At 37.5% G+C, this 65828-nt stretch overlaps 1 protein-coding gene across 2 annotated transcripts; it reads right to left on the reverse strand.

Annotated features, from left to right (window-relative positions):
- Nucleotides 1–35026: 35026 nt before the first annotated feature.
- Nucleotides 35027–60545, reverse strand: cdca5 (cell division cycle associated 5). Of its 2 annotated transcripts, none has more exons than XM_028804224.2 (6): nucleotides 60091–60545; nucleotides 55545–55615; nucleotides 52884–52964; nucleotides 48129–48167; nucleotides 47452–47970; nucleotides 35027–35138 (listed from the first exon to the last, which is right to left on the reverse strand). In XM_028804224.2, the coding sequence occupies exons 1-6, from the start codon at nucleotides 60152–60154 to the stop codon at nucleotides 35058–35060; spliced, it is 855 nt and encodes a 284-aa protein (XP_028660057.1). In that variant the 5' UTR covers nucleotides 60155–60545; the 3' UTR covers nucleotides 35027–35057. The 2 variants fall into 2 exon arrangements, with proteins under 2 accessions (XP_028660057.1, XP_028660047.1); XM_028804214.2 differs by having other exon boundaries at nucleotides 48129–48170; nucleotides 60091–60544.
- Between the last annotated feature and the right edge of the window lie 5283 nt (nucleotides 60546–65828).

Raw genomic sequence — 65828 nt, forward strand, 5'->3', positions numbered from 1 at the left:
AAACATATTTTGGTGCATTTCATCTTAACAATGATATCGTCATCATATGTAAATACGTGCTTTATAAAGTGGCTCAGGTTGTGCAATATTATCTGTATCGCAAGTTTACAGTGAGGTAATCGTACTAATAAGTACAAACAGTTCTACAAGGAGCACTTGAACTGATTGAGTGCGTTTATAATTCTTGGAATGAAACTGTTTTTGAACCGCGATGTCCCTACAGGAAAGGCTCTGAAGCGTTTGTCGTATAAGAGCAGTTCAAATAGACAGCATGGCTGAGGCAGCATGTGCTTGATGCTGTATACCGATAATTCTCTTTCCGATCAGCTGCTGTAGAGCTGTGATTCCACACTCAGATACTGTGGGATAAATACTTGAGAGTAATAACGCTAAAGCAGCTGTAATATTTGGAATAGTTTGGCCATTCCGTGGACCATTATATTGTTACAGGTTAATTACAATCAGATGCCTTAAACTAATAAACAATGTGTGGTTAATTTCAATGTATTTGATAAAACCGTGTCAGGGATGTGGATCTAAAAAAGAAAGGGAAACCACACTGGAAGAAAAGCTCTGCTTTGACGCTGGGTGCTGCCAGTTTGCAAAACCGAGCGGAGAACTTGCATACTCCAGGGATTGAGCTAGCATGAAAATGTGCGTGGCTTTAAACCAAGTTTAGTTTTTACACATCGTGATGTGAGTGTGGAAACGGGCGTATGCAACATTTTTGTGCATATGCACCGTTTATACATGAGGCCCCAGATCATTACTGCTTTGCAGTGAGAGACAAAATTACAAAATACCATAAAACAACTTTCTAAGACCTTAATCCAGTTCAATTTAGGATCATATTGGACCAAAGCCTATTCTGGCAGCACTGGCCACAAGGTAGGAAAAAGTCATCAGTGTCTGAGTATAAAATTCAAACAGTGAGTAGCGCTCTGTCAACAACTGCTATCATAGGTGAGATAAATGTAAATGATTTGTGAACCTGTGACTGTAATGCATGGCAAGTTTAGGATTGTGGATTATTTCACTCCATTTATTATAGTAAAAGTGCTCAGAAATTGTGTATAATAAGGAAAGGTTGTGGAGTGTGCGGCAGTCTGACTCCACACTGAGGTCATGTAGACTCATATTAGTGCTGTGCTTCACAGTTTGCACAAAGATTTATACTTCATTTTTAGGAAATATCATTATTCCGTACATGTCAGTGTGCTATGTGGCTATTTAAGCATCTTAATGGCTAGGATTTGTGTAAACCCACCTACCCTATTTCTTTGCCATTGAATGAGCATCCTTCTTAACCAGAACAGAGCGTTTTTTTTGTCCCAATTAGAAACAAAAAACAAGAAAGAATGATAAAAGTATTTACAGTTGTGAAAGAAATGTGTAACATTGATGCCAGCTTTTACATAAAAGTTGGGGGGGGGGATAATAATTACGAGAAGATTTTGTACAAATGTTAAAAAATGTTTATTCAAACAGAGAACTATGGGTGTATGGATACATTAGAAATATATGAAGTCACAAACTATGCTGGTCTAACTTTGCCTTTGTTTGCAAAAACTTTTTTGTTAATTTGATACATCCTATGCTTGCTTAAAAAGTAGCATCTACAGAAATATTTGGATAAGCTGATTAGAGAGAAGATACACTTTCATGGAACATTAATTTCCTGATATGGACATTTGACCATTGGGAAGGGTTCAATACCATTATCATTATGAATACAAAGCATTTTACTTTTTAAAAAGTTTTGTGACTTATATTTTTGTCCTTTCTACTTATGAATCATTTCATCATTAAATCAATAAAATAATATTCTCAAGCTAACATAATCTACTTTAGGGTCACAGGGGTCTGAAAACTATCTCAACAGCCTTAGAAGCAATGGTATAAACAGTTGTGAACAGGGTTGTTTTCCATTTCTTTGTTAATCTACACTCACACTCACACTGAGATGAGGCAAAATAGTCTAACATGCATGTGCTGAAGAATGTGATAGGCAAACTTACAAACACCAAACAGACAATACCCAAGTGTTTGCATTTAAACCCAGGATGCTGAGTCTCTTTAAGGCAGCGGTGCTAAGCAGCATGTCACTATACCACCCTCAACAAAAAAACATTACATTTCTCTTGTTTACTGAATTGTTGGGGTGAGGTGGCTTTACATGCTATGTATCAGAATAATTCACATCACATAACATAAAATCAATTATGTGAATTTTTCATGTGTTTTAAAACTTTTTGTGTTCAGTCATGTATATTCAGATTTTAACAGGTTTGGAAAAATTAATCAAAAGACATAGGTATGTACTTTTGAAGTTTATTTTCTTTTGCTGTATCTTCCTTATTAAGATCTCAGAAGTTCAAAGTTTCAATACAGTTTCTTGACAGCTTGACGTGGATAAATGTTAGTATTGTGATTCTGAAAACAATATTTATCATTCTTTAAAAAAATTACATAAAATCTGACACTTACAATGGTTTGCAGTTTTTCTTCTAGAATTTGATTTGCCTGCTGAGTACTGGAATAATTTTCTTGGAGTCTGTTAGAAATTATACAATGAAGAAACATTTTCATAACATTACATACACTTTCATCCAATAATTTTCTCACCTTTTTATTCAAATTTACAGTTGCTGAGATTGAGCATTTCCTATGAGCAGAGGGCTACTGACTGGAACCAGTTCTGAACAGGCTGCCAGTCCATTACAGGACACTCATTCACATACCAACATTATGTGGCAATTTAGAGGTGCCAATCAGCATTCATGTCTTTAGAATCTGAGGGAAAACCAATGGGGAAAGTAAGAAAATTTCACAAAGATTGTGCTGTTGATAGATTTATAAGTGAAGCTTCACAAGGGATAGTCCATTTGTATTTTTAGTTCTACATTGTGTTTATTGGAGTGAGGGGGATATGGTCTTAGTAAAAGTTACAAATATGCATGTATTGCTAAAGAACTTGATGTTTCTCTTGAAAGTTTCTTCAATATTAAGTTATATATCTCTATATCTCTGATCCTACTTCTGCTTATAATTATTTCATAATTTCTCATCATAATATAACATGAAACTCTCCAATGTATACAACCATCTATTTTCTAACCGGCTTAATCCAGCTAAGTTTTGTGGGGGCTGAAGCCTATCATGACAGGAGTAGTATTACTACATTTACAGAGTATAGTGATATATTTTTACTTATATGCCCGCTCATCATAACATGTTGCCATCATCTAACTCCATGATAAACAAGAATGTATTAAATTGTTATTAGGTGCAAAGTCAAACCAACCCTGGGCAGGGTACCAGTCCATCACGGGGCCTATTCACACACACACACTCACGATGCCAATTTGGAATTTTCAATTAACTTAACACACACATCTTTGAAAATGTGCAATGAACATCAGAGTACCCTGTGGAAATGTACACAGAAAGAGTGACAATGTACAAATCACAAAGTTGTAACGGCTAGGAGCAGCAGTTGAACCCAGGATGCTGGATCATTGAGGCAGCAGGGCCAGTTAATGCAATACTATTTTTTGTTCAATATACCTTTCATTTTTATTTTCTATTTCAACTGGCAATACCAACTTGGCTACATAGTTAAATACCATTACTAAAATTGACTCAAGGTATGTTATAATTAGGTGGATTTTGCTGATGTATCTATTAAGATACGTTACATTTATCCTTTACACTAAAACCTTTTTTTTAAATATACAATATTATTGTTATTGTATTTTTAATTATTTAATTTTTATAATTTTTTTCCTTTAGGGTTTAAGTATCATTCAGTCATGTCATTTCATCTAGCCACTACTGCCAGGTGAGTCTCCTCTGCACTCTAACTGAATGTACAGAAGGATATTATTAACAAGCAGTGGATAATATATAAAATAAAAAAATAATAATTTTTGACAAAACTCAGTTTATTAATAAAGTGAATGATAATTCATGAACTAAATGTTTTCAGTATGTGAAACTGCAGATGAGGCCTATCTCTTATATATATTTCTCTTCTGGTTCGTCCTGCTTCCTGTTCAAAAGCGGTCCCGCCCACACGCAGCTGACACGGCATTTCTCGATTCCTATTCCTTCTCTTCCAAACCCTTGTCCATGCTGCCTGAGGCCTCCCATACACCCCCACACCGCTTTTCTTGATTCCTATTCCTCCTTCAGATTACCATGTTCCCTGCTCCTCTCTCATGACCCCATTGGTGTCACGTCACCGCCCTATCTCTAGCCTGATCGTGTGACCTTTCACTTCAGCCATGTGTGTGCCTGGGAGTCTTTTCCGTAGCCTGCTACAGAAAGGTACTCTGTCGACCATTGGCATTGGTTTCGCTCCTTGCTATTGGTTTCGCTCCTTCGTATTTTCGTTATACTGCGACGGTTGTTTCCTAAGCCTTTGTTATAAAATTAATGACAGTATCTTCTCTTGTTCTGTTTTTGTACAACGTCATCTCTATTCTGGGATCCGGCAACTGCCTGTTCTTATCAGTGGGTTATTTCTTGACACAAACGGTTGACGAAGGCAATGCACTCTCACTACGACATAGGGCAGTAGATTTCGTTGCATCACATTGGGACAGATTTGGAGACGTCCTTCCCATTGTTCTTTCCAATGCAAGTCGAGTTATCACAACAAGTCAGGAGTACTATCAGTACATGGCAACATCTATTCACAACTGCGTCTTTCAAGAAGTATTTATTTCTTCTTGATTTCTGAATTCCTTTCTCACCGTTTTCCGTTCCTATTTTTACACCGCCGTATGCTACGGCGGGCGTCGGCTAGTTCTAAATATCCAGGATGAATTAAAATACCAAAGAGAAAGAATAATTAACCTTAGACATTCTCAAAATCTGGAATGGTCTACATGCAAGTATATTGCAGTTAGCTTCAGACTTAGCTCTTAAATCACTAGCTATTTAATACTAGGATACATTTGTTAAAGTTGATGGTTAAGCTCTTACTTTCTCCTTTTAATAATCATTGTAACCAGTTGTTACTAAGTCTTTCCCATTTTGTATCTCTTTTCAGTGACTCAAGGTGATGCTTAAATGTTGCTGGCAATTTGATCAATATCACTCTTATGTCCTAGCATCATAAGTGACAGATCTTTGTTTTATTGCATGAAAATCATGAGTATTTTACTTTTACTTATTTATAATGATATTATGTTTATACTTAAGATTCTTAATAAAAATGTACATAATGTGTATTCATGTATATACATTGTGTAATGTATATTATTTATGCCTTTCATCTGGGTAGGAATTTGCAAGATACTGTGAATTCTTGCCACACTCCACATATGTGCCTCCTAGGTCAACTAGAGACTCATAATTGTACTGGACACATTCTCAATGTTCTGCACTTCTTTGTTCTCACATTCCAAAGATGTGTGTGATGAAAGCTTTGGCCTGGCTTGACTAAGAATAAGTGCATGTGTGTGAACATGTGTGAGCATACCCAGCAATGATGCTAGGATAGGTCGGTTACACATCCTTGTAATATTAGTTGTAGCAGTACTATTACTATGTGAAACCATGATAAACTGTAAGCATCTCTTCCAAGATGGGATGCATTACATTAGCTGGAGAGCACTTGTAAAACAGTCTAACAGCCTCATAGGGATTAGTTAGCACCTTTGCCAGAGTGTTCACTGGAATTTGTACTTTCTACAACAGTGGACCCACTGCAATTTGCAATTTGCGTACCGTCCTAACCGCTCAACGGACGACGCCATCTCCACTGCACTCCATCTTGCCCTCACACACTTGGACAAGAAGGACACATACGTTCGAATGCTGTACATAGATTTCAGCTCAGCATTCAACACGATCATCCCCCAACAACTGATCAGGAAGCTGAGCCTGTTGGGCCTGAACACCTCCCTCTGCAACTGGATCCTGGACTTTCTGACCGGAAGGCCTCAGTCAGTACGGATCGGGAACTGCACCTCCAGCACCACCACACTGAGCACAGGTGCCCCACAAGGCTGTGTGCTCAGTCCCCTGCTGTTCACACTGCTGACTCACGACTGTGTAGCAACACACAGTTCAAATCACATCATTAAGTTCGCTGATGACACGACCGTGGTGGGTCTCATTAGCAAGAACGACGAGTCAGCGTACAGAGAGGAAGTGCAGGGGCTAACGGACTGGTGTAAAGACAACAACCTCTCTCTGAATGTTGACAAGACAAAGGAGATGATTGTTGACTTTAGGAGGACACGAGGCGACCATTCTCCGCTGAGCATCAACGGCTCCTCTGTGGAGATCGTCGACAGCACCAAATTCCTGGGCGTCTACCTGGAGAAGGACCTCAGCTGGTCCCTCAACACCAGCTCCCTACACAAGAAAGCCCAACAGCGTCTCTTCTTTCTGAGAAGACTGAGAAAGGCCCAGCTCCCACCACCGATCCTGACCACCTTCTATAGAGGAACTATCGAGAGCATCCTGAGCGGCTGCATCACTGTCTGGTTTGGGAATTGTGCCATATCGGACCGTAAGACCCTACAGCGGATAGTGAGGACAGCAGAGAAGATCATCGGGGTCTCTCTCCCCTCTATTGAAGACATCTACACCACACGCTGCATCCGCAAAGCCACCAGCATTGTGGCTGATCGGACACATCCCTCTCACACACACTTTACCCTCCTGCCATCTGGAAAAAGGTACCGAAGCATTCGGGCACACACATCCAGACTGTGCAACAGCTTTTTTCCACAAGCCATCCGTCTCCTCAACAAAAAGGGACTGGACTGATAAACACACACACACGCATGCACACACACACACACACAAACATTATCACTTAGCTTAACTCAACTACCTCAAAACATTGAGATTGGACTGACTAATCAACACAAGCGCAAACACACTGACCTACACTACCAAACTATCGTACACACCAACCTGTCAATGCTTTTTTTTGCACAATATCCATTACTGGACTACTTTTTGCACTAACTTCTTTACTTCCTAATTTTTGCTGCTACACTAAGGAATGTTTACTGTTTCTCCACTACCTCAACTCATCACCACAACACCTTATTATTATGTTACGTTTGTGTTTTTGTCACACTGTCACTTTGTTGCTTTTGTTTGCACATTTCTTAGTTAGCTAGTTTAGTTTTTCTGTTAATTTATGTTGTAAATTTATGTTGCATGTAGCACCTTGGTCCTGGAGGAACGTTGTTTCGTTTCACTGTGTACTAACTGTATATGGTTGAAGTGACAATAAAGCCTACTTGAACTTGAACTTGAACTTGAGTTAAATCAGAGGCAGCTAGAGGTAGCTCAGAGGAGGAAGATTATTTTAGAATTCAAGATTTTCTGGAAAAGGGAGATTTGGATATTGGCTTACTGGATGCATAAAAAAGACCCCATTGATACTTCTAGGAAGGGAATATTTGTATCATCTGGCAAAACAAGAGGTAGCACTTTATTATTTGGGTTTGGTTTCCCCATGCTGGTACTACATATTCCTATTTTACTCTCCAGAGAATTGTTTCCAAAATAAAAAGTTTATTTTTGGACTCTGATCTCTGTTGGTTGTGTGGAATATGGCCGGCCGTTCATCCCGGCCAATACCCCCAAGCCGCCAGGGGGAGCCCTGCCTGCAACATAGAGGTGCCCCGAGTTCCAGCAGGGCATCATGGACAGTGGAGTTTTTCATCACAGCCCTGCTGGATACCATGGGAACCTCCAGGGGACGCTGCAGGAAGGCCCAGAGACTTTTGTTTCACCTATAACCCGGAAGTGCGTATTAGTCACGGCGACAGAGCGAATGACTCACTTCTTGGGTTGAAGAAAAGGAGTTTTTATCTGACCCGGAAGTGTTAGCAATCACATGGACAGAGAGAAACACTTCCGGGTCAAGGACTATAAAAGGACTATGGGAAATCCCAGACGTCGAGCTGAGCTGGGTGGAAGGGTGGCAACGCGTCTGGGAGTGGAGGATTGTGATAATTGTTTATTGCTGATTATTTATGAGTATTGTGGAGAGAAGGGTGCTTGGTGCACATTATTATTATAAAATAAATAATAATTGGATTTTTATCTGGTGTCTGACGTCTGATCTGAGGGTTCAAGGGGACGACAGTGCCTCTATCTTTCACAGTTGTTATACTGGGCTTAGGGAACTACTATATAGTGCCCTGTCTGTCCAAAACCTATACTGGAAAACAGGTACAGGTGATTGATGCATGGATGTTTTTCTTTGGTTTTACATTAGTTTGACAAATTACCAAAATATTTTATAGTGTTGAGTTGATGTAAAGGAAATTAACTGGACCAAAGTGCCTCTGACCTTTGGAAGTTATCACGGAAAATATCAAGTTCCTCTTTTGCCTGCTGGAGCTCTGTTTCTAGTTGATGATGGCTGTTCTTGAACTCTGAGCCCATCTTCTCCATTTTATAAGCAGTCTTGGCCAAGTACTTGTGGAGCTTTTCATTCTGCTGTTGAAGGAACCTGGTGATAAGACAAAACACTGTCAATGCTGGCCAAGCCAGCTCAATACCTCAGCCCAAATAAAACAGAAAAGCTTGGTTGCCTGGCAACCTCCAGCACTGAGTCCACAATTACAAACTCAATGAAATAAAATGAAAAAAAATGTAGAAGTATTCACTTTAAATAAAAAACGCTTCAAGCTGCGCTTCTCTGGTAACACTTTAGCTTAGGTACTGCAAAATGCATCTATTACTTATTTACTCTTATGTAACAAGACCTTAAAAAAGGCTTCTTCTGGTATTTGTAACAATTATAAAACATCTGGTTATTTGTTTCTCTGCAGTGTGGCATATTCAGATGAAGGTAAAATTACTTGTTAATATGAAGTGTTCAGAGGTCTTATTCTAAATATTGAATATCAATAGAAATGTGTCTCAGTTAAGCCATCTCAGACCATTCAAAATTGACGTTTTATTAGTAATTTACAGTGCAGAGATGAATAAACTCTTTACTGATGCTTTCTAAGTGTTATGAAGATCCAAAGAAGTGCTTGTTAAGGTTTTGTAAAAGAGTAACTGGTGCAGTTTTGCAGTACCTAAACTAAAGTGTTACCACTTATCTTATTTGCTGTGCTTTGTTAAAGTTTGTTGCATGAAACAAACAAAATGGCAATATTGATACCAAAAAAAAATAATAATAATAATTTGAGCTGTATGTTCTGAGAAATCAAAATGTATTGAATTATATACAAGTTTCAGGGTGGGAGATTCAAGTGTAGATGGTACCGCTGACAGCACTTGTCCAATAAAGGAACAAAATATCAAAAAGGCATTTGCACTGAGTGCATAAGCAATCATCTTGACAGCAAATGGCAATCCAAAAAAAATTATAATGTCAAGTCATTTGGCACTCAACATATCATTGCAAACTGTTTTAGGTAATGATTAATTTTCTTTACATATTTGCATATCCTAATGATATAATGTCACATTTCTTTAAACACAGAAAAAATTTTCAAACAAATAAAATGGACAAAGGATATCAACATTTCACTTGTTCTCTATGAGAATTCCTGTTTTTGTAGTTTTTATTTTGCTGTTACTAAACCTCACAACTGATTCTTCCCACTTCCTAGAGCAAAAATGTGAGGTGAGTTCAGGTAGTAGGAAAAAACAGAAGTGAACAAAACAAAACCGCTAAAGGTGGACCAATAATCACTCCAGCATAACACATCTTCCATTATGTAGCGCACCTCTTTAGCAAAACTCAAAGAAGAAGGCAACTTTTTTTAGAGCTAAGTATGCCAATGGAAATAGAAATAAATAGCATATGTAAAACAAAAACAAATGTAATAATCAAGTTAACAACATGCTTCTGAGTATGGGTTTCTGCCTAGCTTTCCTCTTTAGAAAAACCAGGAGTGGTCTTGCCTAGACTTTCTCGTATGCTTAGAGATGGGGATAGATATTTGAGGAGTAAACCACAAGACATTGATTAGATTTTTATATCATGTACATTAAAGAACCATCAACAACAAATCAAATCTAATTAATAATATATTGAACAACTGCTATAAAACTAAAGTTGAATAAATCAGACTCTGCAGTTGAATGAATAAAAGGTAAAGTACCACTTCTGTTTAACAGAAATAGTTCAAAACTTGATAGAAATCTACGTTTTCTACCTAAGACATTTTGCAAAATTTGGTCGACCTAAGTGAAAGCGTACTCAAGTTATTGTGTTTACATACACACACATAATTCCAAAAATAGCATTTTCGGACTCAGGGAAGTCTAAAACATTGAGACTCAAAAAAATCTCAACATCGAATCTTGAGATGATTACAATAATTTCCCTATACTGTATATGTTGTATACGAGAAAGTAAAAATGCATCAAGTTTTTCAGCAATTTGTGCTAGAGGATCTGTTCTGTGGGATTGGATCGGACAGACTCCCCTTGGCCCCCCATGCTAATCAATGAAACTTGAACACCCATGGTGCTGTCACTGGTTTATTGTCCTTCTTTGGACCATTTTTGATAGGTACTAACTACTACATATTGGGAACACCCCATAAGACCTGCCACTTTGAAGATGCTCTGACCAAGTCGTCCAGCCATCACAATTTGGTCCTTGTCAAATTCATTCAGATCCTTACACTTGCCCATTTTTTCTGCTTCCAAATTATCACCTTCAAGAACTGACTATTCACTTTCTATCTAATATATCCCACAACTTGACAAGTGTCATTATAATGAGATAATCAATGTTATTCAAATCACCTGTCAGTGGTTTTAATGTTATGCCTGATTGATGTATATTTTTAAATGGCTTTTATAAAGCAGGGATGGAGTTTACACATTCTTTCAGTGCCTTTCCCTTGAAAGTTGAGTCAGCTGATGGTTTTAAAGTGGCCCTATGTGAACATTTGTGCATGTGTATGGATGGGCCATCAAAGGACTGGTGACCAACCACAAGTAGCACAAGATTAAGAATTAGTTAATAAATGGACAATAATGAGAAGCCTGCATGGAACAAGTTGAGCACCACCAACCTAAATGAAGTGAAAGAGAAATTAACTGGGCTCAACAAATGCCCAGGTAGATTAAGACTCTGTCCAATCCAACTGTAAGTTTTAAGACATGACAGACATGTGTATTATACAATGTAATTAAAGGCAAGTAAATAAGACGTATTTCAGTACAGGTTGGAATAATGAAAATGCAACAAAAGGAAATGGTCAGTGAGGAGAAACCAATCCCCAGGGGAATATACTCAGTACCATAATCCTAGGCAATACCAAGTGGCCTGGCAACATAATTCAGTAGGTAAGACTTACTGAATTCTGTCTGTGTCTGTCTGCATGTCCTGTGGAGAGAAAAACATTAATTTGTCAATATTAACCTTGCAAGTAGAAGAAAAAAAGTTAACTGAAATGTGCATATAAATACAATTTTAATGACACACAACACAGTCAATGTGATACCAAGAAACATTAATTTACTTTCTTCAGCATTTTTATTTAAGGATGCATTATCCCCTGAAAGGGTGGCACAGTGGCGCAGCGGTAGCGCTGCTGCCTCACAGTTAGGAGACCTGGAGTTTGCATGTTCTCCCCATGTCTGCGTGGGATTCCTCCGGGTGCTCCGGTTTCCTCCCGCAGTCCAAAGACATGCAGGTTAGGTGCACTGGCCATCCTAAATTGTCCCTAGTGTGTGCTTGGTGTGTGTGTGCCCTGTGGTCCGCTGGCACCCTGCCCAGGGTTTGTTTCCTGCCTTGCGCCCTGTGTTGGCTGAGATTGGGTTCCAGCAGACCCCCGTGACCCTGTAGTTAGGATATAGCGGGTTGGATAATGGATGGATGGATGGATGGATAGCCCCTGAAACCTACAAGCAAGTCTAACATAAGCACACCTGACTTCCCCAGAGCTGATAGAAACAAGCTGCAAACTGAACTATGCTACTTTAATGTCTTAGTCTGTTTGTCAATTAAAAAAGAAATACTACAGAAGATTCTTAATTCTATGTACTGCATCATTTCTTAGGACCTTTAGCAGCTCTAACTTTATTTTGATTTTGTTTTGTTGATTGCTATTATCATATTTCCTTTAATACTGTAAAATGTTGCTACAATTTATGCACTCAATACTCTGAATTTTTGTAAAGTCAATATAAAGAAAATAAATCTTACTGTTTGTTAACATATATTTAAATAATTGTGTGTGTTCCTCACCCTAGACTCTTGCTCCCATAATCATGTATTATAATAATTGTGTTTAGAAATTTAATGATTAAATTCTTTGATTAATTGTTAGAACTACTATTGTTTTTTTAGAGCTAAAAAAACTGGACCCCTAGTAGTCTAACCACTGTCCTCAACCAGATAATGGATAGAAGCAATTAAAACAGGCAATAAGATTGTTACATTATGGTATGCTGTGTGCTTAATTCAAAAGAAGCTATGCTTAGATTTATTCCAAAACTATAGCGTATGAGTGATGCGGAAATGCTGAATGACCTGAATCTTTTTAATGTAAGGTAAGTTATATAGATAAGGCTTGTTAGAAGTTAAGAGGCATGGTGGTTCAGTAGGTAGAGTCACCATTAGGGAACTGGGCTTAAATTCCAGTCCAGTCACTGCCTTTTTCTCCAGTAATGTACATGTAACTTGGGGATTAACTCTAATGTGAGCTCTCCCTATATGAGAGTGTAAGGTTAAGTGTGCTTGTTATCTTACATCAAATCTACACCTTTCTTGATCAGCCTGGTTCATATGTCAGAGCACTATTTTTGGATTTTTCTTCAGCGTTTAATACTATACAGCCTCATATACTGATTGGGAAATTGAACAGTATGAATGTAAACCCATTTATTACACTATGGATTCAGAACTTTCTTTTAAACCGTTCACAGACAGTTAAAGTTCAGGACACTTTTTCAATAGTCATTCATTCAAACACAGAAAGTCCGCAGGGGTGTGTCTTATCACCATTACTGCTTACTCTGTACACAAGTGACCTGAGACAGTATAATGACCACTGCTCCATTATCAAGTATGCGGATGACACCATGATCATAGGATGCATATCTGGGGAGGATGAAAGCCACTATCTAAATCAAGTGGACTGTATGGTAAACTGGTGCAATAAAAACTCTCTCACTCTGAATGTAAAAAAGACCAAAGAAATGATATTTGATTTTAAGAGACAGAAATCTGTATGTTCACCTATTGTAGTTCTAGAAGAGGAGGTAGAAATAGTGACTGAATATAAATACTTAGGAACTTACCTAGATAACAATCTTAACTGGAATACAAATACAAAAAAATTATTTTCTAAATGCAACCAACGCTTATTTCTCCTCCATAAACTCAAAACTATTTAAAGTAGACAAGGACCTCATGTTGTCCTTCTATCGCAGCATGATCCAGTCTATGATCACTTTCAGTTTCATTGCCTGGTTTAATAGTATGACAAACCAAAACTCAAAAAAGCTCCAGCAGATTATACGAAGTATGCAGCTAAAGTTATTGGGGCTGATGTAGATGATTTGACTAGTGTGTGTCAGAGGGCAATGTTAAAGAAAATGGAAATCATCTCAACTGATCACAGTCATCCATTACATGTAGAACTAAAGTTCAGTAAATCAGGAAGGATAGTCGTTTTGAAAACCCACACAAATCGCTTCCAGAAACTCCTTTCTTCCTAGTGCCATACGACTTTTCAATAAGAAATATCGGAGATAATGATTAAGGTTTAGATATATATCCTGTAACCTTTTTTTTTTGGTGTAAATATGTATTATCTAACTGCCTTACCTTAACCTTTCTTGTTTCTATTTGTCTGTTTTATTTCATTCTGTCTGTTATTAGATGCAACTGAGAAGGCAAATTTCATGTTTTCTTGTGTAAACATGACTAAATAAAGAAACCTTAAACTTTAAGGTTGTGTGCATGTGCCCCAAGATAAACAGGTTTTATATTTTGTCTTTAGCCAAGTGCTGGCATGATAGGGTCCTCCTCTCTGCTAATTAATTAATGAGGTCTAGTAAATTTAGGATAGAAGTGTTTCATATTATGATGGGCTCAAATATGGTAAATGACAACAGTTATTTTTATAATCAGTAAACAGTGAAATGGTAGAACAGATTACAGCTGGTTAAAAGAAATATATAAGTCAGTATGTTGCTCCCTTTACATGTAATAACCCAGTGTCATTGAAATAGATAAGTTAATTATAATAACCATACTGTATACTGGATTAATCCTTTTATACTTTACAGGTATTTTTTAAATTTCCTTAAATTGGACAACTATACCCTATGCTGTCTCAAACAAAAAATATGTATTTTTTTTGTACTTAAAATAATGTTACAACAATGGATTTTTTTGTTATATACCAATGTTTAATGCAAATAGAAGAAGGACACAACAATGCTAAACAAAGTCCAGAGACCTATTACACCAATTCCAAGACTGTGGGGTTTTAGCTATAATGAGAAAATTAATTTATTAATTTAGGCAAATACTGTGCATAATAAAGGATGATATAACAGAAGTGCTCTGATTTTCCCTCCCATGTCCCCAAAGACATGTATGTTTAAGATAAAATTCTAAACTGGCCCGTGTTCAAGAGTGAGTGTGTATGTTGGCCCTGCAGTGAACTGTCACCCTGACCAGGTTTAGTTCCTGCTCTGTTCCCAGTTCTTCCTGCTTAGGTTCAGCACCCCATTACTCTGAACTAAATGTAAGCAAGTTTGTTATAAAAGGAAGTATCTAAAACTGGGAAGGAAATAAATAGGATAAGATTGCTCCTTTAGAATGAGATCTTCAGAAGAAACACAAATGAAAACATATCAAGAGTATATTTTGTACAAATATTAAAAATTCATTTTTCATGCAGAGAAAGATTGATACAAAGAATAAACAATCAAGTAGTGTAGTAGATGTTAGTATTTCAGGGACTTCAAATCTTCAAATGCAAAGGTTACATGAAGAGAGATTGATGAGCTATGTTGGACTAAACAGCCTGCCAGACTTAAAATGTTATTTCCTTTCATTTTTGACTTTCTAATTCTCTGCTGGAACAAATTAAAAGTAGCAAAGCTATTTTTCCCTGAAGGTGTACATGACTCTTTTTGTCAAGTAAACAGCTTACACTGTTTTATAATAAAAATAAAAATGGCAAATTCAGACATGTGCAATTTCAATGGCATATATCCTGATTTGGTCCTGTAATAGACAGGCACCTTGACCAGGTGGAACAGTGGTAGCACTGCTACCTTTCAGTAAGGAGATCATGGGTTCTGGTCATGGGTCCTCCCTGTGTGGAAGCACTTTGAGTAATGAGAAGAGTGCTATATAAATGTAAATAATTATTATTATTATTTCTTGACTTACACCCAGTCCTCCTGATACAGACTCCAGGTCCCCATGACCCTGAATTGGATTAAGCAGTTTTGAAAAAGCTATGTTATATATTTTTTATCTGTGAAGTGATTATTTTATATCAAAACTAGAAATGACTCTTTATTTTATAAATACTGCATAAATACTGAACTGTATTTGCCGAGTGGTTAGCACTCTCGAGTTTTTAGCTACTCTGCGTATCTGTGTAAGTTTTTTCAAGGTGCTCTAATTTCCTTATATTTTCCATAGACATGGAGTAATGTTAATTGGATTCTTTAAATTAGCCCTATGTGAGTGACTGGTGTCACATTTAGGCTCAGTTCCTGCCTTACTACTGATACTGCTGGGATAGGTTCTGACTGCCTGCAACTGTGCTGGAATAAATGGGTGTGACAGATATGTGAATGGACAGATGATATGGCATAGTCTCATCGGTAAAGGTAAAAACATACACATGATTGTGTTCTTATACAACTGGACATGATATTTGAAACTATGATTCTAGAAGATGAAATAAATAGAAACCATCAAATAAGATTGTCATTTAAGTAAAAAATGTATAACAAAACAGTTAGAGACAATATGGTCATCATTCACTAAAACATATCTGTGGCTAATAGTATTCTGTACATGAGACAGTACTACTACTACAGCTACTACTACTTCTACAAATAGAAATACCATTTCCAACAATTTTACTTATTTTCCTGGTACATTTTGGCTATTGACACCCTACCTTGTGATCACTTTATTCTGTTACATTATTAGTTTTATCCCATTTCATCTCACTCTCAGAACAGTGAAGAAAAAGCCTTGGACAGGTTGCCATCTCATTGTAGGTCTGACTCTTGCACAAACCCACACTTACTCTCACACAGTGGCCAGTTTTGAAATCACCAATTAATCTAACCTACACACCTTGAGGTTGTGGAAAGAAAATCCATAGAAATACAAACAGACTCTGCATACAACCCACAGACAACATCTGAGGACATTACTCAACCCCAGGATGTTGGGCCCATGAGGTGAGATTGTTACTCATCACACTACCTTTATTTGTTTTATACAAGGTAAAATAAAGAGTCATCATTAGCCTTGATTTCAACTTTTTATCGATACTCAAATTTAACTGATGTACTTGTGTCAATATGATAAGCTCTTTGTTATATTGCCCTGCTAAAATTGGCCAGCTAGTCCTTTAACTGAATACTATAAGTGGACAAGCCATACCTTGAAAAGATAGTAGTGCAATCTCTGCCCGTCTCTCATCTGTTCCTGTTTGTCGAGGTGGTCTGGGGTAGGGCTTGTTGTAGAGGTTGTTGAAGGGGTAGTATCCACAAGCTTGGAGGAATCAGATTTTCCAGAATGGGATCCTTGTGACCCCTGGGAACTATGCTGCGGGTTGTGATGGATTTCAATTGTCTCTTGGTGGTCCATGTCACATTCTGCCTTTGTGTGCATGGCATGACTCTGACTGCAGCTTTGATGGTTGGGGGAGGATTGAATTCTTTCTGGACTCACAGCTATTTGTTGACGGTGATGGTGGTGGTGCCTTGGAAGAAGAGGACTAAGTTCTGGACTGGTACTAGTATTAGTTAACCTGCAGAACTTATGTTTTTTAGAAGATACATCATGATGACTATGGTGAGGAAGCCTGGCAGGAGATGGGCTATTTTCTGGACTACTGCTTGCATCTGTATGCCTTGAAGCTCCAGGTTTGGTCTGGTGGCGAGTTATTCTGGATGAGCCAGGATGCAAGGGTGTAGAAATCACATTGTTCTTCTCTGAATGATGACTTGATGCAACAGAAGACCTTTCAGGGCTAGGACAACTCCTGTTCCCACCTGGCCTTATTGGTGGGTCAAGCTGGGTGAGAGGGTGCTGTTGTTCATCTATAGTTTTTGAAGATACCACTGGCTTCTGTGGATTTAGTGGTAGACCAAGAGAAGTGAGGCTTGAAGGACTAAAGATTTGTCTTGTAATTTCATTGAGGAATTCAGAAAACCTGCGCTTTTCCTCAACCAAGCTCTCTTTCATGGAAGTGACTGATCCAGATCTGTCCTTCTCTCCCATTCCTTTTATATCTTTGGTTCTACCTGTCTGACCACAGCTCCCACTACCAAGAGAATTACATGTCTTTCCTGTTGCTGCTCTATCTGAGATAACCTCCATAGATTTTGCTTTTCTGAAATGAGTCTCAACTTTTGTTGGCCCACTGCCCTTACCATTTTTAAGTATTCCTTTACTGGGCACAAGGTTGAAAGAGCTCAGTTTTGGTTGTTTTGGTTTAATTATAACCTTGGTGCCATCACTGAAGACTAAACTCCTTTCCAGACTGGCTGCTTTGAACAGTCGCCCTTCTTCCTTTGTCAAATGCATCTCATCTTCTTGTAGAAGCTGATCTTCACTCTTACTCTGGCCTCTCCTGAGTCTTGGAAATCCCTTAAATTGGGATGAAACACTTCCTGGGATTTGTTGTTCCATTTCTCTATCAAACTTTCTAATTTCCCCAGAAATGTCAATACAGGATTGAGAATGCTGATGCACACAAAGTGTGTTGTGGTGATGGGTAGACGGTAGAAACGTTTCATTTTCAATGCTTGCATCTGAAGACCAAGATGAAGAACCATCAGTTGTTGAAGTAGACAAATCAGAACGAACTGTGTTGATTGTAGCTGTACTGGCAGATGCATTTGTGTTGACAACATTGCCAATAAGGCAGTTACTGCTTGGGCCAGGCAACAAGTTTTTTCTTTCTGTCCAAAAGATAGAGTTATCAATCATTTCTTCTTCATTGTCTCTTAGAGCTCTATTAGTACCTCTTAAATCAGGTCTATTATGACAATCGCCATGATTGTTTTGTAGCTGTAAGATTTCATGAGGGTGAGGATGGTAAAACTGATGTTTCTCTACTGGTGTAAAAAACTTCTCCATTACTTCAAGCTTACCCGCTGGAAATTCTGCACTGTTGGATTTATCCCAGATGCTATTCTGAGGTCTAGAAAGCAAATGAGAGTTATTTGCCTTGTGCATCTTGTCCTTCTGTGGTTCCCGTCTGGTATTCTTTCTCTGCTTACTGCCAGAAGAGCTCATTTCTTGTTTAAAAGAAGACAGCAGCCAGCAAGACAGTAAATATGTTTCTCTTCAGATGCTACCTTCGTATTCCAATTGAACTTTTACAAATTCTTCTGTATAACAATTTCCTTACCTTATTTATTAATAAAATCTTTAAAAAATAAAAATTTGAAAAAGCACAACAAATTTTCCAAAGGTGAAATGGCTCATGTCCTTGTCCTTAATTGCCAAAAGTATTATGTTAATCCCTCTCCATCCAGCTCAAACAGCATATCCACACATTCTCCCCAGCATACACAGCTAACAATGTGTTTAATTATTTACCCTGTATGGAAAAGCAGTGAAGTGTTCAGAGTGCAGCCAATATAGATTAGGAAGATGGTTCAACCAGGCATATATTTGTCCTCTGTTAGCTGTACTACAAAGACAGAACATCAATATTACAATGTAGAGAACTTAATATGGCACAAGAAAAAACAGCAAGTATCAAAACATGCACAATATTAACACTAAATAAGTGAACAGACAATCATGCCAAGATATTTATCATTGTTGCACAGAAGACTTGTGATGGATGACATCATGAATACAAGTTATGGCTTGGTAACTTAAGTATTTTGAAAAATACTCAAAAACATTTTAAAAGTTGAATAACATAGACCATTTCAATGACACATGGCTGTGCACTGTGTATGAAGAAATGTGAATGTATTTTATATGTCATGAGTGAATAGGTCTTCCAAAGAAATTACAGCTATAAAAATAGGAAATGTAAAAAAGTTTGTCATAAATCCTAAAATAGAACCTGGATCCAAACTCAAGAGAAAATATAGCAGAATTTTTAAATTGTAACTCTTCATACATTGAATATATTTGACATTTACTAAATACAACTCCCACATTCATAGTGTTCTTTTATTGACACATTGCCTATAGACAATTAGAATAAACTGGTTTGGAAAATGAAAGAATAAATTATCATAGTATAGTTTTAAGGAAAAAGATGATTCCTACCAAAGATGAAATCGTTAAGGAAGCTTTATTGAAAATTAGGTTGTATCTGGTAATACTGTTCATTCACAATGGCTGATTGACACAATAAGAATCATATTGATGTTATTGGTAAATCTGACACAGTAAGAATCATATTGATGTTATTGGTAAATTATGTTCTTAGAGTACAAATTGAATTTCCTTGCAATTTTAATCTAATGAACTCTAAACCAAGAATAATGAAACAGGTCATTGTGTATGCATTAGAAAATATTTTTTAAAGAATCCTGTACTACATTTGCTTGGCTATACATCAGAATTTACCAACTTAGATATACTACCTTTTCATAGGACAGCTATTACAAAGACTGAAAGACTGGCAATATTTCAGAAAGGATAACCAGATAAAAAAAACGAAAGTCATTAACAGAGTGTAAAAGTTTAGGTTACAATATTTAAAGCAGAATGGCACAGTGGTTAGCATCACTATCGTACAGCTACACAGTTCAGGGTTTGAATCTATGGCATTGTGTGTGGTAGTAGTAGAAAGACTGTCACATGTAGGCTCAAGGTTCAGTGCTTTTATTTAGTCATGTTTACATAAGAAAAATTAAATTTACCTTTTCAGTTGCTCATCAATAACAGAGAGAAATGACATAAATAATCAAGATGGGTCAAAACTTAAACAGAAATTCTTTTGCAAAACAGATGCTTTGCTGAAGAATGTACAAAGTATACTGAAATTTTTTTATGTACAGGTATGTCCAACCAACATGCAAAACATGAACACTCTCTAGTGTCATCATAAAAATAAGCCAGTAAATATAAATTCTAAGTATACTGTGAATAATTTTACTAACTCATAACATATAAAATTAAAATGTGGACTGTAGTAGATAAAGTGAATTTAAATATCAAGCCACAAACATCACATCTGTCCTTTCATGATCCCTCAATACTACATTAAAAGTCAGATTTGAAGATAGAGATTAATCACTGCAGTTATAAAGAAGCACATTTTATCCACATGGGTGTCAGAGCAAGCTTTCATGCTCCATAGGACTCCTTTTATAACCTTAACTGAGATGAACCTACAGGAAATACTAAATGATTAGTCACAATGCATGCAATAATACCTTTAGGGCATTAGCAATCAATTGTTCTCACAAACACTCCCAGCAAAGATAAGACAAGGTTACTGGATAACAACGACACATGATAAACCAAGGGTAAGTTACATCGCTCTCTTTAATTTGCGTGATGATATTTCATAAAATTATAAAATAGTAAAATGAAAAGGCTCCAGTGATAGGTAAAAAAAGTATGAAAATTTCAAAATGCGCTAAAAATAAAAACTAATTTTCTCAATAACCACAGATATTTTAATTTAAATGCACCATAATTATAAATGCAGAGTTTTATCATTAAAACAAAGGATTAGCAGGGAGCATTGTCAATTCCAACATCTGAAGCACAGGCAAACTAGCTATCATTGGGTCACTAAATCACATTGGGTTACTTAGCCTAAGTATTGGAAATGCAGAAAGAAAAATGGAGCAGCAGATAAAAATCTACACAGATGTAGGATGAATGTGAAAACTCTACACAGACAGTGGCTAGTGTGGAATTTAATCCCACTCTTCTAGCCATTAGTATATTAGCATTGTGATCCTGTTCATGTGAAGGACCCTGGTTAGTCCAATAAGTTCCCTGGTGATCTAAGAGCAGACTGGGTGATTTTTGGCAAACTGGTCTATTTTTTTAAGGGGTGGGTGTTTAGGCAGACAAATAATGATACTGAATTTTTACTCACCTATCATGACTGTCAAAAAATAAAAACACCCTTAACACTGTAATAGCCTTTGTCTAAATAAGCAACACAGAATTCATCACCCGCAATGTGAAATACAGGCATTAGGTGTGATAACAGATGGGACTGGGTGACAGATATAGGTATGCAAGGCAGATTTAGACATACTAGACTTTGAAAATGAATAGTTAGGTTTGGGACCTGGAATGCTTCTTAATTGGTGGGGAAGGACCCAGAGATTAGGAAGGAGGTAGAAACATAATAGGGAGGTGTAATCAGACTTGCATGTACACCAGACATTGGCTCAGAGACCAGACTTTTCCAGTCCAGTTTTTGGATTTTTTCAGAGAAGAAGCCACAAGTGGGTGCGGATGGTGAGCTGAGTCATATGGTCAAAGCTTCACCTAGGGAGACCTGAGAAGCCCAAACAAGTAGAACTGATGAATACTAGGGGTAACTGACAGATGGATTTGTTTGAAATAAGGAGATCTGGGGACCTGGGTTCGATTCCCAGGTCCTCCCTGCGTGGAGTTTGCATGTTCTCCCCGTGTCTGCGTGGGTTTCCTCCGGGCGCTCCGGTTTCCTCCCACATTCCAAAGACATGCAGGTTAGGTGGATTGGCGATTCTACATTGGCCCTAGTGTGTGCTTGGTGTGTGGGTGTGTTTGTGTGTGTCCTGCGGTGGGTTGGCACCCTGCCCAGGATTGTTTCCTGCCTTGTGCCCTGTGTTGGCTGGGATTGGCTCCAGCAGACCCCCGTGACCCTGTGTTCGGATTCAGCGGGTTGGAAAATGGATGGATGGATGGAAGTTCATATCTCACATCTGAATGGACTTTTCCTGCATTTTGAGAACAGACATCTGAGAAAACCCTCCTCACAACCTCAGTATTGAACGCTACGTAAATATCCTGTGGACAAAAGATATCTAGTGCCTATGAAGATGTCAGATTAATTGCAGAGAGCTTCTTTGCAGTGGTAAAATAATTTGACAGAGAAGCAGGAAACAACATTCGTGAAAGGGGCTGAGGTGAAAACCTGTGTGTGGGAGGACTTCAGTAAGACCATAGGGAATGATTTTCTTAGAGAGGGTCTGGCAATGCACTCACTCAGTAACTCAGAATAGATACACCTAACATTACACAGGCTTCCATCACTGAGGATGGGGTTTCAGAGAGGTGGAAAGAGTATTTTGAAGAGATTTGAAACCCTGTAGGCACACCCTCAAAAGATAAGAAGGAACACACAGTTCAGCATCCTCACAAAAAATCTGTGTTCAGATAATAGGACATAAACCTATAGGTGAAACTCAGATCTAGATACAGCAATGACAATTCTGCCCTCTGCAAGGGATATTCTGTTGTTCTAAGCACTGCTTCATCTGACTGTGGAGTCAGGATGTTCAGATTCCTAGCTATTCAAATTATCTATCCACCATTTTTGAAATTACTTATTTACAGTAGTTCTGTTTCAGCAATCACACTGTAGGCCTGATATGGTTTCAATGCCTGAATCAGCAACACATGTAATTCTTCTGGAACTGACTATTTCTTGGAGAAATATAATGGAACGGGCATATGAGAGAAAGAGGGCTTTATATTAAGAACTGGTGTAAGGTAGGCACCAGAGGCAAGGGTGGTACACAGTTTTTTGTCAGTTGAGGTGTACTATACAGGCTTTGAAAGGCAATAATCACTCTACAAGGCCCTGAGTCTCCTTGGCATCATTGTACAGTACAGCAAGAAAGCCATCTCAAATATGAGAGGCTGCAGAGTGCCTTAAGATGGCTGTGGAGCAAAGAGAATCCATGGACAACAGGTGCTGTTTGGTCTCAATTTGCAACCTGATCAACTAACAACTGGGTCTGCTGGGCAAGACTGTATGATTGTCAAAGAACCCAAAACACTCTATGACCCCAGGTGCAGTCACTGATGATGTGATCAATGTTGAACAAAATGGGCATTGCCTGTTAAGAAAGCAGTTTTAAAAGGGATGTAGACATCCAGCTACACTTTTCCCCAGCTTACATTCCATACAAGGACTAGCCTGTACTTCATTTGATAACAAAGATGTAAATCAGAGTTACAATGGTATCTTTGTAAAAGCCCCTCTGCAAACATCTTGAGCTCAAAGGCATAAAATCATCTCAAGCCAGAACAAAGATCTATAATTCAAAGAATGACAACTATGATAGTCAAAAAAATGCACTTATATGAAGGCACAGATTTTGTACCTGGAAGTAACTTTAATCCAATCATGAGAGGTTTCACCTTCATTCATAAACCAGTTGCACTCATCCCATCGAGGATTTTTTCAAAGGCACTCTCACTAAACTTGGTGGAGACTCTCTTGAGGCACTCTGCCTCAGGAGAAAACTGTGCTCTTACTCTGCAAAATGGCTTTCTAAAACCTGTTGCTGAAATCAGAAAGCTGATGAGTTGGTCCCTGCTTAAGGAGCTCAAAGCTGAGATCCAAACTGCTGAAAAACAGCTATTACTTCAAGAAGGGAACTTCACCATCTAAACTCTCCTGCCAGGAAGGTTGGTGCTTTTCTCTATGAAGCTGAAGAAGAGGCAGTAGAAAGTGAGCAGAGAAAACAGTATCGGAACACTGCAAACAAAGATTCATGGAGAGAATCATGCAGCAAAGAGAAGGAGTGTGCGCCAACATGAGAAAAATCCTCTGCTTGAACTTGGTGCAGCAACAAAGCAGCAGCTCCACACACCATCAGATATCATCTTTAAAGACTTAGTATCATAAAACTATTTATCTTTGCCAAGATAAATTAGAACTGTAAATAACCTGTAAACAGCCGGCCCCTTCTATGTTATATTTTTACTGTCTAGTCTTTTTGCATCCTGTCTTATATAGCAATATAAATATGCAGTTATCATATAGCTATAATCATTGTGTTTATCAAGAAATTTTATTATTCTGTTTCTTAAAACAAGTATGATTTAGTTACCTTGATATACAGTGCATCCGGAAAGTATTCACAGCGCATCACTTTTTCCACATTTTGTTATGTTACAGCCTTATTCCAAAATGGATTAAATTCATTTTTTTCCTCAGAATTCTACACACAACACCCCATAATGACAATGTGAAAAAAGGTTACTTGAGGTTTTTGCAAATTTATTAAAAATAAAAAAACTGAGAAATCCCATGTACATAAGTACATAAGCCTTTGTTCAATACTTTGTCGATGCACCTTTGGCAGCAATTACAGCCTCAAGTCTTTTTGAATATGATGCCACAAGCTTGGCACACCTATCCTTGGCCAGTTTTGCCCATTCCTCTTTGCAGCACCACTCAAGCTCCATCAGGATGGATGGGAAGCGTCAATGCACAGCCATTTTAAGATCTCTCCAGAGATGTTCAATCGGATTCAAGTCTGGGCCACTCAAGGACATTCACAGAGTTGTCCTGAAGCCACTCCTTTGATATCTTGGCTGTGGGCTTAGAGTCGTTGTCCTGCTGAAAGATGAACCGTCGCCCCAGTCTGATTTCAAGAGTGCTCTGGAGCAGGTTTTCATCCAAGATGTCTCTGTACATGGCTGCAGTCATCTTTCCCTTTATCCTGACTAGTCTCCCAGTCCCTGCAACTGAAAAACATCCCCACAGCATGATGCTGCCACCACCATGCTTCACTGTAGGGATGGTGCCAGGTTTCCTCCAAACGTGACGCCTGGCATTCACACCAAAGAGTTCAATCTTTGTCTCATCAGACCAGAGAATTTTCTTTCTCATGGTCTGAGAGACCTTCAGGTGCCTTTTGGCAAACTCCAGGCGGGCTGCCATGTGCCTTTTACTAAGGAGTGGCTTCCGTTTGACCACTCTACCATATAGGCCTGATTGGTGGATTGCTGCGGAGATGGTTGTCCTTCTGGAAGGTTCTCCTCTCTCCACAGAGGACCTCTGGAGCTCTAACAGAGTGACCATCGGGTTCTTGGTCACCTCCCTGACTAAGGCCCTTCTCCCCCGATCGCTCAGTTTAGATGGCCAGCCAGCTCTAGGAAGAGTCCTGGTGGTTTCAAACTTCTTCCACTTATGGATGATGGAGGCCACTGTGCTCATTGGGACCTTCAAAGCAGCAGAAATTTTTCTGTAACCTTCCCCAGATATGTGCCTCGAGACAATCCTGTCTCGGAGTTCTACGGACAATTCCTTTAACTTCATGCTTGGTTTGTGCTCTGACATGAACTGTCAATTGTGGGACCTTATATAGACAGGTGTGTGCCTTTCCAAATCATGTCCAACCAACTGAATATCCCACAGGTGGACTCCAATGAAGCTGCAGAAACATCTCAAGGATGATCAGGGGAAACAGGGTGCACCTGAGCTCAATTTTGAGTTTCATGGCAAAGGCTGTGAATACTTATGTACATGTGCTTTCTCAATTTTTTTATTTTCAATAAATTTGCAAAAACCTCAAGTAAACTTTTTTCACGTTGTCATTATGGGGTGTTGTGTGTAGAATTCTGAGGAAAAAATTAATTTAATCCATTTTGGAATAAGGCTGTAAAGTAACAAAATGTGATGCACTGTGAATACTTTCCGGATGCACTGCAAGTCTAACAGCCAGAGACCCACAGGTAGGTAAAGTAGGAGCCTTACTGAATTATTTAATTAATTTCTGGCATTACTGAAGGCAAAATGGATAATTAAAAGTTAAATCTCTCATAATTTCCTACACCAAATGCATTGCAATTTTTGTGAAATAACTAGCTCAGAGTCACAGGGAGCTAGTGCCAGTCCTGGCAGCACTGGGAATATAGCAGGAACCAGTTTATCAACATGTTTAAACTCAGTTATTCCGGTACAATTTAAAATACCCAATTAATCTAACCCATGTTTCACTGGAATGTGAGATAAATAGAAGAGTAATTGAATGAAAACATACATAGACACTGTACCACCCATGTTTAAAATTTCATTGAAACTTCATTTAGAATTTTAGATGTCTGTTCCTACTTCCTGCTCATAGCTCTGGAATTTTATTCTGTTCAGAGGATTTTTATTTTCTGGATATTTCACTTTTCCTCCAGCTGTGCAAGCAGGTCCTCCAACTTACAGAGAAAACTTGGGGGTTGGAGGCAGGATTGGCACTCCAGCCACTGTAAAAAAAAAAAAAAAAAAAAAAACTCATATTGTTCCAGTGTGGAGCTGAGGTGACACTGGCTGCACTCAACAGAGTGTAATTGCAGACTGCAGTACCTATGAGGTCAGTCATGTAATGCCCTAACACAGGGGTGGGCAAAGTCATTCCTGGAGGGCCGCAGTGGCTGCAGGTTTTTGTTCCCACCCAATTGCTTAATAAGAAGCACTTATTGCTCTAGAAACACTTCTGCTTCATTTTAGTTATCTCCGTCATTACGATTTTGAACCCTTATTGCTTATTTAAGTCTTAAACAGCTGCATTCTCGGTTTTTAATTGCTCCTTATTAGCAATAAGATGCAAATGACAAAAGAAACCAGCAGTTATCCATTTTGCTTGTTACCCTTTACACCTGTGTGTATTCATCGTGCACTATTTGGTTTAATTAAATACTTGTAAGGAAAGAGAAGAGAAAAAAGTGAAGGACTGAGAATTACCCATTCGTTTTACACTTCAAAGTATTTGGATGATATCCTTAGAATGGAAAAAAAATCTAGGATATGAGAATGACTTGACATACAGTTAGGTCCATAAATATAACTTTTTTCTAATTTTGGTTCTGTACATTACCACAATAAATTTTAAATGAAACAACTCAGATGCAGTTGAAGTGCAGACTTTCAGCTTTAATTCAGTGGGGTGAACAAAACGACTGCATAAAAATGTGAGGCAACTAAAGCATTTTTTTAACACCATCCCTTCATTTCAGGGGCTCAAAAGTAATTGGACAATTGACTCAAAGGCTATTTCATGGGCAGGTGTGGGCAAGTCCGTCATTATGTCATTATCAATTAACCAGATAAAAGGCCTGGAGTTGATTTGAGGTGTGGTGCTTGCATGTGGAAGATTTTGCTGTGAACAGACAACATGCGGTCAAAGGAGCTCTCCATGCAGGTGAAAGAAGCCATCCTTAAGCTGCAAAAACAGAAAAAACCCATCTGAGAAATTCCTACAATATTATGAGTGGCAAAATCTACAGTTTGGTACATCCTGAGAAAGAAAGCAAGCACTGGTGAACTCAGCAACGCAAAAAGACCTGTACGTCCACGGAAGACAACAGTGGTGGATGATCACAGAATCATTTCTATGGTGAAGAGAAACCCCTTCACAACAGCCAACCAAGTGAACAACACTCTCCAGGGAGTAGGCGTATCGAAATCCAAGTCTACCATAAAGAGAAGACTGCATGAAAGTAAATACAGAGGGTGCACTGCAAGGTGCAAGCCACTCATAAGCCTCAAGAATAGAAAGGCTAGATTGGACTTTGCTAAAGAACACCTGAAAAAGCCAGCACAGTTCTGGAAAAACATTCTTTGGACAGATGAAACCAAGATCAACCTCTACCAGAATGATGGCAAGAAAAAAGTATGGAGAAGGCGTGGAACAGCTCATTATCCAAAGCATACCACATCATCTGTAAAACACGGTGGAGGCAATGTGATGGCTTGGGCGTGCATGGCTGCCAGTGGCACTGGGACACTAGTGTTTATTGATGATGTAACACAGGACAGAAGCAGCCGAATGAATTCTGAGGTGTTCAGAGACATACTGTCTGCTCAAATCCAGCTAAATGCAGTCAAATTGATTGGGCGGCGCTTCATGATACAGATGGACAATGACCCAAAACATACAGCCAAAGCAACCCAGGAGTTTATTAAAGCAAAGAAGTGGAAAATTCTTGAATGGCCAAGTCAGTCACCTGATCTTAACCCAATTGAGCATGCATTTCACTTGTTGAAGACTAAACTTCAGACAGAAAGGCCCACAAACAAACAGCAACTGAAAGCCGCTGTAGTAAAGGCTTGGCAGAGCATTATAAAGGAGGAAACCCAGCATCTGGTGATGTCCATGAGTTCAAGACTTCAGGCTGTCATTGCCAGCAAAGGGTTTTCAACCAAGTATTAGAAATGAACATTTTATTTCCAGTTATTTAATTTGTCCAATTACTTTTGAGCCCCTGAAATGAAGGGATTGTGTTACAAAAATGCTTTAGTTGCCTCACATTTTTATGCAATTGTTTTGTTCACCCCACTGAATTAAAGCTGAAAGTCTGCACTTCAACTGCATCTGAGTTGTTTTATTTTAAATTCATTGTGGTAATGTACAGAACCAAAATTAGAAAAAAGTTGTCTCTGTCCAAATATTTATGGACCTAACTGTAGTAGAGTTAAAGCACTAACAAGCCATGAAATGTAATTATTGGCAAGGATTGTTTTCTAATTAAGCAACTGGGTTGGAACAAAAATCCGCGGCCACTGCGGCCCTCCAGGAATGACTTTGTCCACCCCTGCCCTAACATCACAAAACGCCCTCAACATCAGTCACGTAACACCCATCGCATTAGACTATGATTAACATTAGGGCCACGTTACACTATGGTTAACATTAGGGGTGTAGGAGGGTTTTCTGAGTCAAAGGGCATTTTGTGACTGATGTTTTGGGCATTACGTGACCTATGTCATAGGTATCGCAAGCTGCAGCTAGACCCTTCTCGCTGCACCCAATCAAGGTGGTTCGTGGTGTGGTGGGTACCGCAACACGCTATCAGCGCATGCTCCCAACCTCTCACTCTCCCACATTTAAACATGAATAGGTTTGAATATTTTGCATTTCTAACGTGGCTCGGTGAAGTAAATCTAAGTGTATGCATAACTATATCGTGCAATTTGCATCCACTGTTTCCAGGGTTGTCCCTGTCGTCTTGAAATACATTTAACATGTAGACAAAATGACTGAATATGTGTTCTGCTTTTTTTTTTTTTTTTAATCATTTGTTCTAGTATCATTTTCTACTTGAAAGGCCAAGTCAACTGGAATTGAAAAGGTCTGAGTGCTATATGTAAACAGGAAACGGTGGAGACATTTCTAAGGTTGCATACAAATTAATGTGACAAGGCAAAGAAATGTAATTTAACTGGAAAAGTATTAAATGATGAACGAGTCAGTTGTATATTGAGACTGATCTAAGCCATGTTTTTTCACGTTTTAACATACAAGATTCCGAAAACAAACATTAATAGTATTTGAAACAAAAACGAAAAAGTAATTATAAATAAAATATTTAATAGTTTGTTGTTTAATTTAAATTTAAGAAAGGGAAAAACACCTTACAAGGATCAGCTTGCCAAGATACTGAACTAGAGAAAATGGACTATTAGAAACGCGACTTACAGCGTTAACAAAAATAACTGAACAGTTTCCTTACCGAGAATGTTCACCTTTAACAAAGCACAAACACATATCCATAGTCAAAGCATGGAATAACGTGCATCAGTGACAAATGGAAGTGAACGGTGAAAAACATACTTTAAAGTATATGTTCGTAGAAATGTAGGCTCCATTATCACTTGTATGACCGTCCCTGAATCTTTAAGTACGTTGACCGAGAACCGTATACTGGTGCGCAGTCGACAATATCAGCTGTTAAATGTGCGTGGAGAAACCAAAGCCAGGTGTTCAGCTACACAAAAGTGCGCATGCGCGTCAGCCTGCCCGCCAAATATTTATCACTGTTCGACCAACAGACACTCAGAACAGATACTGTACGTACTGACTAGTTCCAGTAAAACACTCAAAGCCAAGGCCAAAGGAAAATACTATGGGACAAAGACGGGTAAGGAGGAGTATTAATTTTCGTAAAGATATAAAATTGTATTGTATTTTTAAATGTAGCAACTTTTTCAATCAGTTTGTCTAGAACAGTGATACTCTGTTGGTTAATCGCGGGCAATAAAAGTGCCCCTCGGAGACAATTTAAATCGCCCGTCCAATGATTTCATATTGCAATTAAAAACACATAACACAATTAGTTTTGAACAACGCTTGTTGTCAATACCACTTAATTATCAAGACGAAACAAGCACAGTAGCGCCGCCTTTTGGTCGTCAACAATTGATCAACTTCACATGGTGGAGTTGGGGGGAAAAAAACAAAACAAATATTTGGCGCACATGTCTACTGCTTTCACCTGGCAAGTATTCTGTCAGAATTAATGAAAAAAAATTCGGTCCAGGTATCAGTGTCCGATATTTTAGTGGTGACGTTTTCATAGAAGAATTCTTTACCTGTTGTCAATGGAAATGCAACAGATGAAGACATTTTTAGTATTTACAGTTTTTTTTAAAAAAAAGCATGGGTTTGATTTAAGTAAAACTAGCCTTCTTGTAACGGTCTTCTATATTGGAAATGTGAATGGTTTTGCATCTCGTCAGCTTGCAGGATATTCTGCAACAAATGTGTTGCATTGTATCATTTACCAGGCCGTTTTGTTTGCAAAATTATCGGAAAGTCTGAGAAATGCAGTGGAAACTTTGGTCAAAATTGTAAATCATAATCGATTAATATGAAAGGAGCAAGGTGCACAATACGCATATCTCTTGCAGCAAAATGTTATTCATTGGCTTATAGCAGGGGACAAGTACTGCAGTACTTCTTTACTCTGCGAAATGAGGTCACAAAGTTTTTATTCAACCAAAAAACACGAAAATCCGAGGCTTTTGGTTAATTCACGAGGGACCCTTTATCGATCGCATTAGATTGCACTTCTATGTCACATTATCGGCCATTTAAACAAATTAAACATGCAGCTTCAAAGTGCCTTATTAAGGTTTGGCGACGTAATCGAAAAGTTAAGTCTGGATGCATTTTTGCCAGATTTAGTAAGACTCTCCGAGTTGAAACCGATGTATCAACAGTCTCAGGATAGAGGCTTTTTTTTTTTTTTTTTGAGAAAACCGGCAGAAAAGTTCTCCAAGAGATTTAACAACTTCATAAATTCCAAAGGAGGCCCTTTCTCCCTTTTGGCTAATGAATGTTTTTCAGGTCTAGCCAAGACAGTGTTCGCTGGGCTTATTTTAAATAATATTAAACATTAAATTTCACATTTAGTATTTGGATGTAATAAAATTGGAATCTACCTATATTTTGGCCCTCCTGCAAGGCAATTTGAGTATCTCTAGTCTAGAGTCTACACGAGTCAACAGTTAAACTGAACTAAATAATCATGTTCAGCAGAAGGTGTGCAGCGTGTTTTGCCACGTTTTAAAAAGGCATTTTACATGGCTTTAGCACTGACTGGCATTTCATTCTGGCAGCAAGACTGCACATAATGTGGCACATCTGTTCTGTCAAAATAGAAACGACACAAGTCGTTTTTCCAGATATAAATCTTTGGGAAACCGAATTCTCAATTTGTAGAAAGAAATTAAATGATGAGCACATTTTAAGTTTTTATATTATATTCTGTAAAAGAATGAAGAGATAGTGCAGATCATTTTAATAGGTAAATATTTGCATGTGTGTTATTTGTTATTTATTTGTTAACATTTGTTTATTTTTGATGAAAGCATTTGAAGCATGGAATAACACTTTTAATTTAAATTATTTTAACCCATGAATCTTACGAGATTGATTATAAGTTCAGAGCAGGAGGTCTATACAATTTGTGTGTTTAAGGGCCGTTTCTTAATTAGAAGTCCGTTATTTCTGCTGTAGCATGTACATTATGTTTCGATTTAGTTCTCTCATGCTAGGATTACCCCACCATCGATTTTTTTTTAAGTCTTATGCTGCTGCATTCAATGTTTTTAATTGTTCATTATAATCGACTATAATCCACGTTTGGGTACAAGTCATTTGGATGATGTCCTTGAAAAGGAAGACTTCAATAAGAACAAGTTCCATCCATTATCCAACCCGCAATATCCTAATACAGGTTCACAGGGTTCTGCTGGAGGCAATTCCAGACAACACAGGGCGCATGGCAGGAACAAACCCCGGGCAGGGCGTCAGCCCACCGCACGACACACACACCAGGGACAATTTAGGATTGCCAATGCACCGAACCTGCATGTCTTTGGACCGTGGGAGGAAACCGGAGCACCTGGAGGAAACCCACGCAAACTCCACGCAGGGAGGACCCGGGAAACAAACCCTGGTCTCCATACTGCAAGGCAGCAGCGCTAGCACTGCGTCACCGTGCCGCCCTAAGAACAAGTTCACATGGTAAAATTAAAAACACTAACAAGTCACATCCTGGGTGACTCCCGTCATTGCATTCAGAGCAATCAGGAAAGGTCATGGCTCCGTTTCCACTCAATTAGTCCTTTCCACACTTTTCTTTTCTTCTGGGAGATATCAATGGATAAAATCTCTTCTTGTCATTCTAAAGAATGATAGAATCGAGCTGCTGTAGCATCCCTCATTGTTTAAGCTCTAAACAAAAGCACTATTGCTAGTGTTTCAACATCTTTCCCCACTGATGAATCATAGAGAAGAAAATTGATCTAAGCATTTCAGACATCAAATACCACACTTTTTATACATCATGCCAGCACTTATACTTGTAGCCAGCACTTCTATTACAATGAATACATACAGTTTATGTGCCGCCTTAAGACGTAATGATGCGTCTTTTTAGCTAGAACAGCTTTGGTGTTGTACCGACACAGGAATCAGCTTTTAAAAGGGGACACGCCTGAATTAAAAACAGCACAGCAGCTCCCTTCTTAATGTAACGTGACAATGCAACGGCACTTGCTCCTGCTCAGTATACACAATTTAACATAACTGCAATGTGATTAACTTGTTTCTCTGAGTAACAAATGCACCAGAATGTAACTCAGATACAAACAAACATGGAAAAATATGAAAATACAATGATAAATTGCCACTAGGTAAACATAAATCAAATACAGTTACAGGATCACAGCTAATTTACCTTGTTTATTCTATATTACAATATTTTTAACATCTGTTGACACAAAATAAACCAACATTAAAATATAAACAGACAGTTTAGGCTGAAACTGTTAACTAACATACAAGAATAAGTTAGTTAATAAACTTGCCTTGGTAATTATAAAGTAATTTCTCCATAAATCTGCATAGCCCTTGTCCAGTTCTGATGATTTTGATTACTTCTTTTCAATAACGCTTTTTAAACTGCTAAAATTGTTTATCTGAAGGGAAAGGAGCAATGTGGGATAAACATGATCCATTACTGGCTAAGTAACAGGAGGCAGATTTACTGCCTCACTGCATCATTTCCAAATTTTGTGAAAAGGGCTAATTGGATTAACTGTCATGTTAGAATTGCTTTATGTTATTCCCAGAGATTCAGTTGTTTGTTTAACTGTACACTAAACTTTGTGTGTTTATGTACATAAATGTTGCATCTTGAGATTAAAATGCTTCAATGCCTAAAACTACTAAGTGGGAAATACTTGAAAAAACATTGAATTTGAGGGAGAATATAATAGAAAAAACACACAAACACAAATTCTCAACTCAACGCAGTGCATTTATTGCATAACAGCAGGACAAAGAGGTTGGATAGACCATTTCAAATTGTTATTAATAGCTTTACACAAGCACTTGTATTAAAAGAAAATACAAATAAAAACCCTTCCATACGGTAGTATTTTATGAAAAATGCACTTACTGTATTCAATATACACATGTAATAGATTAAAGGGAAAAATTATAGGAAAAAAAACAAGGACAAGAAATTTCTTCTGACAGCAGCTATTTTTTCTAAAAACTACACAGTTTTTTTATTAAACAATAATATAGATGTGTGTTTGATGGTCATAGGTAAATATCGCTTCTCAGACTACTTCTATACTTGATGCCTATTTATTCAATTTGTAACATGAAGAAACACTTCCAAAACAATTACAATGTTAAAAAATACATTTCAGAATATTTAGAACAGTCTGAAAAATTGCAAATGTGAAATCCACTTACCAATTAAGCAAACTAATAAGTTCTTAAAATGGAGTCTAAAATTATCATTTTTCAAAACCTACAATTCAGCAGAGATTTAGATACTCTAGTCTTGCATGCTCCCCTTCATTTTTTCAAAATTATTACCTCATTCTTCTAGAAACACTTGACTTTGCTAATAAGCTACCTAAAAAAAGAAATCAGTCTTGATTTTATTTCTAACATAAGTTATACAACACAGCAAATGTGTACTACTGATTAAGAAAAGGGACATTATAAAATCTTTCATTATACCATAATGACCTTTTTAGTATGTTTACGAAACACACTTCCATAAATTATATTAATCTGCAAACCGTGAGAAACACTCTAAATTAAGAACCTGTTGATTAGGAGGTTCCAGTTTCATGACAATAACATTCATTATAACAAATTTTAGCTCCAAGGAACAAATATTCTATGCTACTATTTTCTTAATTTCCAGCCCTCCTCCTCTGACGTGTCTATGAAAAAAGCTAAATTATAATACTATGTATAACTATAGTTTTATTTTAAACCAACTATAAAAACTGACTTTTATAATTAATGAACAAAAGAAACAAAACATAATTTTCCATGCCTTTCAGTGAACTTAAACATTTAATTAAGTGAGACCCAGAAAGCTTAATTAGAATATAAAATATTTATATGGTCAGCACCCGATGGGTAATGCAATATATCCAGCTCTGTAAATTTGATACAAATAATTTGTCAGTATTCTTAGTTTAAATTTGCATCAACATAAACAAATTCACTAATTATACATAACAAACAGCTGTTTCAGAATGTATTGAGTGAAGCATCAAGTCTAGTTTTCTGCCATAACAGTTTCCACATTTGTCCATAATAATCTCCTCATTAAACACTGCAATGCTTGCTTCTTACTCTATGCAGAGATCAAACTTTTCTGCAGCCTCAAACTCTGCATTCATCTGAGCTGCCAAATCATCCAATTCAGAGAGCTGTGAGGGAAAAAAAATCTTTACAATTAGCAGCAGTTCACATTTCTGGTCAGATTGTTACATTTTTACATTGTCCATAATGTAGCTGTACCATTCAAAACTGAAGCTCAAACTTTAATCTTTATTACAACTCTTTTGCTTGGAACTCATCCCAAATGTGTGTATACTCAGCAATGTTTTTGTTTAAACTTCAACGCTTACTTATCCACAAAATATTCAGAGAATTTTTAAATGACTATGTAAAACAAGATTTAAAATATTAAATGCATGAATTATATATACATCTCTGCCTTAATTAAAAATAAGAGTTATATTCGGTTTTAAATGTTTTGAGTAATCTATTAACAGTTATTCATCAGAATGCACTAATTCCTCTTTTTTATTCAAAGTAGGGGACTTCGCTCGCCCACCCCCGGGTTTGGTGTACCGGATATAACAAACAGATTGTTATTTTCATGGGAATTGTTACATATGCATTATTTTCACTTTTACTTTAAAACTTTAGTAAAAACAATATTTGGAATTAACTTTTCTTCAAGATTGCATTGAATTTTGATTCAGTGTTGGACTTGCATCGTGACAACGCAACGTATAACTGCCTGTGAGTGAATATCATTTCTTTCTCTCTACTAAAACAACTTTCTTGAATGTTTTTCCATGCTCTTTCTTCTTCGTTTTGTCGTCGACGTGTCATCTAGAACTTATAAAATTATTGTCCTGATAAAATTTATAAGAGCTGAGAGTGCAGGAAGTGTGCCTGACAAAAGCATTCACACGACTGAGGTTAGGTGACCGTGGTCTTGTTTGAAAATAGTTGGAAGTAGGGCGTGACTTGAAAGAATCTCATGTTAAAAGTCTCCGTCTCACAGGACTTCATACCGCACCAGCGTTTTTGGAATCTTAATTCTCAATGGCAACACGAATTAGACGATCTACAAGTCTCCGACTTAAAGTTGAAATCCGAACAACATATTCAATCTCTTTTCGCTGTTCTGTTATTTCACGGAGTAATAATTTCTGTTTGTTAGCGCTAATGTGTTCTTTACTATCCTTTTTTTGAGACTTTAGAGATAATGGAAGTATGAAAATTCCAATCGGTTGTGCATGTGTACCGCGCCAACATTTTTAAATTCTTTATGATGTTCTACTTTGTCATCTACTCTTTGTCCTTTATTTCCGGCCTAGGCGTGGTTAAATCTCTTTCCCGCGGGATGTATAACGATGCTCGTGTTGTGAAGGGGGGGCTGAACGTATGCTAAAGAGATCCAGTCAGATCAGCTGCTGGTGAGCTGCGTGTCAATCATTTAAAAGCCTGTACAGCAGCTGTCCTTTTGTCTCACGGGACGTCAAAGTGTCTTCCAAAAAGATCATGTCTCATCTCCCTCCCAAGATTTTTTTTTGTAATAGAGAGATGTATTAAGTTAAAAGCATTTATAGTCACTGCGAATAGTAAAATATAAGCCATATACAGCAGTAAATTTAAAGTTGTATCTAAATTTGTTTTGTCTTTCTAAAATAATATAATTGTTACCAGGACCAGAAAAGGACTCTGTGGTGACCCTGGGCATCAGCCCCTCGGGTGCCCTAACCCCACTATTCCCCACCACCCAACACACACTCATAGTAACAAATCAAATTCAACATACTAGCCACCAAAAACAGTCAGTAATAAAGGCAAATAAACTTCCAAAAGTCATACACCTGGGACATGTATACATTTTCTTAAATTCCAAGTGGAGGTCTGTAATAGTGGTCAGCGGCTGAAGTGTGTGTGTATGTGTGTGAAGGGGGGCTTTTTTTCTTTCCATGGGTTTCTTTTTCTTCAGCTAAGAGTGGGGTGGGGGCCCCCTTCATACATATATAAACTTTTAGATCAAAAGATTTCAGGTATAGTAAAAGGGGGCATGGGTTGTTTAGGATGTCTCTCTCACTACACTTCTAAGGAGATAACTGCTGGTTAACACGTGTGGCATTACAGTACTGAGAGGATGTGAGAACTGCTGGCATAGAGTACTGAAAGAAAAAGTGACCCTATTCTGAACAGTAAAAATTCTGCCAGTACTGAATATAGGCGTGTACAAGGTGACTTCAAACATTGCCAGTGCTCCCAACAGAAAAAAATGTAGAAGTGTCGGTATACTGCACCCAAGTTCCAAGCCACATCATTGCACTTGAAGAGGATTACCATTACAATCTGTGTAAACCGTCGTAACTGTTAATAATCTGGAAGTCTGAATCTTTTACAATATGGGTAAACCACGTCATAATTTAACTAATTTCAAATGACTACTTTTAGCTTTTTAGAAACTTTCTTTAAGTAGCTTTATCAAGTTATTTTTCTCGAAATACAAAAACAAACAAAACAAGGCCTACTCACATCCATTGTAATTACATATTTTGTAATTTAATCTGAACAAAATAAGAAATAATGACAATAGAAAGAGAACTATAATTGAGATAGTATTCACTTGTTGCAATTCAAAATATACAGTGCATCTGGAAAGTATTCACAGCACATCACTTTTTCCACATTTTGTTATGTTACAGCCTTATTCCAAAATGGATTAAATTAATTTTTTTCCTCAGAATTCTACACACAACACCCCATAATGACAACGTGAAAAAAGTTTACTTGAGGTTTTTGCAAATTTATTAAAAATAAAAAAACTGAGAAATCACATGTACATAAGTATTCACAGCCTTTGCTCAATACTTTGTCGATGCACCTTTGGCAGCAATTACAGCCTCAAGTCTTTTTGAATATGATGCCACAAGTTTGGCACACCTATCCTTGGCCAGTTTCACCCATTCCTCTTTGCAGCACCTCTCAAGCTCTATCAGGTTGGATGGGAAGCGTCGATGCACAGCCATTTTAAGATCTCTCCAGAGATGTTCAGTTGGATTCAAGTCTGGGCTCTGGCTGGGCCACTCAAGGACATTCACAGAGTTGTCCTGAAGCCACTCCTTTGATATCTTGGCTGTGTGCTTAGGGTCGTTGTCCTGCTGAAAGATGAACAGTCGCCCCAGTCTGATGTCAAGAGCACTCTGGAGCAGGTTTTCATCCAGGATGTCTCTGTACATTGCTACAGTCATCTTTCCCTTTATCCTGACTAGTCTCCCAGTCCCTGCCACTGAAAAACATCCCCAAAGCATGATGCTGCCACCACCATGCTTCACTGTAGGGATGGTATTGGCCTGGTGATGAGCGGTGCCTGGTTTCCTCCAAACGTGACACCTGGCATTCATACCAAAGAGTTCAATCTTTGTCTCATCAGACCAGAGAATTTTCTTTCTCATGGTCTGAGAGTCCTTCAGGTGCCTTTTGGCAAACTCCAGGCGGGCTGCCATGTGCCTTTTACTAAGGAGTGGCTTCCGTCTGGCCACTCTACCATACAGGCCTGATTGGAAGATTGCTGCAGAGATGGTTGTCCTTCTGGAAGGATCTCCTCTCTCCACAGAGGACCTCTGGAGCTCTGACAGAGTGACCATCGGGTTCTTGGTCACCTCCCTGTTATACTATGTGTTTTTATTAAGTTTAATGTCACTGTTCTCTGTGCCCACTGTTATGGATTCATTCATACAGGCAGACCAAGTATAGGTACACAGGGGCACAGCAGCATTTAGAATTGCCAAGCCAAGCACAGGACTAGATAGCCACAGACAACTGGAGAATTGAATAGTCAGCCTAAAGGCAGACTAGTGTATATTTCTGTCTTCTGTCAGCACAGAAACCTTTCCTTGTTTGGGAGAATGGGAACTGAATATGGGCATTGTGCTATTCCTGTATGTTTAAAGGTGGGGTTGAGTACTGTCCTGTCCTTGTTTGGATCGGAGCCAAGAGCCTGCACATGGACAAACCTGTATTTAAGGATGGACACCTACAGCCAACACTTTGAAGCTTCCGGGCGGAAGAGTATGTCTTCCGTCCGAGGACGGGCAGAAGATTATTTCTGCTGTCCGGCTAAAATCCTTTCAGCGTGGCAACGATAGAATGGCAGGCTACGCAGGTCAGAATACCCACGTTTGACATGTCTGCCATAAGCTTCCCGTTTGTAATGCCACGTAAAACGGTCAATAAAGAGCTAGAATTATCCTAACTTGTCGTGTAAGCTTGTAACCGCCATTGCATGCTGGGGGAGGGTAATAATTTAATTTAATATTTTAATTTATAATTCAGGTTAATTAAAATGCCGCAATATAAAAGAACACATTTCCAGAGAGCTAATGCCTCTTAAGGAAACACTCCCTGACTAAGGCCCTTCTCCCCCGATCGCTCAGTTTAGATGGCCGGCCAGCTCTAGGAAGAGTCCTGGTGGTTTCGAACTTCTTCCACTTACGGATGATGGAGGCCACTGTGCTCATTGGGACCTTCAAAGCAGCAGAAATTTTTCTGTAACCTTCCCCAGATTTGTGTCTCGAGACAATCCTGTCTTGGAGGTCTACAGACAATGCCTTTGACTTCATGCTTGGTTTGTGCTCTGACATGAACTGTTAACTGTGGGACCTTATATAGACAGGTGTGTGCCTTTCCAAATCATGTCCAATCAACTGAATTTACCACAGGTGGACTCCAATTAAGCTGCAGAAACATCTCAAGGATGATCAGGGGAAACAGGATGCACCTGAGCTCAATTTTGAGCTTTAATGGCAAAGGCTGTGAATACTTATGTACATGTGCTTTCTCAATTTTTTTATTTTTAATAAATTTGTAAAAATCTCAAGTAAACTTTTTTCACATTGTCATTATGGGGTGTTGTGTGTAGAATTCTGAGGAAAAAAATGAATTTAATCCATTTTGGAATAAAGCTGTAACTTAAAAAAAAAAAGTGGAAAAAGTGATGCGCTGTGAATATTTTCCGGATGCACTGTATAGTAGCACATCAACAGAGACAGACAAGGTTGTCAATCTCAATGGCTGTTGGCCTAATTTGGCCCTTGGGACTTTTTTTTTTTTTTTTTTTTAAACCCATAGCTACTTACCCTGGTGTATCTTGTACACCAATCTCTTATTTTTGTCCAGCATCCTTATACTTGAACTTACCGGCAGCATCCACCATTTATCATCAGCTTGATTCACTACAAGTACAGTGTCACAATGGTTTCCCTCCCATGTGCCCCTGCAAGTTTTATGAGTGGAAACACAGCTGCAAATACCATATGGTGCATTTGGTACACCATGCGAGTACTTGCATATGTAAGGCAACAATGAGATTTTCTTCTTGCAAAGACTTTGTCTGCAAAGAATATTCAACAACTGAAGTGAAATGTGATACATGTGCAAATCCTGCCAGTGGATGAAAGTGTGACTGGTGATGAATGAGCACTGGAGAAGTGGATCAGGTTTATTTTCAGATAATCCTAGACTGTGTCATACTATTCAGTAATATGATATTAAAATATAATTAAAAACATATGCAATTTAAAATGATAGCAGTATTTTATATTAAAACCTCACAGCATGCATATACATAGCCATTTTAGTAGTGGTGCATAAAGTACACAGTGCAAGTGCTAATGAGATGAGAAATGGTGTGAGTAGTTAAGGGTTAATACAGTCCACGTTATCAATATTCAAAACATGTTACACATAGCCCATGATGACCATTAGGTTTCACAAAAAGTGCATTTAGTAAGCATTTCATATTTAGATTCCATCCATGACTGATATTTACACTTGGCATTCAAATGCCTCTCTAGTGGTAGTTGTGTTTATGCAGAGCATAGCACACCACTACCACTAACCAATAGTTAGAATGAAAACAGGCTATCTAAAAAACAAGTTCAGGTGCCTTCACTCATGATGCACGAGCTAATGCTGGTGTAAATGGATGTACTTTACATTAGCCACAAACTCCCACCTGTTTCTGGACTACCACTCTCTCTCCCAAAGATATGTGCTGGCCAGGGCACCCTTTACAGGTGGTCTTCCAAATCTCAAGGTGCAATGAACTAGGCTTTACAGACCCACTTTTTAGCTAAATGTCCTTCTTTCTTTCTTTTCTTCAAGTGTAAGCTTGTTTTACTGCAGTTTCCTTTTTACAAAGTATGTCCTTTATCTTCTCTTCCACCCCTACGTTGTCACTGTCTAGATGCAGATTTTGATACATACCCACAGAGTACATAGATTTTTCTTTCTGCATAGTGAACTGCCGCTAAGAGTGGTTTTAGGATCACTTATGTTCCAGTTAGAAATCCTCCAAATACTCAAATGCTAGAGTTCTGTATGATCACCGAATTGGGAAGCACACACTTTACAACCTTAGTATTTCCTGAATTACATATTTAATATATGTATATTATTATGTGTTATGAACAGAGAGGTAACTGTGTATCTTTATTAGATCAAGGTCACTCAATGGAATGCCTCCAAAAAACTACCAGCGAAACTTGTAAGGCTTTTGCTATACTTTTTAAACACAAAATTAATGATATTAGATATAATATTGTACATCCCCCCCAACGCTGATCCTTTTATATTCTGGTACTTCATTTTAAGCAAATTAAATTCTTTCACCAGGATAGATTTACCCTATAGATAGATTCTATATTGAATAATTTCTCAACTAAAAACCTCCACCTGCATCCTTGACCCAATGCTAACAAGCTTTTTCAAAGAAGTATCTGATGTGCTAATTGATAGTGTGCTTGACATAGTAAACTCGTCATTAGATATGGGGGTCTTCCCAGACTGTCTTAAGACTGCCGTTGTTAAACCTCTGCTCAAGAAAAATAATCTCAACTCTTCTGTTTTTGGCAGTTTTAGACCCATTTCTAACCTGCCTTTCCCAAGTAAAATTCTACAAAAGAGTCATTACATAGCTAAATAATCACTTAAACAAACATTCAGTCTTAAATTGGTTTGAGTCTGACCTCATTTTTAAATCACATTAATCTGATTACTAGGACAGCATTTTTTCACTTAAACAATATGGCAAAGTTAGATTCCTTATAACCTTGCAAGATGCTGAAAAATTAGTTCATGCTTTTGTGTTTAGTCGACTAGATTACTGTAACGCACTTCTTTCAGGACTACCCAAGAAAGACATCAATCGGTTGCAATTAGTGCAAAATGCAGCTACCAGAATCTTAACTAGGAAAAGAAAATCTGAGCACATATCCCCAGTTTTACTGTCATTAAATTGGTTATCTGTGCCATCCAGAATTGACTTTAAAATACTACTTATGGTTTACAAAGCCTTAAATAATCTCGCTCTCTTATATTTTGGAATTCCTGTCACCTTACATTCCAAATTGTAACCTTAGATCTTCAAATGAGTGTCTGTTTATAATTCCAAGATATAAACATAAAAGAAGTGGTGGGGCTGCCTTCTGCTGTTATGCAGCTAAAATCTTGAATAGTTTACCGATAGAAAAATCGCCAGGCTAATACTGTACAGTGGAGCATTTTAAAAAACAGCTAAAGACCCATTATTTTAATATGGTTTTCTAATAGGTGCATTTTAACTGGGCGGTCTCTTGGACCCACTGCAGATTTTTTTTTCCCTCCAGCCCCTCTGACTTTATTCTTTGTTACTTAGTATTGAGTAATCTTATTATTAATTTTATATATATATATATATATATATATATATATATATATATATATATATATATATATATATATATATATATATAAAAACGTTTTTCATTATCTTGTAAAGCATTTAAAGCTACACCATTTGTATGAAAATGTGCAATATAAATAAAATATCTTGTTTGTAAAGAAAATGTAGCAGGAGTTGTTTGTTGATATGTTTTGGCTTGCATCAGATATATAAAATGTTATTTTTGGTCCAAAATAAATTGGAGTTTGACATCAATGGAATAATGCAAAGCACCATATAGTACATTTAAGCTATTTGAACAAATGCATGATAAATAAATTACTTTGAACAGAGTTCAGAATACAGAAAAGAAAAATTGATGAAAGGCAAGTCAGTTTCTTTTTAAAATGAAGACTACTGTTGAATAGTCACTTCCCTCCCTGATCTTTAACTTGTATCGACAATATAGAAACCTCTTGCTTCTGTGTAGCTGTTTTCCTCCCCATCAATACTGCCATAATGTCAGAGCTGGCCAAGACAGTATTGGCTTCTTCAATTCTAATTCTAAAATTATGATGGTTATGAGGATGGACCGAAACAATGTTCCAGAGGTGATCTATTGGATTTAGGTCAGGCGAGCATGAAGGCCAGTCAAAGGTATCAGTTCCTTCATCCTCCAGGAACTGACTTCATACTCTCGCCACATGAGGCCGGGCATTGTTGTGCACCAGGAAGGATCCAGGACTCACTGCACCAACATAAGATCTGACAATGGGTACAAGGATGTCATCCCGATACCTAATGGCAGTCAAGGTGCCATTGTCTAGCCTGTAGAGGTCTGTGCATCCCTCCACGGATATGCCTCCCCAGACCATCACTGACCCACCACCAAACCGGTCATGCTGAATGATGTTATAGGCAGCATAAAGTTCTCCATGGCTTCTCCAGACCCTTTCACGTCTGTCACATGTGCTCAGGGTGAACCTGCACTCATCTGTGAAAAGCACAGGGCGCCAATGGCGGACCTCCCAATTCTGGTATTCTATGGCAAATGCTAATCGAGCTCCACGGTGCTGGACAGTGACCACAGGGTCCACTACAGAACGTCAGACCCTCAGGCCACCCTCATGAAGTCTGTTTCTGATTGTTTGGTCAGAGACATTCACACCAGTGGCCTGCTGGAGGTCAGTTTGTAGAGCTCCGGCAGTGCTCATCCTGTTCCTCCTTGCACAAAGGAGTAGATATCACTCCTGCTGATGGCCCTGTCCATCTCTCCTAGAGTAACTGACTGTCTCCAGGAATCTCCTCCAAGCCCTTGAGACTGTGCTGAGAGACACAGCAAACCTTCTGGCAATGGCACATATTGATGTGCCATGTTGGAGAAGTTGGGGCTACCTGTGCAACCTCTGTAGTGTCCAGGTATCGCCTCATGCTACCAGTAGTGACACTGACCATAGTTGAATCCAAAACTAGTGAAAAAACAGTCAGAAAAGATGAGGAGGGAAAAATGTCAGTGGCCTCCACCTGTTAAACCATTCCTGTTTTGGGGGGCCGTTTCATTGTTACCCATCTAGTGCACCTGTTCTTAAATTCATTAACACCAAAGCAGCTGAAACTGATTAACAACCCCCTCTGCTACTTAACTGACCAGATCAATATCCCAGAAGTTTCACCGATTTGATGCTATAATCTGATTAAAAAGTGTTGCTTTAATTTTTTTGAGCAGTATATTTAGAAAGAAGCTGTACTGTAAAGTTTTTAACAGGATCTCTATCAGAGTGTTTACTTTGTGCAGAGGTCTAGCAAATGAATAGCCATTGTTTGGTAGATGTCCGTCTAGCATATGGCTGTAAAAGTGATAATGAAATCCACTCTTATCCTATTCATTGTTCATTATTCTTTTTGTCATGGGTGACTGTAACATCAACATTTGTAGTAAGCGAACAAAAATTGTGTTATTTGTTCATCACTTTCTTTTCTTCCTGCTTGTTTCTTAATCTAACTCAAAGCCTTGTCTTTCAAATGTTTATTAATGTTTGATATTATTTTGTATTGTGTGTTAATGTCATCTTTGCTTTTACTTCTGTTGTATTCCTTTCACTATTTGTGAAGTGCATTGAGTATTCAAAAGGTGCCATATAAAGAAAATGTATTGCTACTACTACTATTGCACAATGGCATCAGTTCCAGTTTGATTGGTAGCCTACTCAAGTGTCTGTATGGAGTCTGCACGTGTGTAACTTCATATATTGTTTTATAGGTGGTTATTAGAAGTGCATTATTAATGTCCCTCAACTGCCAAAAATCTGTTTATTCCTACATGTGTTGTTAAATTACATCCTCCTACTTTAGGCTCACAAGAACTACGCCAGGGTTTCCATGTTGCTTATTAAGTATATGATCGGAGATGTTGCTATAACAAATGTTCAATATTTCATGTAATTGATAGCTTGCAGAAATGCAGTATATACAGATTTGTGGAAATTTTTTTTATCTGTTTCTGCTATTATTGTTATCAACACAGTTTAAGTAGTGACTTCATCTGTAGTTCAAAAAAGGGAAGATGACATATAGTCCGTATCAGGGAATATCAAAAATAAACAGAAAATAACAGTAGGTGTGTGCAGTGATCTTACTCCTAAAAACGACAACCTCAAAAACAAAGTACAGTAATCCCTCCTCCATCGCAGGGGTTGCATTCCAGAGCCACCTGCGAAATAAGAAAATCCACGAAGTAGAAACCATATGTTTATATGGTTATTTTAATATTGTCATGCTTGGGTCACAGATTTGCGCAGAAACACAGGAGGTTGTAGAGAGACAGGAACGTTATTCAAACACTGCAAACAAACATTTGTCTCTTTTTCAAAAGTTTAAACTATGCTCCATGACAAGACAGAGATGACAGTTCCATCTCACAATTAAAAGAATGCAAACATATCTTCCTCTTCAAAGGAGTGCGTATCAGGAGAGAGAGGAAAGCAAACAAATCAATAGGGCTGTTTGGCTTTTAAGTATGTGAAGCACCGCCGGTACAAAGCTGTTGAAGGCGGCAGCTCACACCCCCTCCGTCAGGAGCAGGGAGAGAGAGAGAGACAGAGAAAAACAAAGTCAAAAATCAATACGTGCCCTTTGAGCTTTTAAGTATGCGAAGCACCGTGCAGCATGCCGCTTCATGAAGCAGCTGCACACAGAAGGTAACAACGTGAAGATAATCTTTCAGCATTTTTAGACGAGCGTCCGTATCGTCTAGGTGTGCGAACAGCCCCCCTGCTCACACCCCCTACATTAGGATCAGAGAAAGTCAGCGCAAGAGAGAGAGAAAGTAAGTTGGGTAGCTTCTCAGCCATCTGCCAATAGCGTCCCTTCTATGAAATCAACTGGGCAAACCAACTGAGGAAGCATGTACCAGAAATTAAAAGACCCATTGTCCTCAGAAATCCACGAACCAGCAAAAAATCCGCGATATATATTTAAATATGCTTACATATAAAATCAGCGATAGAGTGAAACCGCGAAAGGCGAAGCGCGATATAGCGAGGGATCACTGTATATGCTTAAACTTGCTGCAGGTTAAGGTAACAAATGACATCAGAATACACTTTTTGCTTGATTTTTGATTATACTTGAATCCTTGAACTGTCAAAATATTAGAGGACAATGGAGTACTGTCACAGACAGTAACACTATATGGATTAAGTTGTCAAGTACAACATGAATGATACACAATTTGTAACTTTGTAAAAATCTCCAACCAAAAATGCAAATAGATTTCATATGTTTGATATGTAATTGAAACACTGAATTAGTTAATCCCATAAAGATGACAGCAGAAACAAGCCAATTTACACCAATTGGATTTTTGTTATAAGCAGAAATTTGTTTTCATTCTATCCAGCTAAAAAAAACAGGAAAGGATGAAAATATTCACCCATTATTCAAAATGTGTAAAAAATGTATTTGAAGGTTATACTTTACTTATGAAATGTGTGCCTTTTTCTAGTAATACTACAGACAACAGGATTTCATTTAAAATTTCCTTATTACATGATGCTGAATATGCAAGTTACACCCTGGTTCAGGAGGTAAAATATTGCCAGCAAAATTTAACAAGTCAAATTGGCCATATGCAATTTTTAGAAGATCCAAAGAAGTTTGGTTTATCTATTGAGTGTTTGTGGATAGATTAAACAATAATAAAAAACAGTGTTTATACAACAGTGCCCTCCATAATGTTTGGGATAAACATACATTTTTTTCTTTGGTTTACTCCTCTGCTCCACAGTTTAAAATTACAAATCACTTTTCTACACCATTCCCCCTGTGCTAGTGCTCCACCTATTACAATGGCAACAAGTCTGACCTTGGCATGGTGCAAAAAAAAACAAAAAAAAAAACTTTAAGCCAAAAAATAAACAATGTATCAATGCTCAGTTGTGAAATAAAATATGTGGTGGATGTTTTGGGTTTCTCAGAATAAAAGTGCAGCAGCTAGATCAACCTATTTATGAAAATACATCTTTTTGGACACTGATTGAACTCCATTGTTTTTTTGTTTTTTTTTAATTATTTAATTTCACCCAAAATTTAATATCTTGTTAATCTCCCAATTAAGCTATTTTAGGAAAAATATTATTAAACACCCGAAATATTAAACAGCTCCTCCAACTATTCATTCTGAAGACTTCATTTTGAAATGCATACTGGTCATTCATATATATGAAGTAATTAAATATTTCTATCAGTTGTTTATAGTTCTCTTTTCTTACCTTGATTTTCTGTACTTTCTTCTTTTTCTTTTTCTTCTCTTTGACCACTACTACTCCAGGAATTTGTAGGTCTACATCCACCTCAGAAAAGCCACTGATCAGAAGATTCTGGTGTGGCACAACAGAATTATTTTGCAAGTTAGTAATGGGAACATCAGAATTTTTTGTTGGAGACAAAAGATTGTTGAATCCATACAATGAAGAGCGGTCTTTTCTGGATGAAGCAATAGATGAGTCATCGCTTCTATTCAATGCAGATGTCTCACTTAATGACTGGTTACTTAGTCTGCTGTAAGATCGGCGAGCCTTCTTTGACCACACTAAGTTCTGAGGATCTTGACAAGAAGCAGGTTCTGTTGCTGGTTCAGGTTCAGTAATTAAGTTAATTGGAAAAATGTCTGCTTTTGAAGGGGAGAGAATTTGTTTACTTTCTGACAGAACAGATGTCTTTATGTTGTCCAGTGAATTTTCTGAGGCAGGTTTTAGATTTTCCTTGTTGATTTCAGGCAAAGAAGCAATCTATTCAGAGTTTTAAAATAGAATGAAAAAAGAAAATGGTTATGCACTCATAATTGAAATATGTTACAATCTATTTCCACGAAAAATGTATTCTTCATATTTAGTGGGTGTTACAGTAAAAATACATATATTTTAGCAGAGACTGGAATCTTACTTACCCTAGGACTTCGCCTTGGTGTAGAAGGATTATCAGTAACCTGCTAAAACATAAGCCTTATATTTAAAGAGTAGAAAAAAAATTGCCATCAGCTTAAGAAACATTAAACTATTCCAGTTTCAAAGGGAACTTAAGCTTGAGAAAAAATGTATAACTAGAGAAAAGTAAGACTTACTGAGCACCTTAAAGCAATTGTACTTATGTTTAAACAATTACAACAGTTCAGCCCAAGTTCATTATTTTTTTTTATGCTGCTTAGTTAGTAAATGGGTAAACGGAAAGTAATTTCTTTGTGTAACAGTATAGATTTCAATATCTTGTTCTATCCCTGTCGCTGGAATCAAAATACTAACTGCTCGATAAACAGCAGAAAAGATGCATATTAACAAAGGCACAACTTGCAAATACTGCCAAGTCAGATGGACTTTAATCAAAATTGACTGTGCCCAATCAGATGACTCAAATGATTCTGTTACCTAGTCTAATTTAACTAGGGTGCAATAACCTTTTCACACAGGTTTTTGTTTTGTTTTTAAACTTATGAAATTCAAAACCAAGTGCTATTTGTTTAATCAGGTGCCCTTGACCTAATATTGGATTTTGGCTGAAGACCTGAAAATAAGCAGCAAGCAGTCTTGCAATAAGGAACCTTGGGTTCATGTACCAGGTGCTCCTTGCATGGAGTTTTCATGTTCTCCACCACTGTCTACATGGGTTTCTTCTGGGTCCTCTGGTTTCCTTTCACTGTTCAAATACATGCAGATTAGGGGAATTTGTTTTGTAAAATTGAGTAGTGTGTATGTCCGCCCCATTTCAGTGATGTTAAAATAAATCCTGACTGACCATAGACGTCAAATGTTGCAGACAGAAGAGGTCTTTATTGAAGATACTTGATCAAGGACATACAGTGGTGTGAAAAACTATTTGCCCCCTTCCTGATTTCTTATTCTTTTGCATGTTTGTCACACAAAATGTTTCTGATCATCAAACACATTTAACCATTAGTCAAATATAACACAAGTAAACACAAAATGCAGTTTTTAAATGATGGTGTTTATTATTTAGGGAGAAAAAAAAATCCAAACCTACATGGCCCTGTGTGAAAAAGTAATTGCCCCTTGTTAAAAAATAACCTAACTGTGGTGTATCACACCTGAGTTCAATTTCCGTAGCCACACCCAGGCCTGATTACTGCCACACCTGTTTCAATCAAGAAATCACTTAAATAGGAGCTGCCTGACACAGAGAAGTAGACCAAAAGCACCTCAAAAGCTAGACATCATGCCAAGATCCAAAGAAATTCAGGAACAAATGAGAACAGAAGTAATTGAGATCTATCAGTCTGGTAAAGGTTATAAAGCCATTTCTAAAGCTTTGGGACTCCAGCGAACCACAGTGAGAGCCATTATCCACAAATGGCAAAAAACATGGAACAGTAGTGAACCTTCCCAGGAGTGGCCGGCAGACCACAATTACCCCAAGAGCGCAGAGACGACTCATCCGAGAGGTCACAAAAGACCCCAGGACAACGTCTAAAGAACTGCAGGCCTCACTTGCCTCAATTAAGGTCAGTGTTCACGACTCCACCATAAGAAAGAGACTGGGCAAAAACGGCCTGCATGGCAGATTTCCAAGACGCAAACCACTGTTAAGCAAAAAGAACATTAGGGCTCGTCTCAATTTTGCTAAGAAACATCTCAATGATTGCCAAGACTTTTGGGAAAATACCTTGTGGACTGATGAGTCAAAAGTTGAACTTTTTGGAAGGCAAATGTCCCGTTACATCTGGCGTAAAAGGAACACAGCATTTCAGAAAAAGAACATCATACCAACAGTAAAATATGGTGGTGGTAGTGTGATGGTCTGGGGTTGTTTTGCTGCTTCAGGACCTGGAAGGCTTGCTGTGATAGATGGAACCATGAATTCTACTGTCTACCAAAAAATCCTGAAGGAGAATGTCCGGCCATCTGTTCGTCAACTCAAGCTGAAGCGATCTAGGGTGCTGCAACAGGACAATGACCCAAAACACACCAGCAAATCCACCTCTGAATGGCTGAAGAAAAACAAAATGAAGACTTTGGAGTGGCCTAGTCAAAGTCCTGACCTGAATCCAATTGAGATGCTATGGCATGACCTTAAAAAGGCGGTTCATGCTAGAAAACCCTCAAATAAAGCTGAATTACAACAATTTTGCAAAGATGAGTGGGCCAAAATTCCTCCAGAGCGCTGTAACAGACTCATTGCAAGTTATCGCAAACGCTTGATTGCAGTTATTGCTGCTAAGGGTGGCCCAACCAGTTATTAGGTTCAGGGGGCAATTACTTTTTCACACAGGGCCATGTAGGTTTGGATTTTTTTTTCTCCCTAAATAATACAAACCACCATTTACAAACTGCATTTTGTGTGTACTTGTGTTATATTTGACTAATGGTTAAATGTGTTTGATGATCAGAAACATTTTGTGTGACAAACATGCAAAAGAATAAGAAATCAGGAAGGGGGCAAATAGTTTTTCACACCACTGTAGACACAGGGGAGCAATTCCCTCTGAGATGCTGTGCCTATTATACCTTGGCATTGAATGAATTATAACAGACAAAATCACTGAGAGCCTTTGTGACTGTCATTTTGGAGACATGTGGACAATAGATGTATAAATTCAACTTTTTTATTCAGCAATTTAATAAAAGGCATCGGACAGGATTCAAACAACGAACAGGGAGCTTTATTAACTTTTTGTTTTGGCTGTATACATAGGTCTAAGTTCTGTTTCTTCTTTGCCGTTTTAGCTGAGCTGAAAATAATTATAAACAGCTCTAATCACAAGTTAACCCACAGTTGCTTCATTCTTACAGTTAATGTGCTTTACTAAATGATACAAATAGGTACAAATTCCTTAAAAAAATAAGACTAAACTCAAAGTATCATGTCAAGGGATTGTTCCTGCCTTGCTGAGATAGGCACCAGCTGCCCCGCAACCCTACCCTTGATAAGCAAGTTATGGAAATGGATTAATGGACTTGAAAATATAGAGCCAAACTAGAATCAATAGACAAATCAAATATTTTAAAACTGATTTCTATTCTTTGCCAGGAAAAAACAAAGCCTAATTAAGAGGTCAAGATTCAATTGTTGACTCAGACTGTTTTGTGGAAGAGTGGTACAATTTTCAGGTTTACTTTGGTAAAATCTCTGACTTGCAAGCAAAAGAAAAAATGTTTTATATAGGCATTACTTGATTTATGAATGTACCATTCATAACACTCAAAGAAGAATGTTCTTAAAGATTTTCCATTTAAGGATGTTAATAGTAAATAACTAAACGTATTTTACTTAACACAATAAGAAAACCTTCAAGCTTTATCATCAAAATATAATTACAAATCTTATGGCTTTTGAAATTTCCAAAATATCACAGACTTCATTATAGTGAAGGCTTATTTTCTAAAGAAAGACTACTTAAAAGTGAAACAGTTGAACAGATCATGTCAGTGATAAATTATACATTGCTCAGTAAAGTATGTCAAATACCAGGCAGTGAACTCAAATGTTAGTGAAGTAGATGAAACTGTACAAGCCTGCCTCAGTTAACAATATGGTTATGCTCCCTATATAGAATATACTAAAACAAGATTCTGTTACATGAAAGACATCTTCAGAATTTCACCTCTAAAAAAGCAACAAAACACACATCAAAAAACAAATATTTGGTGCAGGTTACTATTAAAGAAAGAAAATGTATGTGTAATTTTGTTATACAGTGGAACCTCGAGATACGATCACCTCTGTATACGAGAAATTCAAAACACGAGGAAAGTATGAGCGAAAAATTCAGATCTAAATACGAGCATTGGCTCGCGTAACGAGCCAGGCTGTGGGTATAGCTCGCGGCTTAGCAAGGGGGCGTGGTAGCAGTTGCGAGCCGCGATCTGTGGTGTCTGCGTTTCTCACTTAAGTGCACAGGTGGGAAACTGCCCACATCCATGATTGTTCCTGTGGCTGATGGGCTGCAGCTGCCATGTCCTCCCCGCATATATAGAGAAGCGCGAGCCGGTTAAGGGGGAGAAAAAGTAAAAGGAGAGAGAGAGAGAGAGAGAGAGAGAGAGAGAGAGAGAGAGAGAGTGTGCAGGCAGGCGAGTGAGTGCAGGCTCGCGTGTAGCTGAACAGGCGAGCCAAACAGCTGAAGCAGGACGGTGTAGAGAAGGTCTGCTGCATTAAGAGTGTCTCGCCTGTTGCAGAGCCCGCAGGTGAGACGCTAACAGAGAAGAAGCACCGGGGATTGTCATCTGTTTTTTAAAGACGCCATCCTTTTGACGTTTTAACCTCGTGTTAAAGGATTGTTATTCTTGTGTATTTTAAACCTCCACTTCACAACTGTTTTAAGGATTATTTATTTAAAGATTTATTGAATGCTCTACTGCACTTTGGACACCTGTTTTGATTCTTTTAATAATCAGTTATATTATTTACCAGTGTTATTTATTAAAGGTAGACTACAGTATATATAATTTATCAGTGTTATTTGTTAGGAAAATTGATTTTTATGTTAATATATTTGGGGTGCAGAACGGATTAACTGGATTTCCATTATTTTCAATGGGGAAGTTTGTTCTAGATACAAGAAATTCGCTATACAAGCTCAGTGCTGGAACGAATTAAACTCGTATCTAGAGGTTCCACTGTATAATACAATTGATGCAAATTAAGAGCTTATACAAAGCGTTATATCAAAAATAATTTGCAATATGACACATACCTGCTGTTGTATTTTCTTAGGTACTATTTTCCTTACAGTTATGGTCCTCTTCAGACAGGGAGTTGGTAAAATAGCCGAAGTCTGAAAAATACCACGTGGCCCAATTAAATTCCATGCCATGGTAAAGACTAACATTGTCTTTGAGAGCAAATGTTTTAATGATTAGTTCTTACACAACTATCTCTATGTAAAATCATCAACAATTTTTACTGTGTAATAAATAGAAGCCTAATACAAGGAATAACAGGATTATAAAAATTAGTCTTTTCTAATCTTTCTACTGCAGACTTCAGCAATTTGCTGAAAGAGCATTATCCCAACAAAATTCTGAAAACAAGTAAATGTTATTATGAATTTAATGTTCATTTTTCCATGCAGCTACCAGTTGTGACTTTGTGTTATTCAGCTAGTGTGAATGAACCAAATCAGTGTCTAATACAGCTCTCTCACCAGTAATGTATCATTTAATAAAGAGAAAACAATAAAAATCATAATATACAGTACTTCACTGATTTTTCAAACCATATTCTCATCTCTGCGCTCTGGTATGGGTAAAATTGTTCTTTAAATTACAGCTGAAATCACTCCTGTAATTGATTCAGTGCATGTGCTTTATTCAACTAATAATCTGATGGAATGCTGTGAACCTGCACTGCTTTCAGGTAACCAATGACTTGCTTAAGGCTGCAGACTCTGGACAAACCAGCATATCAATTCTGTTATATTTCAGTGCAGTATGTGACACTGTCAGACGAGAACATTCTGGCACTACCCTCCAGTGGTTTAAGTTCTATCTGACTGAAAAGCAAGAGTTTATTAGTCTATATATAGTCTTGTTAGTGAAACTTCACCAGAGCTTTCTCAGCTCACAACTTGCCTCAGTAAAATTAAAACCTGGAAGGAGGAGCAGGACTCTTTAAAATTAAACTGCAACAAAACTGAACTCCTGCAAATCGGCACTAAAGTACAACTTAACATAGTGAGCTCCTTTTCAGTCACTCTTGAAGGTGATCTCATTAAACCTTCTTCTAATGCAAGGAATCTTGATGTCATTTCTGATTCCTCCCTTTCTTACTCCACCCACATAAACCACATTAAGAAACTTTTACTTCCACCTCCGTAACATATCCTGTGTTCACTCTTTCCTCTCCTTTTCTAATGCCGAGAAACTTGTCCATGCTTCTATCACACCCCACATTAATTATGTAACTCCCTACTGGCAGGTGTCCCTTCAAATCTAATATCACATCTCCACTTAATTCAAAACTCTGCTGCAAGAGTCTTTACACTAACCAGCAACAGCGAGCACATCACACCCATCCTGCCACACCTTCACTGGCTCCCTGTGTTTTACAGGATCAAGTATAAAATTCTATTAATAACCTAATAAGCATTAAAACAAACTACATCAGTGATCTTCTCCACTGTTATGCTCATTAAGGTCCTCCAATTCTGGAAATCTTGTTGTGCCCACACACTAACCTGCACTCTGTGGGTTACAGGGCCTTCAGCTGTAAAGCACCCAGATCTTGAAATGACCTCCCAAAATTTTTAGCCGACTCCATTTATTCTTTTAAAAAACATCTTAAAACTCATCTGTTCTGGAAGGATTTTTCCTTAACCTAACACTCTGCCCCTTCTTTCAGTTTACCTCTGTCCAGACGTTTAGGATAATTTGTGTGTGTTTTATAACAAATTATGTGATTTGCTCACGCATTTCTTTTAGTATTGAATTTATCATTATACTCTGGTTTATTCTTTCATCTGTGTAATGCTTTTGTATATCCTATGTTTATTGTTTTATGAAGAAACTATTTTAATTATTTTGCTTAAGCACCTTGAGCATGGGAAAGGTGCAACATAAATAAAATGTATTATTATCGTCATTATTATAACAGAGCGAAGGAAGCCATCTTGGATACAGTGGACAAAAACAATGTTATTACAAAGAAATCTATAACAAATAATGCTTAATTATAAAAAACACAAAAAATTTCCCCGATACTGTGAACAGCACTTCTCATTCAGAATGAGGTTACAAAGGTACACCAACTAGATGCACATAAAAACACACACACTTTAACTATGTAAGCTTTACCCAGTTGCCAGACTGTACTTATTACTGAGAACAAGTTTACAAATACAGCACTGTGGAGAAAATTTCAATGCTAGGCATTTGGCTACTAACCAGAATTCATGACATGGTCGTCCCCATTGTCTATCTATACCAAAGGTTCTATAAAGGCGCATTTGCCACCCCAAGCATCCCCAACCATGAAACACCAGATTTTACTTTGGAACACTCCCAGTGTTGAAAGTCTTTAAATTAAAAGACTTTCTTTAAAACTGGGATCAATGTGCTGAGGTTACTAAAATGATGGACACCAACCACTGTTTGACCACATTCCCTGGCTGCCTCCCCATAGATGTCACTAAAAGATAATTAACGCTCTCTGCAATTCACATTTCCAGAAATGTGTGAAAAATCTCTTGTAAAGGTGACAGCAGAAAATGTCTGGAATGTAGGTATATAATGGTCAGTCCAAGGACACTCTTCCTACCAGTATGAGTCTACTAGGCTCATCCAATTAGGAAAAGTGGCTCAAGCTGCATGTATACCACAAGGACTGGAATGTAAACTAATGTAATGTATGAACTTACGTCCACATCCATGGACATCTTTTCAGGCAAAGAATTTCTTTCAGATTTGACTTTCAGAGGAAGACTATTATCTGCAAGCAAGAGAATGAAAAAATTTTAGTAAAATAAAACATCCAGTAAAATTTATTATTGGTCTTTATTCAAAATTTACTAATCCAATGAAATAGCACAAAATGCCAAGTTAACCCCCACTTTAATTTATACAAGTTACTTTGTTACCCAATAAAACATAGCTTAAAAACATCTTAACAGTTTTTGCATAAAACATAATTGCTATGAGTACAATAAGCTCCACAATAATTGCCTAATGAAGGAATTACAGAACCTTTACTGTATGTAAAAAAGAGAAACTATGATAGCAGAACATATGTTAAACTAGAATGTCAATATAGTTAATAAAAAAGCCAAATATAAATACAAATATAACAGCAATTTATTCGATTACAGGAAGACATCCATATACTGCTGCAGATTTACTTAGTTTCCAAATCTCACAATTTTTGTTCATTCACTGTGCATCAACAAATGAAATCGTTACCAAGCAATATTTTTTTATACTATTAAACAGGGAAAGTAGACGTCTAATTATTCAAAAGGAAAATTATGACAATAAACAAATGTTTAAATATAATGCACACAAAGCGTTTACCTTATAAAAAATAACACTATAAAAAGAATTATTTTCTTATGATAAATGACTTATAGTGACAAATTAAGTTGTTTATATATTTACAGTACTAGCTGTGTTACCCTACTTCAACCAGGACATTTTCTAAGTCAGTGTCCCTCAGGTTTTAGTACCATTGGTTAATCGGATGTATCATAAGTACAATCCAACTAATTAAGTACTTTTCTGTATACAATATTTTGTTCTGCTTATGGTTGAACATGCTTCATATAATCCTTGGTGGTATTGGTATGAAATATTGCAGCACAACTCCGTATTAAAGCGGTATTCAGTAATGTTACAAAGGAGATTTAAAGTGGATTCATTCAAAGATAAAAATCTCAACTCTCCATTAGCATCAACGCCCAAAAGGAGTATTGTTACAATGTACATTGGGTTTGAATAAATGTGTATAAAAAAAAAAAAAAGTTGCTAAATACTTTCTCACTTAAAAGCACCATCCTGTTCTCCTATCACATTCTGAAAAACACCATCTCCATCAGCTGTAGAAAAAAACTGTGCTCTATTCAGTTCAATTGTGACTTATTAATGACAAATATCAACAAATTAAAAAAAAAAAAAATAAAACACACAGAAATGCAAATTTTATTTATTTCTACAATATCACCAAATTTCAATCAAATCTGTCAAAGCATTTTGCAGATTTTTGAATATTTAAGTTTCTTTTGTGTGTGTGTGTGTGTGTGGTATCCCTAAAAAATTGCTCTACAAATACTATCCTGCCAAATTTCAGCTTTTTAGCTAAATGGGACAGTGTATTTAAATTTTTTTTGATAAGTTAGGGAGTCAATCAACAACATTTTTACATATGTAGTTTCAGAGAGAGCTACACGAACTGAGCAAAATACACGACACTGTCAGAAAATAAAAAGTTAAAATAACTTATTTATTCTCGGCACCGTAAAGTAACAAACTTAATTATTAATTTGTACATTGTGAAGAGAGCAACAACCAGAAGACCACTGCAGCTACTTGACTCTATGTGTTTTCCAGTGTATCTTTTCCGTCATTTTAACTAAACAGATAAGCATTGAGGTCTATGTATATACTATGTGTTAAAATGCTGCAGCTTTACTCTGGCATGGTATTTTTACATTTCAATTAGACAGTAATGTTGCCTTCCTTTAGATATTCATTTAGATGTGCACTCAGACAGTGGGTGCTATGCTTGTGTTGTTAGACACATTTGCTGATTCGAGTGCTTTGAGTACCGAACTCTTCATCTATTGTGGCTCTTTTTTGTCAAATCTCTTAAAGGCAGACCTTTTCACCTCCTTTTGATGGAATGTGACACATCGTTACTTCAAATGCATATTTTATGAATCATATTTTCACAAAAATAGTTGCCATTTCTTTCAGCCTTTCACTGACTCCTACACTATCATTGTAACTAAACAAGACCAGCTTCAGTTTTGGATTTTGGAGCATTTTGGATTAGGGATGCTCAATGTGTATCGTATTACTGTCAGAATTTGGGGGTAGTCCTGCAAGAAGAAACTTCATTGCATCCTGTATGCATGAAAAAAAACTTCAATTGCAACAACATTGTAAAAATGTTACATAGAATCCAAACTGTGTTCTTTAAGGAACATCATCATGCATATTCAGGCTTATCAGAACTATATTCTTTGTACTAAGATTTCCTGGCATAATATAATTGACAAATGTGTTACACATGCAGATAGATCTCTTGATGAGTTTTCACAGTACAGATTAGTTACCAATCAGATTTGAATGTCAAATATAATGTTCCACTATTTGCTACAACACTACTGTAATTTCTAATAGAGAATACTCAACTTTGGAAAGAGCAAATTTGGTTAAAATGAATGTATGCGAGAGTGATTAATAAATAATAACAATAATACTGTCAATATTTGTTAGTCTACCTCATCCTGGCAAAACCACTTTGGCTCAAATTGTACACGTTATGATAACTATGTAGCCATTTAGGACTCTAGACTCACTCTTCATCCAGGTTTTCTATTCCATAATAGCACTGGTGAAAATATGAAGGCAAATAGTGTTAAACTTATGTATCAGTTACTTTTTACTAACCAAATTTAATAAACATGTTCTCACATAGCAGGTTTTGAAATATGTAATACAAATGAAAACTGATAGCTGGCTTAAAAGTCAACATGTTGAGATTGCAGGCAGTGTGGTATAATGGATAAGGCTTTGGGCTTCAGACCCAGAGGAGGTGGATTCAAATTATGTTGCTGACACTGCGTAACCATGAGCAAGTCACTTCAAATGTCTGTACTCCAACTGATGGAACAAAAAAAATTTAACCAGTTGTATCTCAAACATGGTAAATCGCGGTGGATAAAGGTGTCAGGCAATTAAGTAAATACTCAGTTTCTAGAAACTTTTTTATTGCTGATTGGCCTCACCAAAAGAACTTCTAGGAGCGACAAAAACAATATTTGAATGAGGTAAACCTTTTAACCAAGGAACTGTTCAACAGAAGTGTGTCCAGAAATATTACTGGGGCTCCTTTATATCTAAAGCAATACACCTTAATGATGACCCACTGTGACTGCCCTCGCCTTTTGACAAATGGGAACTTTTGTTTGTTTTTCAAATTCTCAGTTTATTTGAGGAGCTGGTGGGCTTTTTTTTTTTTTTTTGTTATAATAGTTTTTGAGCATCTAGAAAAGCTGCCTTCCCCACTTAGGGCAAATAGAGTACTCTCTCTTTCTAATGTGTGTGGTACATCAGTTTTCTGTTTAATCTAATGTGGATATTTTACCAAGTACAACTAGAGACTTAATTTTACAGCTCAATCTTATTTTAGTCCTTTTGTAATATTGTGGTAGGTGAATTTGTTAGACAGAACCAAAGGATTGCTTGATTCAAAATGAAAAAAACATGAAGCAGACATACTAATGCCAAACCATGGAACAGATCAAAGTGAACGTCAAGATGAAATACACAAGTACAAAAACAGATATATTAATCAATAAACACAGCTGGCTGCAACAATAGTACAGGCTGACTGCACAATGTAGTGTCCAGGGCACTAGACTTTTTAAGATGGTCAGTTCAGTGACTCAGCATGAAGCCTTGAGCAAGTCACTTCACTAGCCTGTACACCAGCTGTAAAACAAAAATACTTAACAGCTGTAATGTATCAAATGGCGTCGAATAAACTTTTCAACTATATATAATAACAGTTTTCATTTTTATATAAAATTCCTAAACTGCATTAAGACGTTGCAATTTATATCCTATAAACAGTTTAAAAATATGCAAAACATAACCGACTGAAATACCTCCCAGTACAGAATGTAAATTGCTTAACGGTTTTACTTTATAAATTAATGGGAACAAAATTGGTCACAATACCGAACAAAACTTGTTCCACGAATTTGTCAGATTTCAATAATCAACTCAGTTTCTACACCAATTTTATACGGCTAAATAAAACGGATTCTACCTTCACATTTATTACACATTTACAAGCGGCCGGCGCATTTTAAGACCGAGAAACAATTAGAATAGAAGTTATATTTTTTAAACCGGGATTAATCATAATAGGATTTGTTGAAAACTCATGAGTGGGGGTGGGGCTTAGGTTTCTTTTTTCTTGTTATTTGTAGAAAACACCGATGTGGTGCGACTCAGCCATAAATTTGCCTTGTCGGTTATTCCCTTACAGTTCACTTAAGGCTACTGTGATCGGTAATTAAAATAATCAGTCCTAAATAAATAAACGGACAAATAAATCACGTGGCGAACATTAACAATAGGGCTTGTGACTAAAGCCTTACATTGTTGTTTATTTTATTTAATAAATCGCAATAGCCATCTGGATCCAGCCGAGAGGAGTTCAGACTAAGTTGGAATACGTACCTCGTACTTTGCCATTTTCAGTTTTCGCACTGAAACATGCCGGCCTTTTTTTCCTATTAGACATTTTTCAACAAGTTTAACAAATATGTCGCCACTCTTAAATAATACGCTTAACTGAACATATTCCTTTGATTTTCTTCAATGCTTATCTTCAGAATGGAAATTGCATTATTCCTCCTGCTTAGAATAAAAGTACAAAACAATCCACCTTCAGAAAATCCGCCATTGTAATGTGAATCATAAAAAGTACGGCCTTGAACTCATTAGAATAAACGAACGCTCAAGCACTAAACTGCCGTCACTAAACATAATAAGATGTTTCGTAGTTTTGTTTTTTTTCCCCCAAGTTTACAAGGATAACTGGTATTAAATCGACAAAGAAATTTTTACGCGGCATAAACGCCGGAAACTAAGTTAATAAAGCTAGCACTTTTCAAAATACGCGCTCAAAACGTCGACAGGAAATTGCGTCCGACGTCGAATGTGACGTGTTATTTTTTTTTTTTTTTGCGCCCAATTACACTGTATATTACTGCCATCTACCGGTACTAATACAGACTAATTAAAAAAAAAGCCTTGTTTTGCATCTGAGATGGCAACGATTGTTATAGCCCTGGACTGGACTGCATAAAATACACATCCTGAATATGTACTTATATGCTCTGACATTCTACCAGATGTTGGACAATATCTTTAAATAAAGAGTGTAGCATCGATGCAAACGGGTTTAATTTCTTAGATCCCTGCTCACGTAGGAATTGGGGGAAATATGAAAGTACAGTAGATGTTCTATCAAAACCATCCTATCCCTTAAACTTAATAGTGTAAATCTAGCGGTATCACTGCATAAAGGGGAAGCAAAAGCCTTAATGAAAAAATGTGTTCAATAGCTTTGCCAATAAGCTGGAATAAAGAAAATAAACGTAGATAATTTACAAAATTCAGAGAATGGTGAGAATCAATGTGATGGGTGGAACTAATAGAAGGAAATAAATATTTATCACTCGACACGCTGGACTGAATAATTCTTTATTTAGGATTAATAAGCATGGGGCAGGTATCTGTAGGAAACGTACTGTATTTATTTAATGCTCTTCATCTGGGGATCAAATGAGATGCTATGGATAAATTGAAATTTTTGGAAATGAAGCAGTTCTCTATGAAGAGTGTTTTAGGAAAAAGTAGTCAATACACTTTAGTATATTTAGGTGCTTATCTGAATTTAAAATAACAACAACAACAACAATAATAATAATGATACCGGAAATAAGGTACACTTCTTGAGTCTCTGTTCCACTATTCTACTTATTAGGAAGCGGTAATACACTTTATGTTGGCCAGGCAACTGTCATTAAAATTTGAAGAAGAAAACAAGAAAATAAGAAAATAAGATGAATAAACAAGTCATCAATATTCATGGCAAATGAGACAACAATTCGCAATGGTTCACCAAAATGGGACAAAAGAAGATTGGAAAAATGTTGCTTGGTCTGATGAGCCTCGGTTTTTGCCAGATCATTTGGATTGCAGAGTCAGAATTTGGCGTCAATAACATGAAAGCATGGATCCATCCTGCTTTGTATCAACAGTTCAGGCTGGTTGTGGTGGTGTGATGGTTTTGGAGATATTTTCTTGACACACTTTGGGGCCCTTAGTACCAACTAAGCAATTGAGTTTAAATTCCACAGCCTACCTGAGTATTGTTGACCATGTCCATCCCTTTATGACTGCAGTGTACCTCTCTTCTGATGGCTACTTCCAGCAGAATAAAGTGCCATTTCACAAAGGTCAAATCATCTCAAACTCATTTCTTGAACATGACAATGAGTTTTCTGTACTCAAATGGCCTCCACAGTCACCAGATCTCAACCCAATACAGCACCTTTGGGATGCGGTGGAATAAGAGATTCACATCATGGATATGCAGCCGACAAATCTGCAGCAAATGCATAATGCTGTTTTGTAAATATGGACCTAAATGTTTGCAGCACCTTGTTGAATCTATGCCATGAAGAATTACGGCGGGTCTGAAGGCAAAAGGGGGACCAACGCAGTACTAGCAAGGTGTACCTAATAAAGTGGCCGGTGAGTATATATATTACATATATCTATAGACATATTTTAATTACACTTTTAGTAAATATAATATAATATAATATAATATAATATGGCGGCACGGTGGCGCAGTGGGTAGCGCTGCTGCCTCGCAGTTAGGAGACCTGGGGACCCGGGTTCGCTTCCCGGGTCCTCCCTGCGTGGAGTTTGCATGTTCTCCCCGTGTCAGCGTGGGTTTCCTCCGGGCTTTCCGGTTTCCTCCCACAGTCCAAAGACATGCAGGTTAGGTGGATTGGCGATTCTAAATTGGCCCTAGTGTGTGCTTGGTGTGTGGGTGTGTTTGTGTGTGTCCTGCGGTGGGTTGGCACCCTGCCCGGGATTGGTTCCTGCCTTGTGCCCTGTGTTGGCTGGGATTGGCTCCAGCAGACCCCCGTGACCCTGTGTTCGGATTCAGCGGGTTGGAAAATGGATGGATGGATGGATAATATAATATAATATGGGTGATGCAGTGGGTAGTGGTGCCACCTCACAGGTCCAGTATTTGTTCATATTTCACACCTAGTCATTATTCATATGGAATTTGCACTTTCTCTCTGTGTCTGTGTTGGTTTTATTCCAAATACTCTGCTCCTCCAATCCACATCCCCAAATGCCAAGCAAGAAAGGTTAATTTTCATATTTAAATAGTCCATGAGTGTATGGTTGGGGGCCTCATGATTGACTGGAACTCTTCACATGGCCACTTCCTCTAAACAATTTGTTTAAGCAACATCTACTCTCAAACATATACTGATATATTCAAAAATGTATTTTATCATAAAGAACTTACAAGTACATTTAACAAGTATTTAGTAGTTAAAAAGTTTCTTTAAAAACACAGGCTAAAGTATTTGTAAATTTCTCCAAAAACAGAGCAAGGCAAATGCAAAATAAAGAAGTACAACCAAAGCAAGAAGGCATTTCCAGGGACATTCCATCTGTAAGGTGGTAAAACAACCACTGGCATGAACTGCTGGCACATTTCCAAATCACTATCCCTAGTTCAGGGCAATACAAAATGGTGCTTAAAACAATTCAGAAGAAAGTCCATCAAAAAAGAAAAAAAAAAGACTTTTTACAACTAAACAAAATAAATCCTAATAGCAATATAACAAAAACAGATATAGCACACCCTGTTATATTTATCACACCTTATTAACATCATTAATGAATAATATCTGAAGGCTCAGAAGCAGAGCTTATGAAGTTTAAACATCATAAGGAGACATGATAGGCCTAGGATTAGTTATAATAAAATGTAAAGAGTTGTATACAGGAACAGAATGTGAGATTTATTTCAAACACTTCTGAAAGAAATTAAAGAAAACAAGATGTTTGTACTGAGGCAAAAATCAGAACTGATTAACTCTTTTTTCTGTTTGGAGACAGAAATATCATAAAGCCCCAGGTCCAGATAACATCTACCTATCCACACTAAAACATTGTTCTGATCGGTTAGCCCCAGTATTTACAGACATTTTCACTCAGTCTTTGGCTCAATGCAAAGTCCCTGCCTGTATGAAAGAATCCACAATCACCCCTGTGCCTAAGAAGCAAAATACTTACAGTCTAAATGACTGCATGCCTGTACCACTGACCTCTGTAATAATGTAGTCATTTGAACATCTGATTCTTCAGCATCTAAAATCAATCACAGAAGCTCTGTTGACCCATTACAATTTGCTTATTGTGCCAACAGATCAGTTGAGGATGCAGTGAACATGGCTCTCCACTACATCTTGCAGCATTTAGACTCTCCAGGATCTTATTGGTGGATTTCAGTTCTACATTTAATACAATCATACAACAGTTTTTCCACAGCAAAATTCTCAGTATTAATGTGGACTTTGCCACATGTTTATGGATCTTTGACTTTCTAAGTTACAGACAAGAGACAGTGACATGGACAAATATAAGTCAGGGTCCTTTTAGGACTGTTTTCTGTCTCCCCTCCATTTCTGTCTCTTTACCAATGACTGCACCTTCGGTGACCCATCAGTTGAAACTGCTGAAGTTTGCTGGTGTCACCACCCTGATTGGTCTGATGGTAGACAGGGATGAGGCGCCATATTGAAGAGTGGTGGATTGTCTGGCCAGCTGACGCACCCTCCACAATCTTGAATTTCTTGAAAATAGTAGAAATGATTGTAGATTTTAGGAGACAATCCTCACCTCCTTCACCTCTGTCTACAAATGGTGTCACTGTCAACAGGGTAAACATTTACATTTCTTGGCACAACTATCACTCACTTCATTCACATTTGAAATGGGAAGAAAACATAACAGGATTTATCACAAAAGCTCAGCAGTGGATGTTTATTCTCTGACAGCTTAAAAAGTTTAATCTGTCCCAATCAGTGCTGGTAAAGTTTTATAGAACCATCATTGATAGCATCCTTATTTTCTCCATAACAGTCTGGTATAGCACTGCATTCAAACACTCGAAACATAAACTGCAGCATGTTATTCAGACAGTAGAAAAGACTGTGAGGCTGAAACTGGACTCCATCGAGATCCTGTATGCATTACGGGTCAGGAAATCAGCTGTATACTGTATAAGCAAAGACTACACTCAACTGGGCAACCATCTTTCAGTTAATACTCTTAAGGAAACTTTACTCATCACTAAAGGCAAGAACAACTAGACACAGAAAGAGTTTTTTTCTACTGCGGTCACTATAGTTAAACTCAGTCTGTGATCCATCTGTCACTTCCTAAATTCTATTCTCCTCCATTCCAATTAAATTATATTTATTTTATATAGGACTTACCTAATATTACTGGGCGGGAGTGCAATTCTGCTTTACTATATTATTTTACATATCTGCATTTACTGTATATAATGTTGTGATGGTGTCATGTATTGTATATTGTGTTGTTTAATCCTGTGTACCTTGTTAATCTGTATGGATGTAACAACAAGAGAAATTCCTAGCAATCATGTTGCCTGGTAGTAAAGTGAGCATTAAAGTTGGGATACAGCATGTTTTTTTATCTACAAAGTATCTTAACAAATGATTTTGGGTAGAGTGAGTACAAATACTACTTTTGCATTCCAAAATTTTACTCCTTATAGATCTCAAAGTTTTACCAATATGTAGTTAAGTGAGCAAAGGCATACCAACATAAACATTACGCATTTACTGCCACAGTTGGAACAATGTTTTAAAATGTCATTGAAGATGTTAATGATAATCTTATCTGCTTTTAACACATTGTTACAACTACACCTCACATATGGAAAGGTCCCTGTCTTTTAACTAGGAAAGGATTGACATCTGTCAATAGCCATGATCTGGTGTGACAAGTCCTTAATGCTGTAATTGAATAAAAAAGTGAGACAGGGAATGTCTGCGGTGGGTTGGCACCCTGCCCGGGATTGGTTCCTGCCTTGTGCCCTGTGTTGGCTGGTATTGGCTCCAGCAGACCCCCGTGACCCTGTGTTCGGATTCAGCGGGTTGGAAAATGGATGGATGGAAAGGGAATGTGGGAAAACAGGATTAGGTGAAAAATATGCCAGTGTCTCTTTATGGATATTTTCCTGCTTCATGCCCAGTACTGTCACAATAGCCTTGATCTGTTCTATCCTGAATTGCATTACACAGCTATGACATATAATAATATATTATAATCCTTCCACATCA

This window comes from Erpetoichthys calabaricus, chromosome 1 (genome assembly GCF_900747795.2).
Source record: "Erpetoichthys calabaricus chromosome 1, fErpCal1.3, whole genome shotgun sequence".
Classification (NCBI taxonomy): Eukaryota; Metazoa; Chordata; class Cladistia; order Polypteriformes; family Polypteridae; genus Erpetoichthys; species Erpetoichthys calabaricus.

Coding starts and splice junctions, on each gene's coding strand:
- cdca5 (XM_028804214.2), bottom strand. CDS start 60,154: ATGTCTAATAGGAAAAAAAGGCCGGCATGTTTCAGTGCGAAAACTGAA. Junction 55,616..60,090: donor TGAAAATGGCAAAGTACGAG/GTACGTATTCCA, acceptor TCTTGCTTGCAG/ATAATAGTCTTCCTCTGAAA. Junction 48,171..52,883: donor CTAAGAAAATACAACAGCAG/GTATGTGTCATA, acceptor CTTATGTTTTAG/CAGGTTACTGATAATCCTTC.